Source organism: Octopus sinensis, unplaced genomic scaffold (genome assembly GCF_006345805.1).
Source record: "Octopus sinensis unplaced genomic scaffold, ASM634580v1 Contig02586, whole genome shotgun sequence".
Classification (NCBI taxonomy): domain Eukaryota; kingdom Metazoa; phylum Mollusca; class Cephalopoda; order Octopoda; family Octopodidae; genus Octopus; species Octopus sinensis.
Window position 1 is genome coordinate 546,244 of NW_021825821.1, and position 72,089 is coordinate 618,332.

The 72,089-nt window shown below is 36.0% G+C and overlaps 3 protein-coding genes across 3 annotated transcripts in view; 2 read left to right on the forward strand and 1 right to left on the reverse strand.

The window, feature by feature from the left end:
- Positions 1–27,853: 27,853 nt before the first annotated feature.
- Positions 27,854–29,957, reverse strand: LOC115227308 (zinc finger BED domain-containing protein 5-like). The gene is made up of 3 exons (XM_029798183.1): positions 29,738–29,957; positions 29,242–29,644; positions 27,854–28,001 (listed from the first exon to the last, which is right to left on the reverse strand). Exons 1-3 carry the CDS (start codon positions 29,955–29,957, stop codon positions 27,854–27,856), a joined length of 771 nt encoding a protein of 256 aa, XP_029654043.1.
- Positions 29,958–48,824: 18,867 nt separating this feature from the next.
- LOC115227309 lies at positions 48,825–49,364 on the forward strand. The gene has a single exon (XM_029798185.1). It carries the CDS (start codon positions 48,825–48,827, stop codon positions 49,362–49,364), a length of 540 nt encoding a protein of 179 aa, XP_029654045.1.
- Positions 49,365–71,974: 22,610 nt separating this feature from the next.
- Positions 71,975–72,089, forward strand: part of LOC115227310 (serine--tRNA ligase, mitochondrial-like) — an 8,049-nt gene continuing 7,934 nt past the window's right edge. The window contains exon 1 of the mRNA XM_036498590.1: positions 71,975–72,089. This exon is cut by the window's right edge and continues 23 nt beyond it. Within this exon, the coding sequence (XP_036354483.1) occupies positions 71,975–72,089 (115 nt within the window).

The following is a 72,089-nucleotide window of genomic DNA, read 5'->3' on the forward strand; positions in this document are numbered from 1 at the left end:
TTAATTTTTTGATGTCAGTCCTATTCAAAAGGTCCGATTTTTATTTAAGGTCGTTTATAGTTCTCGGAGAAAGATTTCTTTTTTAACCGTGAAGAAAAAATCCTGGAAATTTGAGGTGCAGAAACGAATGGGTTGTCAGAAATATAACGTAGTATAGAAATTTTTTCGTTGATAGAAAGTCTAACACAACGACGCATCACAAAAATACAATTTAACGTGTAATGAGAATTTTAAAATGTTAATTAATTTAACTTACAATAGAGATAAAAAAATTATTTTTCATAATACTTGAGGAGCGGATTCGAGAAACAAGCGGATTCAAGAATCATTCATAGGAAATTTCAAATTTTTGATTAAAACAAGCGGATTCGAGAAGCGGCGGATTCGAGAAGCAGCGGATTCGAGAGGTTTCACTGTATTTAGAAAGATTATGGGACAAATGTATTTCTTCGTTTGCAGTAATTTCAACATCTATACGGAAAAAATTTAACTATAGTTCGAAATTGTCTAACAATTTTTTCAAAATTGAAGATAGTAAAGGATCTGTCAAAAATTTGAGTGAGACAGATTGGAGATAACGGGGGATTTACTGGAACTGACAATACATTACTTGGTGAGCATGTGAAGGGAAGTTTTAATGCGGGGTTTATTGTTAAAGTGGATGAATTAATAGAGATAGTTTTAAAATTGGAGATGTTTTAAAAGCCAGATTGTTTGTTTTGTATAATACTAGACATTTAGTGATAAAGCATGCTTTTAGTACTGCTAGTACTATATTGAGGATTGATAAGGTGAGACATGTTTTCTATTTGTAAGTCATCATTTCGAAGCCCGAGAACGAATTAAAGAGATGCAGTGAATGACAGAAAACCCGCCAAAAATAGAATTGGAGACATTTTACAACAAAATCGAAACCAGATTAAAATTGGTGGAAGGTTTTATGCTTTCTGCCAACTCAGGAGAAGCTCATTTCAGTAGTTATGATTGTGTTTATTTAAGGACATTAAAAGGGATTGGGGAAACCTGGACGAGGCAGAACTGGAATTTGAGGATTGGATATTCCAGTTGATAAAAACGTGTAAATTCTGTCGACATGGTTTATGACAAAAAAGAAGAAATGTCAAAATTCAAGCCACGGAATATCACCAGGAAAAGTATTAAGGTATTCTGTGTCGTTCTGTCCTCTCAACTAATGCTATAATGGCAAAGGCAGTCAACGAGGCACTCATAAGGGAGGACCAGGAAAATGACCTTTTTAGAGCTGCCGGTTAAAAATAGTCACGATCTTGAAGGAACCAAAAGTGATTTTTTAACGTTTTCCATAATTGCCTCTGTGAATCCTTCAATCGTCACGTCATCTGAGTGCCATAAATTAACGTAGAATATAGTCAATAAAAGGGGAAAACTGCAATGAGCCCAGTGGGTCACCCTGCTGAATGCCGCATTCAGACATAATAATTTTTTCATTAATTCAAAGACAGCTTTGAGAGGAATACGCCAATTTAAAATTAGTAAGAGTTTCTGACTTTGGTCAGAGACCACTTCCAGCAAATGATCAAATCGAACATAGTTGAAAGCATTTCTGACATCCAGTTTAACGATGACCTTTCAGTCTTTGGTTTTTGAGTGGACAGGTTGGCGAGTGCCGTGCATAAGATCTTTGCTGACACATTTGTCACCGACACTGTACTGAAAAGGAAGTAACTCTGAAATCAAAGTTGAAACCACCAAGACGTTACTGACATCAATAGGCTTCACACCACCCTTAGCTTTTGTCAGATTAATAACCCTTGCAGAGAAAAAAAGCTCTCCGGAGACGATTGGAGTTGCGCCCGACACAATATGCAAACTCAATCCCGCAAAAACTGCTATTCCAATAGAATAACGACTGATCGGGGCAAGTGTTTTCGTATAAGTAAGTCAGAGCTTTACAACGATAATTAGTAGAATTGGTGTATAAATATACCCTGTGTAATTTAACGCTGTATAAACGTCAATGAAAAAATGAATTCGAGAAAATTGCTATAAATGTAAAAATTGTAAGAAACACAAACCAAAATAAATAAAATAAATGGAAATAAACTAACCTAGTAAACCAAAATTAAATATCAAGAAAGCACTTTAAGTAAGATTAGAGTTAATTTTAAGAATTATTGAGCAGAAATTCTTCTTTTGCAAAAAAGTGAAATCATGATAAATCCAAGCCAAGTTAACTAGTAAAAAATATCCAAAAAATTTAACTTGTGAAATGTATGTGGCTGCCCACACAAATTCAAAAAAATTAAGCGGTCCTTGATAAAAACGTACAAAAATAAGTCAATACAAAAGCCATCCAAAACCAGGGACTTGCCCTCCCTAAAGGAAAGGTAGTCATCCCGTCTTAATGCTTTCCGTCATTTTGACAGAGACCGACTGGTTCTAGATTAGAAGGGAAACCTGCCGACTCTGGGGCATTTTGACTAGTCGTTAAGTGAGTGTGGCGAGAAATTTTACCATCAATCTCTTGCTCCAGTACGGAGAAATTGAAAAAAATTCCTCATTTTAATGTTAACAATAATCACAAAATCAATTTTGAGGAGTTACAAAACTGCCTTATTTTAGTCGGATATGACCCTGCCTGATGGTTGCATTTTACCTTTACCAATTATTCTAATAATTAATTAACCTCAATTATTTTTTAAAACTGAAACAAAGACAAAAATGTTAGAAAAAATTAGTTAATTACAACGATTACTTTCTTCTATTACCCACTCCGCCCATAATAGAAAGGATTCGAACAAAAATATTAAAAACGTCAATATAGATCAGAGGTTTCCAAGCTTTTTTTTACGCGCCTCCCTTAGAGAAAAAGTACAATCTTGCGCCTCCCTTTATATTCCATAATATAATACAATTATTATTTTATCAAAAACAATTTTTTAAAACAAAAGTTAATGAGATAATTTTTTTTCCATCTTGGCGCAAAGTTTTTCAAATTGGTGTCATCGCAGAGAGTGCTACTTTAGCTCATTAGTCACTACTAAACGAGTTCGATATTTAGATTTAATTGCAGCTAGTGCAGAAAATCCAGTTTCGCATAAATATGAAGTAGCAAATGGCAACAAAACTTTCATTGCTTTATTCGACAAAATTTCATATTCCGTTCTTACATTCAACCAAAAAGAAATTAGCGGTTCTCTCTCAAATTTTTGTTTCAATAATGTATCGCATGACAATTCTATCAATTTTTCTTTTTCAAAAGTTGTCAATGCAAATTGATTATCTTCTTCATCATAAATGGATTCTGTATCCATTCGAACATTTTACAGTCGAGATCTTTAAAATAGTGAGCAAAATGCTTCAACAAACAATCCAAATGTTCAGCAAATATGTCTTTGTTGCTTCAATGTTCACTATGGCGCAAAAGGTGTTTAAAAGTGGAAACATGTCATAGATATTTTTTGTGTATATTTGATTTCCATAATATCATTTTTTCATAAATGCTTTTATTTTGTCTTTTTGAGCGAATAAATATAGTTGTGATCCCTGCATTGATTTATTCAATATACTCAATTTCCCAAAAATGTTAACCAAATAGGCAAATTTGACAATAAAATCATCATCCCTGAACAAATTTGCATCTTCATCAAGAAAATCTGCAACTTGATCTTTGAGTTCAAACACCCTTCAAATCATTTTTGCATGAAACACCCAGCGCACCTCACAATAGTATAAAAGCGATGTATATTTTGAATCCATATCTTCACACAGCTTTGCAAAAGCTTAGCTTTTAAAGGACTGTGTTTTATGTAGTTTATAACTTTTGTAATTTGCGCAAAAATATCGTTCAGTTCTGGACTCATATTCTTTGAGACAAGTGCTGATCTGTGCAGCATGCAGTGCGTCCAGATAATTTCTGGTGCTCTGTTTTTTACAAGAGCTTGAAGACCAGATTTATTTCCTGACATTGACTGTGCTCCGTCTGTACAAAGTCCAACACAATTGATCCATTCTATGTTATTTTCTTCAAAAAAAGTATCAATTATATTAAAAATTTCATTGGCCGTGCTCCTTCCAGAAATGGTTTGCAGAATAATAGATCTTCTATTATTGTACTTTCTTCAGCATATCTGACATATGCAATTAAATGTGCATTTTTATTTATGTCAGCTCCCTCATCAACTTGTATAGCAAATTTACAGTTACGTAGTCGAGAAACCAACTGATCACAAAGATCTTCAGATATGTCATCAATTCTTCTAGCGACTGTGTTATCAGCAAGCGGTATTTGCTGTAATTGTTTTGCATAGGATTCGCCAAACATTGCTTCAACCATATCGATAGCTGCTGGCAAAACTAGAGTTTCTCCGATATTGTGCGGTTTCTTGCATTTTGCAATCCTGTAAGAAACTTTGTACGATGCTAGTAAAGCATTTGAAGAGACAGAAACAGTTTTTTTAACGATTTCGTTTGGTTATCAAACTCTTCTAATTTTCTTTTAAAAATTCTTCAGACTTATGGACATGTTCAGAATGCATCGTTTCAAAATGTCTTCTTAATTTGCATGGCCTCATACTATCTGCTGCAAGTGTTTTGAGGCAAAGCAAACAGAGGGGTTTTTCCATAGAATCAACAAAGATACGTGTGAATCCTAACAATAAGTAAGATGGAAAGTATTTTCTTGTCTTTGGAGTGGTATTGATTATATCCCATCATTTTGATTTTTTGAACCATCGTCAAAATCTTTATTATTCGTGAATTTTCTTTTGCAACCACTCAAGAATTTATTCATGTGTTAAAATTATTTAATTGTCTAATAAATTAAATAAATTTTTGAAAAAATATAATTTTTAAATTAATAACTCTTATTATCGGAATATAGTCACGTTTTTTACATAGATATAATTTTCTAAAAAATGTTTCTGAAATACTTTTCGCGCCTCCCTTGACACGAGTCAACGCCTCCCTAGGGAGGCGCGCCTCCCCATTTGGAAACCTCTGATATAGATAGAAAGCGACCTAAAACACCCACTATAAAATTACATATTAATAGGATCGAAAGGCATATATGGATTCTCTGCATATTTCACTACACGTTGAGTGTCGTAAAGCAGAAATAACGAAAACAAAACCAATCCACCATAAACCGACATTGAATACAACCACGACCCAGCCACAGTCCCCACAGGAACAAATATGGAAGCTACCACTCAAAATAACACCCAACCAAGAGAAGAGGCAGCCACAACTCCAAGTCCGATCCCCAAAACCCCTCCATATTGCAAGAATCTTTCATTGGGGGCACACAAAGCAATGGTGGACAACGACAATGCCACTCCACCTGTCATAAGAGCTGCCCTCAAGGCCAATTGTGACCCCAATACGAATATCATTGGACTCACCATTGCCCCTAACAAAGCCAAATGTGCACCCAAAAATAATTTTTTAGGGGAAATGAAGTCATTTGTGTAAGGAATCGATCTAAGAATAGCACCCGACCCCACAACACTCAGGAATAGCCCGATTGAGGACTAAATAGAACAGTTTTAGGTACAAGAAGAGGACGGGTCACAAGGAACTGGCGAAACCAGGCCACTTTGGATAGATTGTAGGCAGAAAGAGCAGAAACAACGACACTCCCAAAAAAATAGGAATATGTGCTCTGTAGACGATCCCTGACATAGGAGGGCCACATTACTGATCTCTCTAATATTCCTGGACGAGAAGACAGTCGGGCTCCGTAGAAGCAAAGAGCTCCAAACCCGAACACAGAGGCACCGAGGAGTAGTCCCTGGCCAGCGACAAATGCAGAATCCCCGGCAGGTGATTTCAAATAGGATAATATCCCTGGCTTTTTTGCTTTTTCTCGTACGAATGGTCTTGCTTTGTTTGATATGTTTTCAAATCTTGTTTTAGTGAAGATTAATCGTCCATATAAATTTATTTGTCGAGAAAAGAGCATTACCAAAACACAACAAGAAATAAATTGATTTATATATTATTTAAATAAAATAATTAAAGAAAAAATATTAATTAAATAATTTGACCCACTAATATTTGAAATAACCTTATATATAAAAATATAAATTGAACACCGAACATTACCTAAAATCAAATATTATTTGAAAATTTGTTAATTATTTTTGTTTTACATTAAATATGTTAAAAGATATTAATTAATAAATTTAAGCGGGAGAATTATGATCGTTAATAAGTTTAGTCAGTTCCGGCACAATCTACAAATAAAATAAGAAAAACACCTCAAATAAATCCCCAACCACTCCATAGTCACAAAAATCAAAAATCGGAGCATCCTCATTCTTGTCAATTGCCACAATAATTTTACTGTCCTTTATTCCCGCCAAATGTTGAATGGCGCCAGATATTCCCACAGAAATATACAGTTCAGGTGACACCACCTTGCCTGTCTGTCCCACCTGCAAATCATTCGACACCAATCCAGCATCCACCGCAGCCCTCGTCGCCCCAACTGCCCCACCCAGACTGTCCGCCAGTTTATATACCAACTCAAAGTGCTCAACCGTCTTCAACCCTCTCCCTACCACATCACACAACCCTCAACCCCCAGAAACAACAACACGTGCAGTACTCAGACTCGGTCTATCCGATTTGACCTCATCTTTGCTAATAATCCTCACAGCATTGGAATCAGTTGGAGGCACAGAGACTGATTCTATAGCAGTAGGGCACTCTCTCTGGGTCACATCCCCCTTGAAGCCCCTCACAGTCATCACTTTTATACTGTCCTTCCATTTGAAGTAACTCACCACATTCCCTACCTTTCTAACTAACATTACTACCAGCATATAATCGCCTCTCAAAAATATCTCCTACAATCCCTGTGACGTCACTGGCCATTGATACATTCAATTTGGCGGCAACTCTGGCCAGTGAGTCCTTAAGGTGGGTTAATGATACTACCCTCATAGTAGAACTACTTCCCCCTATTACGTGCGAGTAGTCCCCCGATGATAGGACTTTTAATATGAGGGGGACTAGTCCTATGTAGATAGTACAGTATGGACAGACCAGAGCCACTGTCCTGTGCTTGTAGAACGTGGTCTATTCCGTCTATGAGGGAGATTTGGTCAGATAACTAATATAGTCAGTATTCTAGATACAGTTTGTGTGTGTAGGTCAGATGTCACCAAACATGTTACTTTGTTGTTTAGTAGAGATGAAGCTGAAATTGCACTTCTTGTTGCTTCACTTAGAACAGCCCCGTTTGGTTCTGCAATGACGAGGGTACCAATTTTTCGAAAGGGTGAAAATGGTATTAGTCTTCTAATACTGGCACACCTCATACGATCTATTTAATAGTTATTTTATTTATTAAAATTATTAGAGCATTTTTTACTTTAGTTAATTTATTAATATTTTATTAAATATGTGATAAAATAAATCGACTTGGTTTTTTCTAAATTATCTTTAATTAATTATTGGATGATTTTTTTAGTTTTTTGGAGATTATATAATCTGTAACATATAGTGATCACACTGCTTGCCATAAAATTCCATTTCGTTGAGCGACAACTCGTCTACAGGCGAGTTGTCGCCTAACTCGCCTAAATTTATTTGGCGACAACTCGTCTACGAAGAAAAATATTTTAAGGGTAAATAAAATAAAATTTTAAAACAATTACTTTTTATTCTGAACTTTTAAAACAAATCAAACCATCAATTAGCTTAAAATATAGGCGAGCTGTCGCATAGCCGATTTTTTTGGTTTTTTGGAGATTATATAATCTGTAACATATAGTGATCAGGACAACTGCTTTCCATAAAATTCCATTTATTTAATTTAAATAATATCTTAAGGGTATTTGTCGTTTGTTTAGAACAGTGGTTCTCAACGGTGGGCGATTCGCCCCCTAGGGGCGATTTTTTTTGGTAGGGGGGCGATGGCTGATTGCTAATATTTGAAAAATTAAAATCTTATGTTAGAAGTCGATAATCTTTGAAAAAATAAAGATATATAATCGAGTCTAATAATATTTATTAATAATATGATATTTTTATTATATTTTATTTAAATTTCTAAGCGTGATTTCTAGTTATCTTTATGGGTCGTGTTCAAAAAAAAGTCAGAATGTATAAAGATGAATATATTTCTCTTGAATTTATTAAAGATCCTCAAGATCCTAATAAACCACTTTGTCTTCAATGTGGTACAATTTTTTCGAATGAGGCAATGAAACCGTTTCGTTTGATTGAACATTTAAAGCGAAAACATCATAATTCAATTGGAAAAAAGCCAGACTTTTTTCTAGAATTAAAAAAGAATTTTGAAAATAAAAACACCTTACCGTCAATCTTTAATAAAAATGTCTCTGGATTATCTTATTCATATAAAGTTGCAGAGATAATCGCAAAAACTGGTTGCATTATTATTTTAATTTATAGGTAATGGCCATTCGATTGCAGAAAATGTCATCCGTCCTTGTTTAAATGTATTTATAAACGATATCTTACAAAAAGATTCTTCAAATATTATGAAGACTATTCCATTAAGCAACGACACTATACGAAGAAGAATTGATGAAATTCCTGAAAATTTATGAATTTCATTTAGAATCTTTGGAACAAGATTTGAAAAAAAGATTTGAAGATTTAATTAATTTAAACTTTTCTGATTGGATGATTAATCCTTGGTTGCCCATTCATTATGATTCTGATGATGAATGTCAAGAAGAATTAATAGAACTAAAAAACGACGAAGAACTGAAAATAAAATTTAAAAATGAAAACCTGACACAATTCTGGGGAGAAAAATCTATAAAAATGAAATTCCCGAAATTATGGGAAAAAATGATGCCAATAATATTATGTTTCCTACGTCATACTGCGTAGAGAGAGGATTCAGCACTCTGAATAGTATGATCGGAAAAAAAGAAACAAACTAAATATAGAAGAAAGAGGCGACATTAGAATTACACTTACGAAAAGAAGTACAAATTTTGAAAAACTTGTCAATCTTCATCAACCACAAGGATCTCATTAAAACTCTTATTTTTTAAATAAAAATTTTTACTAATAAAATAAGGGGGCGATATAAAAATTGGAGGGGCGAAAAAAATTCCAAGGGGGCGATACAAAAATAAAGGTTGAGAACCACTGGTTTAGAAGACGATAAAATTGTTTAAGTAAGTAAAAATTTTTTATTTATTTGTCGAAATAAGTATTCGATAAAGACTTATCAAGTCTAAAAGGATTCTTAAGAAAAAGCCTGAAAAACAAGTAAAATTTTGAATTTTTCAAATAAAAAATATTTTCGTGCTATTTTGAGGATGCTCAGCAAGTTTGGTGGCCGTGGTAAAAACAATTTTTTTACTTTCAAAAATAATCAATACAGTAAAAACTTTAAATTTGATAATGAAGAAAAATTAAATTAAAAATCTTTGTAGTAATGTCACAAGATTAGACTCTCTAAAATCGTGTCTTATCCTTGATATCCGTCGACCGAGCGAAGCGTCTTGGGACCAAAAATCCCTGAAGACTCCAAAGCAATTAAAGTAAAAAAGAAGCGAATTTGAAAGGTGACCGTACCAACGATATAAACTGGCTACTAAAATTTCTAAAATCTTTGCATTGTCTAGCTAACTGACGAAAAAATTATTTAAATAAAAAACCATGAGCAAATTCAGAATTATTTCGGCTTTATTTAATTCAAAATGGAGTGGTTATTTGGTTCTTTTAGCCAGGGAGATTCCCTCAGCCAAATACCGCTGCTCGGACGGGTCGCCGGTAACCCTCTCATAGGTGACTCAATTAAGATTAAAAAATGGAATTACAATTAATTAATTGATTAATTTCTTGAATAAAGTGATAATTAATTAATTTCTTGAATAAAGTGATTATCGCGAGATATTATATTGGATGAGTGCAGTTAATAAGCAGACATAGGTCTTTGGCATCCCTTAGTTTGTCGATACTAAATAAATCAAAGTAATTGTAAGGCTTATAGTCGTCATATGATACCTCAAACATCGTCAACAAAAATGTACTTTAAAATCACTGGCCGGTTTATATCCCTCTGGATTGACATTTTTAATAGCAAAAATGACCGAATATTCCAAATCAAAAGTGGCCAAAATTTTGTAACTATGAGAAGGCACCCACACTTTCCCGGGACCAATTTCCTATAAATTAATGGCCCAATAAAACGTCGATAGGTTTAGAGTCAACGAAGAGAGCTCCTGTAATGACATAAAGTCCATCCACATATCCGTCCAAAACCGAATATCTAACAATCCTCTCTAAATTTGCCCATCGCTGTCTGTTGAATTCGCCAACTTGTGGCATTATATTTGAAAGCAAGAAAGTAGAACACTGTATTGTCTGAATTGATAATTTTTGGAATATTCTGACCTGATTTCCGTCGCTATCTCCAGCAGGGAAAGCATGTCCTCGATCATACCCGGAGTGGTGGTAGTCTTCTAACATCGAACGGTATTCCGCTGGAATTCGATCGTCGGAATGGAAATGGCAATTAGATCGAGAGGCATTTCCTTTGAGTTATTTGTGGGTTTCAGACCAGTGAGAAGTTCCTTAGTGAGGTTGTAGACTGACCACATTGGGACCTTGGCCTTGTAGCTGTAGCCTACGGAATAATTTGAATTTTTAAATGTATGAATCTGATAATCAAATTTCCTGTGAGAATTTTCTAGAATGTTTATTAACAAACATATACTGTTGAAATTAAATAAATCCGTGAAATACCCAAATATTCCGAAAATACCCAATAACCAGCTCATACCGACAGAAAAAATTATCAATTATTATTTATAATTTTATTACAATATAATAAAATTAAAGCGCAATATAATAAAATTGAGAAATAAATAATAAACTATAGTTTCTTCTTTAAAGATATCTAATAAATTTGCTATAAAAAACCAAATTATCGCATCCATTTACAAAATTAATTAAAAATAGATAAATTAAATTAATTTTTTGATTTAATTTGTTGAACTGCAATGTTTGACAGATTTTGTAGAATTAGTAAAAATTTTGTCTTGTTTTTCAAAAGTATGAAAATTGTACAAAGTATAATTTTCAAAAAACCATTAAAAAGAATATAGAATTAAATTATTTAAGTTATCCAAGCTTCTCCAGTATAATGAACTCCAAACAGAAATTCACAGACCAAAATGATCAATTTCTCCTTAAAATTGATGTCAAAAACGCGTTCAACTCGATTCGGCGCGATTATATCCTTGAAACTGTCCGAAGTCGTTTCCCTGCCTTATATCCGATCGTCCATCTGTCTTACGCCTCCCCCAGCTGTCTCTTGTTTGCCGACAATGTTATTATGTCCGAAACTGGTATTCAACAAGGCGACCCTCTTGGGCCTCTTTTATTCTCACTCGGTGTTGATCACATTACCCGCCAATTGTCCTCTGAGGTCAACATTTGGTACCTCGATGATGTTACTCTCGGTGGGGCTTTGGAGATCGTCAATAATGATGTAGAAAAAATCATTTCTGGTTTTGCTTCCATTGGGCTCGCTTTGAATGGATTAAAATCCGAGCTGATATGTTTGTCTGCGAGCCCTTCAGAATTCAAACTTATTTTTTCCACCTTATCTCACCATTTTGAAGACCTGTGCATCACCCAGCTTGATGACCGTATCATTCTGGGTTCCTCAATCAATAGCAAGGCTACTAAGAAGGCTTTATGTAACAGGCTCGAAGAATTGGAAACTCTAATCTCCCGCATTTCCAAACTTGAATCCCATTTAGGCCTTTTCTTGCTCAAGAACAATCTATACCGAAGCTAACTTATCTCATCTCAGTTCAAAAGAACTGGGATAATATACATTGTTTGCATGTACTCGAAGATATCCGCCTACGTGCTGACTAGTTTCAGTTGGCAAGCATTAATTGTGCCTGTCAACCCCACTCGGCCGATTGGCTTAACGCTTTGCCGATTTCCTCTGCTGGAATGTTCCTGGACGACGAATCTGTCCGCATCGGAATCTGTTTACGGCTTGGCATAGAGATTTGCTAGCCACATCAGTGCAGATGCGGAAAGGTCATTGACAGGAGAGGGCTACATCCCTTCTCTTGTCGCCTCAGTGCGGCCGAATATCCAGACATGCCGCCTTGAATGATATTGTCAAGCACGCGCTCTACGCCGCTGGATTACCTACGGTCCTGGAGCCGGTTGGGTTAGACCGTGGTGACGGAAAACGTCCCGATGGGTCCACGCTATTCCCGTTCAAAGGGGGACTCGCTCTCGTTTGGGACGTCACCTGTGTCGACTCGCTTTCCTCGTCATCTCCCATTGACTCTGCCTCCCGCCCTGGCTTAGCCTCCGCACATGCCGAAACAAAAAAAATCACAAAGTACGCCTCATTGGAGAGCACCTGCTTTTTCGTCCCTCTGGCTTTCGAGACGAGTGGGATAATCGGCCCAAAACCCCTGGAGTGCCTTTCGGAGATCGGCTTGATGATCTCAAGGAAGAGTCACAAAAGACGTGAGTCTAGCTGGCTTTTCAGCGAATTTCGCTCGCGATATTACGCGGAAACTGCCTGTTTATTCGCTCGTCCTCTCAATCAAAGAATTAACGTGGATCATTGAATTATTATTATTTTATGGAAACTTTTCATAAAAAAAATGATCAATCAATTAATCAATCAATATTCAGAAACAATGAATTTTTTAATAATCAATCATCAAATTTCCCTGTTTTATTCCATTTTCTAAATTTCTTTTAATTCTGTTAATGACGGTTGTTGATTCAACTTCTAAAGTTTTTTCCTGATAAAAATAATTTTGTTAATTTTCAAACTATAAGTCACTTCCATGGATTCAACTCATTCTGATTAGAAATATTTTGAAAAGAATTTGCAACTGGAACCAAAGATTCGTCAACTTCTTGTCTATCATCGTCGTCAAGGTTTTCTGTTAAAATATTATTTTTATTATAACAGTCGTCTAAAATTATTTTTTATTCATAGATCTGAAATTCCGTGGAGCAATTTATTGAATACGTTCTAAACTCTTTATCTAAAACAATTATTTCAATTGGAATTCCCTTCCAATTTGAATGTAACTAACAATTTTGGATTGTAACTTGACTAACCTTAAACCAAATGTGCACCGATAAACGCATTTTTTACAATTAACATTTATAAACATTAAATATTTTGACTTCCGATTTAATTTTATTCAAAATATTCTAAGACTTTTCATTCAAAAACGTGAGATTTAAAACTTTTAATCAAGCTTTCAAACATTAAATGCCTACAATATTCAGTCCACCGAACGATGGTAAATATAATGTGAATATACTATTTACGTCATTTTTTAAAAGGCAACTTTGCATTTTTTGACTTCTGCTGAAAATCATCTACTTCTAAAATCAAACTATAATAAAGTCAGCCCTAATACGTTGTTTTCTGCTCGTCGATCACAGATTTATAAAATTTATTTGATTTAAGAGATGAGAACTGTTACTTTGTATGGATTCATATAGTCATATTATTAGTTTAAATAAATACCTTTAATTATTATTATTATTTTTTGTCACCGGCCGTAGGATAGACGGCGCCGTTGAGTGGACACTAAGCAATATTTTTAATTAAAAATATTTTTACAATAATAATCTCCATTAAAAAATCAAAATTATTTAAATAATTTATTACATATTCCTAATTTTTGTTTAAATTAAGAATCGCGTGAGAATGGTTTTGTTGTATCTATTGCAATCCTTTGTTGAAAAATTAATTAATTATATTGAAACTGGCTTGATAGAAGATGAAACACAGAGGAAAGAACGTTTTAAAATACGTTCTCTCTCAAAAATTTTATTTATGAGCAATCTGTGCTTTTCATTCTGAAAAATGGTAAAAAACTAAGATTCTTCACTATCGAACAAAATGAATTTAAGATGAAAACAATTGAGGTAAATATAAAATCAAATTTTGTAGGCTGAACACAATTTAAACCATTTTGGTCGTGATAGGCTTTATTCCAAACTCTGTGAAGAAATTTATCCGATTACGAGAAAAGAGGTCCTTACTGTTGTTAGCCGGTGTGAAGTTTGCCAGGTTTAATATTTATGAGCAATATAGGCGATGCGTTTGATGGCCACTAAACCAACTATTACTCCTATTATAGGAGATTCTGTTATTATCCGACATGACAGAGACTCAAATGTGAATAATAGGAAATATCATCTTCACGATGAAATATCTTCAGAGAAATTTTATATCGTTGACAAAAAAATAATTTATGTGTGTTAAAAGATGAAAATGGAACAGAAATTGAATCCATTCACATTAGTAGACTCAAACGATTAGTTTAAATTTTTGGTTAATAAACTTTTAAAAATTGTATAAAAAGTTTTTCAACTTAAAATAAGAAGCAAACACACCGCGGCCGAAGGCCGCATAGGGGAATAGTTGGATTCCAAAAAAAATCCGGCCGTAGGCCAATTGGTTTAGGTTGGACTTTAAAAACTACACACCGCGGCCGAAGGCCGCATAGGGGAATAGTTGGATTCCAAAAAAAATCCGGCCGTAGGCCAATGGTTTAGGTTGGACTTACTACCTGAAAGCCTAAGGCTGGATAAGAAGTAATACGTATGCAGCAATTAAGGTTTGGTTAGGGTTCCCTTAGAAATCTGTACTGGTCATCTCTAAAATGCTGTTAGGATACCAACGTCTATTTTATTTAATAATTTTACAAATAAATTCGATTTTATAACTATTAAAAAGTATTATTTTAAAATGATAAACCTCGAAATATAAGAACTGGCCTACTGGGATTGAACTGGCCTATAAGAATCAACCAGGAATCGCTATACAATAGATGCAGAACTGGCCCTCTGAGTGTGGAAATCGTCAATATGCGGTGGAGGTTATTGGCCATATTCTACGAATGGACATGCTTGCCCCAGCTAACATAGCAATGGAGGGCTACTTCCTGAAAGAGGATCGAGCTTCCGTGGACGTCCACGTGTTACGCTGCCGGAAACACTTGACGGAGACCTGAAATGTGTGAAGAAAAGGCTAAGGAGTGGTGAGGATCTGGACGAGCTGAGGAAACTCGCTCACGACAGAGGAGTTGGAGGAGGCTGGTTCAAAGGATTGTTTTTAATGCTGCACGAGTAAAATTATAACTAATATGATTCTACGTATGTTGCAAATAATAATAATAATAAACCTCGAAATATAATAAACATTATGATTTTTAATCAATAATCGTAGAAAAACGGTGTGGTTGGTTTTGTTGGCTCTCTTATTTTCTCAAAAGTCACCAAATTCATCGAAAATAGGCTTAAAATGGGACTTGGAAAAAATTAAGGTATGTTTTATACGAGCAAAATTGAAATAAATGAGATTTTGAAAGTGTCCAACGAACGGCGCCGTCCAGCCTACGGCCGGTGACATTTTTTAACCCAAGAATCACCAACAGTTAATTAGGGTAATTAATTAGGTGGTTCCAACAATCCTCAAAATCTTTCTCAGCTTTTTCCGATGTTGGACTCTGGACCCAACGCAAGTGCGGGACGGGCGGGGAGCAGTTTTTGTGAGGAATTGGATTGGGGTGATTTGCTTCTGATTGTTGAAGCCTTTTGGCAGGTGGTCTTGTTGGATGGCTAAGAAACCCTTTCCATCTTTCTTAATAAGTTGGTCAAGCGGAGTTGGGGTAATGTTGTTCACTTTGGAAATTTTCATTATGCTAGTTACGGCTCGGCATAGTGTAGTTTTAATTTTAAGGCGGTTAGACCATGAGAGATTAGAACCCCAAGCGGCGCAGGCATAGCCAATTGTTGGTTCGATGAATTGTTTGTAGAGAGTGCCGAGAGCCGGGAACGGTGTCTTTAGTCCACCAAAAATCGATTTGATTAGTCCAATCTTTCTCTAACTGGATCCGATGGCCTTCTCTAAATGGGCAGTAAAACACATGTGGGTGTCAAAAGTGACCCCCAGAATTTTAGGGTTCTTCGTGAATGGGATCTTTTCGTTGTCCAGAAAAAGATCAACAGTAAGGCTTCCAAGTCTCTTGTCCGACGTAAATAGGGTAGTGGACTAAATAAAAATTTTAATTCTCTTGATTAATTTTTTATCGATAGTCGACCCTAATCGACCCTAATTATGTAGATATTAATTATACATACCTCTTTGTTTAGCAATGATACTTTTCATTCTTGTGGCATCGCTATTTAGCATCGGAATTTACTTCAATTTGAGGAATCCGAATCTCTCTTCAATAAAACAAGACGAACCTCTGATCCTCACCGACTATTTGATTAAAGGAGAATCTGAACTGGCACGATCTCTGAGCCGCCTTAAATCTCCTCCTTTGAACATTGAAAGCTACTCGGGCTATTTCCGAGTATGCGACGATTGCGTCAGAAATATGTTCTTCTGGTATTTCCCTGCCCAAGTAAACCGAACTCTCACTCCCTAAGAATGGAGACAGCTCAGCCCCAGTCTTGGCCTGGCTTCAGGGAGGACCCGGCGCCTCTTCTCTCTACGGCCTATTCGAGGAGCACGGCCCGTTCACCATCGACGAGAACTTGAAAGGCAATCGTGTGACATATATTTGCAGTGGTTCGACGCGATGTGACCTGGACGAGCAATTATTCCGTGATTTACATCGACAACCCTGTGAAACCCATAAATGACTCGTAGGTCGGGACTGGGTTTAGTTTTTCGAATGATGAATGTCTTTTAACCAACGAAAAGCAAGTCGGCCGATATCTCTCAATGTAGGTCACCTGCCCTATTTTAGATTTGCCCAACAATTTTTTGAATTATTCCCCGAGTTGAGTTTAAATCCGTTTTATGTGGCGGGGGAGTCATATGCTGGGAAATATGTACCCGCGATGGTGAATGCCATTCACAAAATGAACAAGAATTCCTCAGGTCGCATCAATCTTACAGGAATGATCATCGGGGACGGTTTGTGTGACCCTTACAACGTAATTTGTTATGGTCCCCATTTTTAGATGGTGGACTATGGGACGTACTTGTTCAATCTTGGTCTCATCTTTGATTCCCAAATCAGTCAGTTTGACGATTATAGAGATATGATCCGAGAGAGCATCGATCAGAATGACTACAAAAAAGCCTTTGAGGTTGGTCGTGAGTGGGAGTTGTAGTACTTTGACCAAGTTTTGAACGGGGACTTGACTCCCTACCCTACTCTTCTCTTCAATCTGACTGGACTGACCAATTATTTCAACTACATGGCCGATGGAGTATTATTATTTATGATTAGACGTTAGCAAAAGCCAACATATTACGAAAAATGGCTTTCCGAGAATGCACAAATGCTAAATGTGGGGAATCAAACGTTTAATGGTGGCAACCGTGTGGAGGTGGCATTGGTGGATGATATTATGCGGTCTGTGGCTCCCTTGATCGAGGAAATCATCAATAATGGCTATAAATGTCTCTTCTTTAATGGACAACTCGACTTGATTGTTCCGTTTCCGCTGACCTCTGAATTTTTATTCAAGTTGGACTGGGAAGGGAAGGAGGACTTTCTGAATTCCGTCCAGCGGATTTGGTATTCGCGGGGCAATTCGAGAGAGGTGAATGGATATGTGCGGAGTTCTCGAAATGTGTACCAAGTTGTCGTCAGAGATGCAGGACATATGGTTCCCGCAGATCAACCCAAGGCGGCCCTGGACATGATTAATGATTTCATTAACGACCAAGAGTTTTAATTTGTCTAACTAAATTGGTGGATTGGTTATCTAACATTAATAAAAGGTTGTGTCCATTTGATAACCAATTAAAAGAAATTGGATAACTTTGTTTGTTGTGGTTTAAAGTGGTGGTCTAATTTCTTCCCCATTTGTAATTTTGTCACATTCATTGTTGTTCTTCATTGTACTGTCTTATTTTCTATGTATCCCATTGTATTGTCTTATTTTCTGCTTATCCTATTCTATTCTAATCTATTCATGAAAAAAGTAGATACGGAACGTGGAATTGTCCTGGAATTGCCCTTCGTGCGTAGTTCCTGGATGGTGTCCACCTCCCTTTGTCCTTCCCGTCTCTGATGCAGAGGATTTCATGCGATATCTGTCCGCTTTACGACGGTGCAGGTACATCCCCGTCAGGATCCCGAAGGCAGTCAGGTTACTTGCTGCAGAGAGTCTTGCCACCTTGATCGGAAATGCCGCGAAGAAACACTCCGACGCCCTTTCATGGGCAAAAATATTCCTCTTTCCCGTCTACGCTTTGGGCGTCCCGATACAGCAACAAAGGGATGGGCAATCCCTTGCTAAAGTTTTGAAAGCGCAGATCACTGAATTCATGTTCAATTTCAAGTCCGTCCTCTGCCCCCCTACCGAAGGGATGCACAAAGTTGAAAGAAGGCCTTCAAAGGCATCTGAGGCCGAAAGGATACGGCGGCTGGTACGGACAAAACTCATGGAAGGAGACGTAAAGGCCGCTGTACGAACCATATCCTTGGACCTGGGCACCCTTCCATACAGCACTGCTACTGTTTCCGCACGGCAGAAGACCCGATGGGATGACCACATTTCATTTCAGAGGGGAAAGTGTCTGGTTTGGTACGTCACGTGCGTGAACCCCTTTTCCAATCAGAATATCAAATTATGTATCGAAAATCCGGGAGCCCCGTCTGAACGGGCTGAGAAGAGAAAGGCTGAGAAATACGCTGGAATTGGGAATGGCAGAGTGTTTGTCCCCCTGGCTGTTGAGACGTCAGAAATACAAGGGCCTTCTACTCGGACCCTACTCCAGCGCATTGGCTCATTAATCGAAAGGGTTACCGGCGACCCGTGTGAGTACCGGTATTTAATCGAACGAATATCTATAGCCATAGTCAGAGGCAATACTCTGGCTATTTGCCAATGACGATTTTTCTCTTGTCCTTTTTTTATTAATAAAAGTAGACTAATTAAAAGAAATTTCATTTGATTTAATCGTTTTCGACAATACACTTTTGTAAATTTAAGTCAATAGTTAACTTATTTAAATAATAAATTCATGCATCCTTTACTTTCAGCTGTTTCAGAACATCTTTAAACATCTAAAGACGGTCCCGATCACTCTTCTTAAATGCGAAAATGGACTTCTTTTTATTCCCTGACAACAACCTACACTAACAACAACTCCCGACTTTATTTTTAGATGCGTTTGGTGTCTTCTTCAGTAGAATCAATATTAATGCTTATTACCAGCGTATTTGATTGGGCTGCGTGTGAGAAATTTCATATTCTTTAAATTTCAAAGCAATTATATACATATAAAAGAATTATCCCACCAATTTTGTATTCTGACAAAGTGTATATTTTGCCAAATTTTATGCCAATCAATATTCATAGTCCCAACTATGGTTTTTAACCGATCCTGTCATATTAAAAAAATAATATTGGACATTAAAAAATATTGGTAAATTTTAGATTTGTGGTTTCTATCAAAAATATGTCGACTTGCACAATTTGACGAATTACCGAATTTGAATATTATACCGAGATTACTGTACTCTGCGAATATATTGACTTTGGTTATTGATTAAGGTGAACTTTTTGTTATTGTTCTTTCCACTACATCCACTGTATACCTTATAGCAGTGGTTCCCAACCTTAAGGTGCTCGTGGAACCCTTTTGGGCTAATTTATTGATGATCTCCCATAAACGGGGAGACCCACGCGAGTCCAAGTGGCTTCTCGAAAGGATTTCCTTGGCTATAGTACGTGGAAACTGTGTTTCCATTTACGAGGCCGGGAATTTAGTTAGTTAATAACTATTTGTCAATATTTTAAAACTGTTCATAAAAAAAAATCTCAATAATTATCATTTGAATTGTTGTGAAAATTAAAAATATTAACCTTTTCAATTTATTGTATGAAACTTTTTTATAAGAAAATATAATTGCAATTTACTAGAAGTTAACCAAGCCATCCATCTGAAGTGGACCCCGCCAACATTATTGACGTTGCGTTGTCTTTCACGATAGCAACGGAGATCAACTGGAGAAGCCACTATGAAACTGAATTGCTTTCCTATCGAGATGGCGATATTCTAAAAATAGACTAAAGACGCATTATTAAACTGCACATGTAAGCTTAAAAAAGAATTTTTTAGAAAAAAAATTGTATATAGCCTCTGACAAATGTTAATAAAATTTGATTGAATTTTGTTTTTAAATTAGCTATTATGTTAGTTGTTATATTTCAGTTCAAGTCATTATATTATTTTGTAACCTATTTTTTAATTCAAATTGTCTCTTTTCTATTTCGATCATGAAAATTATTTTTACCCTGAGGAGTTCTTTCAACAGTATTTAATATCAAATGATTCACACCATTATTATATTTTGGCGGATTTTTAATTAAAGATTGGTCAACCTTAAAAATTTAAACATCATGTCTATTACCCAGTTGTAGCCGGTACTCCTATTTTATATATTTATTACGCTAACCTTGAAATTCTACTGCTCTGTGTTGTCAAAAAAATTGTAAGCAAACAAAACAAATAGATCATTGATTTATTTATTTTTTATTTGTTCTTTAAATATTCTGCAATTTGTACTTTAATTTTGTCATGTCATTAAACTATTTAACTTGGCAGAATTGCCTTTGTGGCCATCTTGGGCTATATTTTTGAATGATAACATTTTTAGCATTTTTTGAGTAAAAAAGAAGTTATCTATGAGATCTAGCAGCAGTGTGGAATTTAAAACACTAAACGCGAAAAAAGTTAAAATTTATAACTTATAAAGTGTAACAAAATAATGATTAGTTATATTTTGAAATAACTACTTCTGATATAGTGACAGATTAACTGACTTTCCGGTCGTTGAGAAATCTCAATTGAAGTAGATTTTTTATGATAGAGTTACTACAATTAAAAATTTCAATTTAAAATATATTTGTATTCATTAAAAATATTTTTTATTTCCATATCTTTATTTAATACATTGTAAATAGTCACATGAACAAAATTAAGAAAGCTGATGTGTATCTCGATTGTAGTATGTATATAATACCCAGAAATATAACTAATTTAGTGATTCCTCATCCTTAATCCAATTTGACTTGACTGAAATTATCGCCCAAGCTATATGTACTTTTTTTGGGGAGGTTGGCTACATCGACATTGGATTTGTCATAACCAAACAAGATGTGTCAACATTTACAGTCAAGACAGCATATTGGTAGGTATCTCCATTCTGATTGGAAAGTTACGCTTCTCGGCTTTGGGCTGTTCTGACTTTTATTGGAGCGGTTAAGGAGGGTCAGAGATGTTCTATTCGTGTACATCAGGTAAACATATTTTGCATAAATTAGGCTTATTACATTGATCCACAAGGAGAACATTTATCAGTTTTTCCTCACTTTATCTGACGTCTTTACAATAAAATTTATCGTTTTTATATTAATAAATATGTTTACTTGGTTAACCAACAAAAATATACTTAAATTTATTTTTATACATTTTAAGGACTTAATCTTTAAAGTACGTGACACAGTCAGACGACATTATTAATTTTATTGTCGTTAGTCTTATTCACCCGTTTCGTTCCCTTGCTCGTTTAATGACGTCGTCCAGATCGTCAGCGTCCTTCAATCGATTTTTCATGACAGCATAATTCTCCGCAAGTGTTTTGAAAAGACAACCTCTTGGACTTCCTTTATATGTTGGATATTCACTATGGCAGAAAAATTCTTCCATGGCGACATTGCAAGGTGTTTCTTCATTCACCCTGAAAATATTACCCAACAGACGCCAACGAGCTTCAATAACATTTATTGGTGCACATCCACTTAGCCTTTATAATTTTTTGTTCGAAATTTTCTTTTGCCAAGAATAATAAAGAGTTTTCTTTGTTGGTCTCCGTTAAAAGAGTCAAGTTGTTTCTTTCTTTGGGACGGTCGGAGAAATGCACTATATAAGCGTAGCCACATCTTCGCTTGAATTTTTTTTCGTGATAAAATCGATTGTAATTTTTTGAGTGCTATTGTGGGTAAGATCTTCTGGCGTGTAATATTTTCTGAGTCTTCATGTAAAGATCCGAGTTTTTTAGTGTTCCTCCACTTTTCCTCCATGCGGGTAGACATTTGTTCAATAGTGGTGAATTCTGTTTATCTTCATTGACTTTGAGAGACCATTTGCTCAAAGTTATTTTTGTTTTCTCTGCAATAACGTCTATAAATTCCCGATTTTCAACGACAAAATCGACATCATTCTCGTAAATGAGTTCCATTGAGTGATCGTCCAGACTTCCGATTTTTCTTTTAGATCTCTCAAAACTGCCTCTAAATAGATCTCCTTGTGGGGTTCCAGTATTGGAGGAAATAATATAGATTCCATAGAACAAACTCTGACGAGTAGTTAAGTTTCATACAATAGCACATGTGTCATGTTCAGACTGTCTTCATCGATAATGTCTTTCAACACTATAAGTAATTTACTCCTGTTGATGATGTCGAAAACCTTACTCACGTTGACTCTCAGGATATGAAAAGATCGTTTATACAAAATTATCTAACAATGGCTCCATACAACATCAGCCGTAGATCTTCCCGGTCTGAAAACACTCTTTTTCCTATTTCTGAATGGTTATTAGTACTCCTGTCACGATTGGGAGCGGACAGTGCAACGCAAATTCTTTGCTCAGTATTTGTACAAAAGAGCTCGCTAGACTATTGGAGGCATATTTGAATAATTTCCCGAAACTCCGTCAGCATCCTGCAGTTCTGTTGTTGTTTACACGGTGGAATGCTTCCAAGACCTCAAAATGTGTTGTTTCGTTTGACGGGCTCCGTGGATGTCCAATATATGAAAGTATACAAGTGTCATCTGTTTGAAATTGTTTCTGAAAGTGGTCGGCAATTCTCGAAGCTTTATCTGAATTATCCAATATTAAGTGTCCCGATTCGTCCCATATTAATATTTTGGAATTTTGAAAACCACAGCATCCGAACAGCCATGAACATTTCACTCCCAGATAAGAGTTTTTATTTTTCAATGGCTTTCCAAGTACTTCGTCAATAATAGACGTGCCCGGAGTCTTATTTCATGAAGGATTAATTTTATTTAAAAAATAATAAATCAAAGTTTTTCCTCAATTTTAATTTTACGGTTTCTTTTTTTAATTTGCTTCTTTTTCTTAGCTTCCGTCGACTTTTTCTTACAGGAAAGTGGATTAGCACCCTTAGCCAATTTTCTCTTCTTCTTCACCACCACAACCTCCACTTCCGGCTTCAATTTATCAATTTCCTTCACATCGTGACTCGTGGGGTCATACGACGCCTTGACTACTCCCTCGGAAATGGCACGTGTATTGACAGAAGGACTCCTCAAGTTGATACAATTATGAGATATAACTAAAATCGGTAAAGTCCCCTTTTTTGACTGTTCCAAACATTCTGAGAGTGTTTTATCCTGATTATGGTCTCAACTTGGCTTACTTGAGTACATAAAAAATATTTATTTTGATTCTCGTCGCCAATCAGGGACCTCAAACACGAGAAGGCTGACTTTGGAGATTCCGAATGCCCACAGGGGACCGTTTTGAATTGGGAGAGGACTTTGAAGGAACCGTAGAGGAGACTTCCGTATTTTTCACATTCTTTGAGACAACATTTGGTTGTTAGGAAACTTACTTCAGAATTGAGATATTTTGGAAGTTGTTCAGAGATGTTGAGCTTGCATCTGAGAATGTTAGGGGTAAAGTACCCGAGGGCAGCTCTGCAAAATGTACCGTCGATGAGGATGTTATAGGGAGGTTTGATTTGAAAATTTATATTGTAAAATTTCAAGAGTCTTTTGACTTTTTTCTGCCTTTTGAACCTCATGCACCACAACAATCAAATTACGGACGCGTGTTTAAATATATTAAAAAATTTAAACAATATTTTTTATTAAAAATATTTTAAAATAATTTTAAAATTCGTTAATAGTGAAATTAGGATGAATTATAATCGACTTGTCACAATTTCGATTGATTTTCATATTTAAAATTAAATTTATAATAAATTTCAAAATATTTTAATTATTAAAAAATTAATCTTAAATAAAATAAAATTATTTGTTTCCATTCTTGTTGTAGTCACAATGTCATTTTTTCGTGTTTGTTGGAAAGGAGATATAAAATTCATTTGCCACGACAATACGAATTACAATTTTGCAGACTTCCAAAATGCAATATTAAGAAAGTTCAGAAACTTCAAAAATGCCGAGGAAATAGCTGCTATCAAAATTAAGGAATCAGGTAATAACTATCTGTATTCTAATCTACAGACGACCGTTACATCTGTATTGAGGACGACGAGGATCTTCGAATTATTTTTACAAACTATCCCAATTCTTATATCTACATTTACGGTAATGTTCAAACAAACTAAAAAACAGACCAAAACGAGGCAAGTGCTTCGATTTGTGACCCACTTTACACTTCCGTGGTGGACAAGGTTAAAGATCTGAGCATGTCTGTCTCAGACTTGTCCCATATTGTGGAGAAATCGAGAGGTTTGACCTATTTTTTACATTCTTTAAGAAAATTACGGACAGTCCATGTTGTCCACTACAAAACCAGAGAGACCGGTCAATTCGGTTACTTCTGATGTGGAGACTCCACTAAAAGAGCCTTTTGAAGTCAATTCAACTCAAAAAATGGACGATCCTCAACTTTTTCGGCCTCAGTTGTCTCATGAAAGACCATTTTTGCCTCAAATGCACATAAATCGGCCTGTGGTTGATCCTTCGAGGCCTTGGGGTTACCCTGGGTCAGCACCTCGTCCAATGGATCAAATCACTCGGGGGGGTCCACCAACTTACCTCCCTACATTCCCCCCCGGAATGATTCATTCGAGATTTGTTGCAGTCCCCAGAATGGGCTACGACGAGTATCGTTATCCTCCACAGTTTCCTCCAAATACTCAGCCTCCGATGAGTGTAAGTATGCCAGTGGATTATACCTCTCCGTCGTATAATATGCCTCCACCTGTCAATCCAACAACCTTCCAAACGAATGTTACGCCCAGCACGGTTCCACAGTCTAATCCTCAGCCGACCTCATATCCTTCTTATTCTAATTATTACTAATTTATTTGGGATTCTTGTTATTATTTGGTTATAACATTTGTTTGTTACTTGGTTTCTGCTAAGAAAAGAAATTCTGTATCATTCGACCTATCTAGGGAAGTTACTAAAAGAAAAAACAAACAGAATGTAGACAATGTGATTGGTGACTTGACCAAGACTCAAGAAATGGTTAATACAAATCTTAAAGAACATCTTCTGACTCTCCAATGCCTGATTGACAAGGTTCATACTGTGGACCGCAGACGGTGGGTTACGGAGGTCGTTGAGTCCGCAAGATCTAGATTTGGGAGGATTTTCCGCGGTGGGTGGTCTCTCATTACAAATGCTTTTCACTCCAAATTCGAGAAACAGTGGTCTACCTATGGAGGAGTCCCAGAAGGCTGAGATTTCCAATTTTGGGAATTGTTTTAGAGTTTTGTTCCTAAATTGGGAAAATATGTATAACGGGAAGGAACCTCCGTAACCCGACTAGAAAAATTCCAAGAAAATTGCTTAAGAAGGAAATTATAAATGGGATCAATGCCTCAATTGAAGAATATATTGATTTTGTGCACAATTTGAATATCAACAATATTACTGATATCATCTATGCAGGACAGTGCACATATGATAGCCTTACCAAGAAAATTAGAACTAAGAGTAATTGGGAAGAATCAATGAAGAGCAAACTCATTAAACTAAAACAGCAGCTTGAACAAATCAAAACTGCTAGCGAAATGAAAGAAGAGAAGCAATTTGATGAAGAAACGCGTAATACTTTGTGCTTATATGGATTTAAAAAATCGAAGAGGGGAGAATTCGAAAGAATTGCTTTCTTAATCCAAGATGGAATTAAAATTGTAGAGAAAAAATTGCGAGTCTATGAATCCAGGAAGGGGTTCCGAAAAGCCAACTGGTCTTTTTAATTGAACAGGAGAAGGTTCTATAGAAACATCAGTGGAGATAATAAAAGGAAGATAATTAATTTCAATGAGGAGGAATGCCTCTTTTTCTAGAGCAAAATCTGGGATCAACATGAATCCAAGAATAGCAATTTTCTGGTCACCACAAGAGTGGCTGGATCAGAGAATATTCGTGCAGAATTTACGGATGAGGCAATTATTATTATCAAGATGCTTCCTAATTGGAAAGCATGCAGTTGTGACGAAATCTATAATTTTTTAATCAAAAATTTTACCTCAATTCATGGACATCTTCGTAATGAGATTCGCAAAATTATAAATGGAGATTTTACCCCTGATGATTGGTTTTATACGGGAATCACATATCTGATCCCTAAGAAAGACGTATGTGACTTCCCCAAGGATTTTAGGCCAATCACATGTATGCCGAATTTATTTAAGTTGACGACGAAATGTGTAAACATAAAGTTGTCAGAGTATATTGATGCTTTTGGATTAATAAGTGACAATCAACTGGGCACAAGAAGAATGTGCCAAAGTGCAAAAGAACAAGCCATAATCAACTAGTGTATTAACTAAGAGAATGCCAATAAATTATTTTCTACATGGATTGATGTGAAGAAAGCATTCGATTCTGTAGATCAGGGGTTCTCAACCTTTTTAGCTCAAGGGCCAAATCGATAATTAAGATTAGCTTCGCGGGCCGCATAAAAAATATTTTATATATTTTTATATTTTCCAAGCCGGTAACTCGCTTGCAATCCGAAGTGCAGCCACTGCTGATGCGTAATGAGTTTTTAGACTCTTTTTTCTTTTTTTAATTTCATTTCCTTTATAAATAAATACAAGCTAAAAAATCTACAAAAGGTGTTGTAACTAAAAATAAAGTATTATTTGTTTATTAAGTTTTTGAAATCCGGAATAAGTAAAGTCGAAGAAGTTTGTAAAAGCTGACTCAAATGATTATCCGTGAGTTTGTTACGATATTTATTTTTTATTCGAATCATTTTACTAAATATTGATTCGCATAAATATGTAGATCCAAACATTGATATATTCATATATGCATTGTGTGTTATATTTTTGAATTTGTCTTGAGGAATTAATTCGTAAAAATTAATAATGGACGCATTTTTGAACAATGCCGCCAGTTCTATATCATGTTGTAAATTAATGAGTTCTAGTTGAAACTTTGCAGGCGCATCCTTAATTTCCACGCTGAATGGAGTAGCGAATATTTTCATTAAAGGAAGGAATTCTTTAAAATTCTAAAAATTAAATTTATATAAATGTACCCCAAAACGTGCTTCAAATTGATTAATTATTTTGACTCTGTTTACGAAAAACAGAAGGCTTGGGAAAGTTTCAATTGAAGCGAAGTTAGACGGGGAAATTATACCGCAGAGCAAAACCCAGAAGATTCTTGGAGTAACATTTGACACCTTTCTAACCTTTTCAACCCACGTTGAAAATGTAATTATGGCGGGTGCAAGAAAGGTTAACTTCCTGAATGCCTTCTTGAAGAACGCAGGAGAATGCAAAGGCCTATATGGCCTAAACAACATATATAATCAATACTTGGAACCTACGATCGGCTATGCGTGCGGAATCTGGGGAACAAACTTAAGTGCAAACAATCGATCAAAAATCGACAAAATTCGGGTGAGAGCGGCGAACCTGCTGAATACTTTCTCCGATAAAGAGATTATCCCAAAAGTCTGGAACAACAGAGAGGTTCGTCCTGAAAATCCCCGTCCGTACCGAAAATGCGTCGGGACAACGGCGGAACATCGGGAGAGGCTGCGCGAACTGCTGAGGGAGGCTGGGATCACCTGAATTCTTCTTTTTTTTGGCTATGACTGTGGTTTTCTGGTTCAATAAATTAAAAATTAAATTAAATCACTAATTATGGATATGTATTTTTCATAAGCAGCGCCTTCGTTGTTTTCAGATAGTGAATAAAAATGAGATGTATCTCGTCTTTAAGTGGAGTCATCCATAAATATAATTTTTCGATAAACGAAGAAATATATCCGGCGTGACTCACGTCTGGACTGTGACATGTAATAATAGGGAAAAACAAAAATAATTTACTTCATTCTTTTGTTTAGATTGGATAAATAAAACAAAATAGGCTCTCTGGAATCGTTCTTATCCTTGATATCCGTCGACCGAGCGAGCGGAGAAACCGGGGCGTACTATTTTTGTATGGCTGGTTTTTTTAATTCGAATCTGAATTTTTCCAACTCTTTCATAAATATGAAATCATTGTCTGACATTTCTTTAGTTTTCAGGTAGGTTTCTAAAGGAAAAATCGCACCCAGCACATCCACAGTGTCATTAGAATATGAGCTTTTATTAACTGCTAAACATTAAAATTTTAAACAGGAAGAGGATTCTGTTTATAACTGGGGAACTGATCAGAAAAAAGACGTTTGACCACTGGGAAACCAGCTGGTTGTACCAAAGAATATCTATAGCAGAGGTTTCCAAGCTTTTTTTTACGCGCCTCCCTTAGAGAAAAAGTACAATCTTGCGCCTCCCTTTATATTCCATAATATAATACAATTATTATTTTATCAAAAACAATTTTTTAAAACAAAAAGTTAATGAGATAATTTTTTTTCCATCTTGGCGCAAAGTTTTTCAAATCTTGGTGTCATCGCAGAGAGTGCTACTCTTAGCTCATTAGTCACTACTAAACGAGTTCGATATTTAGATTTAATTGCAGCTAGTGCAGAAAATCCAGTTTCGCATAAATATGAAGTAGCAAATGGCAACAAAACTTTTATTGCTTTATTCGACAAAATTTCATATTCCGTTCTTACATTCAACCAAAAAGAAATTAGCGGTTCTCTCTCAAATTTTTGTTTCAATAATGTATCGCATGACAATTCTATCAATTTTTCTTTTTCAAAAGTTGTCAATGCAAATTGATTATCTTCTTCATCAATAAATGGATTCTGTATCCATTCGAACATTTTACAGTCGAGATCTTTAAAATAGTGAGCAAAATGCTTCAACAAACAATCCAAATGTTCAGCAAATATGTCTTTGTTTGCTTCAATGTTCACTATGGCGCAAAAGGTGTTTAAAAGTGGAAACATGTCATAGATATTTTTTTGTATATTTGATTTCCATAATACCAATTTTTTCATAAATGCTTTTATTTTGTCCTTTTGAGAGAATAAATGTAGTTGTGGTCCCTGCATTGATTTATTCAATATACTCAATTTCCCAAAAATGTCAACTAAATAGGCAAATTTGACAATAAAGTCATCATCCCTGAACAACTTTGCATCTTCAATATCATTTTCATCAAGAAAATCTGCAACTTGATCTTTGAGTTCAAACACCCTTCTAATCACTTTTGCACGAGATAGCCAGCGTACCTCACAATAGTATAAAAGCGATGTATATTTTGAATCCATATCTTCACACAGCTTTGCAAAAAGCTTAGCTCTTAAAGGACTGTGTTTTATGTAGTTTATAACTTTTGTAATTTGCGCAAAAATATCGTTCAGTTCTGGACTCATATTCTTTGAGACAAGTGCTGATCTGTGCAGCATGCAGTGCGTCCAGATAATTTCTGGTGCTCTGTTTTTTACAAGAGCTTGAAGACCAGATTTATTTCCTGACATTGACTGTGCTCCGTCTGTACAAAGTCCAACACAATTGATCCATTCTATGTTATTTTCTTCAAAAAAAGTATCAATTATATTAAAAATTTCATTGGCCGTGCTCCTTCCAGGAAATGGTTTGCAGAATAATAGATCTTCTATTATTGTACTTTCTTCAGCATATCTGACATATGCAATTAAATGTGCATTTTTATTTATGTCAGCTCCCTCATCAACTTGTATAGCAAATTTACAGTTACGTAGTCGAGAAACCAACTGATCACAAAGATCTTCAGATATGTCATCAATTCTTCTAGCGACTGTGTTATCAGCAAGCGGTATTTGCTGTAATTGTTTTGCATAGGATTCGCCAAACATTGCTTCAACCATATCGATAGCTGCTGGCAAAACTAGAGTTTCTCCGATATTGTGCGGTTTCTTGCATTTTGCAATCCTGTAAGAAACTTTGTACGATGCTAGTAAAGCATTTGAAGAGACAGAACAAGTTTTTTTAACGATTTCGTTTGGTTATCAAACTCTTCTAATTTTCTTTTAAAAAATTCTTCAGACTTATGGACATGTTCAGAATGCATCGTTTCAAAATGTCTTCTTAATTTGCATGGCCTCATACTATCTGCTGCAAGTGTTTTGAGGCAAAGCAAACAGAGGGGTTTTTCCATAGAATCAACAAAGATACGTGTGAATCCTAACAATAAGTAAGATGGAAAGTATTTTCTTGTCTTTGGAGTGGTATTGATTATATTCCAATCATTTTGATTTTTTGAACCATCGTCAAAATCTTTATTATTCGTGAATTTTCTTTTGCAACCACTCAAGAATTTATTCATGTGTTAAAATTATTTAATTGTCTAATAAATTAAATAAATTTTTGAAAAAAATAATTTTTAAATTAATAACTCTTATTATCGGAATATAGTCACGTTTTTTACATAGATATAATTTTCTAAAAAATGTTTCTGAAATACTTTTCGCGCCTCCCTTGACACGAGTCAACGCCTCCCTAGGGAGGCGCGCCTCCCCATTTGGAAACCTCTGATCTATAGCAATCTTGCAAGGTAACTTGTTTGTTATTTGCGGTGCAGCCACCGGCGAATCCTAATTGTTTTCCCTTTCGATACTTTGAAATACATTCTTATTAATAAAAAAACTTTAAAATTGATTCAAAGACAACTGCTGCGTTTTCAACCATGTTATTTATTTTATTTAGTTTGTATTTTGCAAAATGGGTTTTAAATGATCTTATAATTATTAAATCCATAGGTTGAAGATTCCCTGTAGCATTATTAAACAAATAAATCAATTCAATGTTTTTGGGAGTATAAGCAGTTTGGTGACCAGGGAAGTTATCGATCAAAAAAATGATTTTCGTTTTTTTCTTTCTAGCTCGTAGTCTCAATCATAAAGCTAAAAACTAAAAATCTTGCTTATAGAAGCTCTGTAGTCACGATTGATTTTAGACTAAAAATTTGAAACAGTGAGGGCTTCAAACTTTCCAGCATAGCATGATTGAAAATATTTTTTGATAGTTTTATGGTATAGTTGTATTTTCTCTGCATAATGTTTTTGAGGGTGTAAGTTTAAAAAATAACCCCGTTTCATTCATATTGTAGACTTTTTGGGGCCATACAAGTTTATTTTCTTTTGGATTTATATTATTATAGCGTTTTGCAAGATGACAACGTAATGTTGACATCTCGCACTGGCCAGCCACATAAGATCAAGACAGAGAGAGAACATGTTATGAAGAAACTAATTAATCTAAATGAAGAGAATCCAAACGAAGACGTGTTTCTCTGCTCCATCTATTTTTTCTTTTGTGCTGTGGCTGAGATAGACATCCGGTTCCGCAGTGAAATCACTGATGACGGCGTTACTCGTCAATCCAGGGTGCATGTAATATGCATGGAAGCTTCGGCCGGAATGATAACTGTAAGATTTGAACCCGGGAGCTTCGCAAAACTGCCAAGTCCTTTAAGCTTTGGATTTCAAAATAAAAAAAGTAAAATCCTTCTTGTTCCCTGAAAATATTTCCCCGTATAATGTTTTTAATTTTATTTTATATTTCTTTTTTTAATTTTTAAAGCCACCCAATTATCAAATTTAAACTCTGAACATTTTTTTGATTCTTCTAATAATAAATTGTTCATCAAAATTTCCCCTTTGGTTTCCATTTTTTCAATGTAATAGATCATGCTATCATTAATCAGTTCATATTTTAAATTTGGTTGTTTTTTATTTTTTGGGTTCAGTTTTGAAAAATCCGAAATTTTTTTAGTGTTTTTGAAAAATAACTGACACTTCTTGTCGCACTTCCTATTTTAAATTTTTAGAAAAAAATCAGCAATATAAGAGACCTGTTTTTATTACATCGGTGATAAGCTATAATTTCATCATTTCAGGTTTTAAGTGGTTCTTACCAATAGCAACGTGGAACTTACAAAAGAAAAATAGTGCATACCAAATGCAAAGTGAGTTTTACCTAAAGTGAAACTTATCAAAAGCAAAATGGTCTTACTAAAAGCAAATTGAAACTTACCAAAACCAAGTGGAAAAAAATTAACTTGTTATTTTAAAAAAAAGTAAAGCGCGAAAACAAATTGCTTTTTTCAGCCGCAAAATAGCAGAATAGCTTGTACGACTAAGCAAAAGTGACTAAACAACATTCAAAAGCGTCGAGATCAATTGTAAACGCGATTAAGGACAAACGTATATATTTGCATTTCTTCGCAAATATTTCATTTTCTCATTTGTACGCCTGCACAAATAAAAAAGCTTGAGGCTGCAATTAAAAAAAATTTTATTTTCAAAGCCGATGAAGGAAATTGTGACTGAAAGGAGCTTGCAAAATCTCCTGATGTTTTGCATACTACTACTTATTGTTAGTTGGTGAACAATGATGAAAAAATTGATGAACTTGATCAGCGATGGGGATCAAAAGCAAAAAAAATTTCTTGATCAAAATAAAACTTATTGTGTTGAACAGCTCGAAATTAACCCGAGAATCACTCTTGAGACCTTGAGAATTTTTTTAGATTCTAATTTTAGCTTAAATGTGTGAAAAAATCATTCAAGTCCACTTAGACGGTTCCTGTTATTCTTTTAAAAGATATCTGATATGAACCAGAGAAAGGTAATAGTCAATTAAATAAAGAAGACTGGGAGGGCGTCCTAAACTGCGTATGTTATTTTTGCGTATGCGTATGTTACTTGTATGTTATTTTTTTGTATGTTATTGACATCTGTTTTTTATTAAATAAAAAAACAATTTCATTACTTTATTATTTATTGGAATATCAATCGGAGAAAATTCCGATACTATTTATGGATGAAAAAATTTTTGACATGCACATATCCTGTAAAAAGAGTCGTTCAAAAATGAACAAAGACTAATGTTGTTGAAACAAGTTTGCAAAATGCGAATTTACATTTCATTGGTTGTATTGGGTTTCTTTAATTGTTAAATTATGAATTGAAACGTGGATCTTTTAATAAAGGATCTGCCCATGAATGGGTGAGAATTTGTCTACGAAAAGCCAGGGAAGCTTACAATTTTCCAATCGTGCTAGTAGTAGACAATTGTCTATGGAATTGAAAAAATTATAGATAATATCGGAATTTCCTCAGATTGACATTCTAATAAATAATGAAGTACTTCATCGGAAATAAAATTTCAAGATTAGGTCCCTATAACCCTATGCTTAACCCAATTGAGAATATTTGGTCAGTATTCAAAGCTGATATAAAAAAACACATCGCAATAGACATTAATAATAATTTGAATGGTTTGAGGCAAAAATCTTTGTCAACTACGGGATTTCGACTTCAAAAGTTAATAGAAAATATGATTAACTCATTATGTATAATCATTCCATCTCTATTCAACACCGCAATTGCTAGAATTTAGAGTTTGGCCTCATCGATGTTAAATAATTATGACGTAATTTATTAAATAGTTTTATTGTTCTACTTTGCTTTTGGTAAGTTCCACTTTGGTTTTCGGAAGACCCACTTTGGTTTTGGTAAGTTCCACTTTGGTTTTAGGAAGACCCACTTTGGTTTTGGTAAGTTCCACTTTGGTTTTAGGAAGACCCACTTTGGTTTTGGTAAGTTCCACTTTGCTTTTGGTAAGACCCACTTTGGTTTTGGTAAGAGCCACTTTGCTTTTGGTAAGAGGCAATTTGCTTTTGGTAAGTTCCACTTAGCTTTTGGTAAAATCCACTTTGCTTTTGATAAATTTCGCTTTGCTTTTGGTAAGACCCACTTTAGTTTTTGATAAGACTCACTTTAAACCTGAAATAGTATAGCATATTTAGTTTTCATTAGTCGTAAACTTTTTTGAGTCACAGTTATTATTAATAAATTATCTCAAATAAAAATTTTTATTTAAAAAATCGGCAAATAACAGAATTGAGAAAATAGTAGAATATTTGTAGATAAATCAAACAAGACTTTTGTAAAGAAAATGCAAACTTAAAGGGAAATTAAGGATAGTCGTGACTCCCTAAAAATGGGGTTATTTTATGGAAGTAAGTCGACTACAATCAAGACAAGCGTTTGTGTTGATTTTTCCACGGAGGAGACAAGTAGTTTCCATTTAATGGGTTTAAATGTAGAATTTTTCCGAAGATTATAAGACTTCTAAATAATAGAAGGATAGTTTTATTTACTGTACTCCCCCTCCACCTGTGACATAGAAACAGCTGTAGAAAAACTACAGATGGAGCTAAATTATTTAAAAGCCGAAAACTCACTTAAGTTTGCCAAAAATAAATAATTCTTTTTGAATAAAAAACAATTATGTTGTACATAATCATTATCTCATTTTTTGGTGAAAAAACGAAAACTGACAACATTTTTAACACTTTGTATTCCAAATCAAGGTCCGACTGTATTATTTTTATGACTGTATAAGCAAACTTTGTCCTGAACATTACTAAGGGCAATGTTTTAAAACTATCAAATAGCTAAAAACATATTTTCATTATTTCTGCGGTTTCAAGCTAGGCAACTTTCTTTTTGAGCATAGCTGCGAAACTGTTTCTTCAGTCTGTAGTCATAAATCTCCAAAGTCCTGGAGTTTAAAAAATTCTTAAGTGTTTGCCATCTTGGATTGTTACACAGACAACTTGAGTCCTTCGATTTGATCAAAGATCCCCACCGGAGTCTAAAATTGTTCATTTTCTACATAATTAAAGATATTAGCCCAAACTTTTTATTTGTACAGATCAACCTCACTACTTAACTTCTTTAAGAAAGTACAAAAAAGTTTTAATACAAACACAAATCTTAGACAGCAGATGTCTTTTCTGCTTTAAAATCATGCAACTAAATCTACAATCATATTTGTTACTACTGGCTTTTCTCAAAGATATAGGGAGAAATTTCCGAAAAGTTCAAAGTAAATTATAGTGAAATTAAATAAAATAAATAACAAAGAGTATTTAAAGGCCTATGACAAGACCGTGACGCCAATTGAATATTCTTTGCATCTCTACTAGGAGTCAAAAATCTGGAGGTTTTGATCATATGGAATGAAATTAGCAGTTCCATGCTCTCACTATTTCAAATATGGTCTGAATAGAACCTCAAAATTCACAACTGCAGCTTATGACGTCGACCACCTCTCCTTCTGTCATTTTAGATAGAAATATTCATTTTAGGTAAAATTGGAAAGGTTGATTTTCCCATTTTAAAAAAAGGATTGACCAAATAATGCAATGTTAGACAACTTGCACTATTTTCTTAGGATTCCATAAAGTGAAAGTAGACGTAAATAGATCAAAGGGCGTCTCTGATGTATAAAACACAATCATATCGTTTTTCAACAATCTCCAGGTCAAAGTAAAAATTAGTGATTTAAGGAGTCTTTTAAATATTTCCTTTCTAAAATAAATCCCACAGCTTTCAAAGAGTCGATGATAATAGGTTTATTTGATTGGTCTATTCTATTTTTATTGTATTATTTTTCCTGATCATCCTTATAAATATAATGAGGGTATATTTTTTCGACTGAGACATTTCCTGGCGTATAGAATATACTCACACTTGGCAGAACTACAAGCATTTCACTCATATGGATGTTTATAATCCGTCAATCCGCATTTCTCCTGTGATTTTCAACAAAAATTGAATGATCAAATTAGAGAAATGAATTCAGTGGACGACACAGACCTCAATTATTCTTATCAGTCAGAGTGTTATGTCCCCGATCATATACTTCTGCAAGGACATTGTCAACTTTTTAACTAAAAATGAAAAACAACATTTATTTTGACATTTTATTTATGCTCATCAAAATTTGCGTTTAAGACATTTCCGTTCTTATCTACACAAGTGAAAATGTTATACTGCACCATAAAATATTTCCCACATTTCAAAACTACTATATTTATTTTCATTTAGAATCTGCTAGGGACCTTATTACTCCATGATGTGTAAAAACAACTCACTTGTCCAGTTTCATAAATATGTTCTGCTCTCTTTCAAATTGGCGATGATTTGATTTCTGGTTCCGAGATGAAACGACAAGACGCTTCGCTTTCTTTGATTGCTTGGTCGACAGACATCAAGGATAGAACACGACTCGAAGGAATCATCTTGACTTTTGGACGATCGCTGTGATACATGATAATAGCTTTGTTATTCGCAAATATTGTTTAGTGTCTTTTCTAAGAAATGATTTATAATTCTAGCGACAAAACTATTGGAGTATTAAACCAAATCGGCAATTTTAGAATGTATAGACCTTTTTCTAATAATAATTCAACTGCTTTAATAATACTTCTGACAAAGCAGTCCACCAAATGTCCGAAAATACTGATGCATTTTAAATCAATAACTATTTAATAATAATCACGCCATAACTAATCACCACTAAGGATCTATCAGAACCAACAAATGGACCCCGCCATTTCCTTTCAAGTTTCCAGAAGATTATTAATAATAAAAGAGGATCATTTATTAACCAAATTACATCTCCGCAAGTTCCGAAACCAAGACCATAAAAATTTCCAAATGAATTCGAACATCAGACGGACATCCGAAATAGCACATGAGTGGCATATGATATGTCCTCGACCTTCCCTTCAAAAATAAAGTAATGCTCTTCAATGTAGGACACAACACGAACTTGTAGTGGTCCTCAATAAAGTGCACCTATACTAAATAATACTCAGACAACATAGACAAGTCCATTCGACAGCTGGAACACAACCACACCATTCCTAGCCAACCACTTTATCACATAAGGCAGTCTCCTCAGTCCAGAGGAGTCCTTCGAATTGGTTTTTATCCCGGTCTAGCCTGACTTAACTACCTCCACCTTAACAAAATGAGCTTCCAAAAACTTTCTCGACTCCTCAAAAAACTTGAACTTTGAACTAAGAGCATTCGGGACGTGTTTTGATCTAAAATATGTTTCCACTCCGTTCTTCTGAATGTACTGGTATGTTCTAGAACTCTCAGGTCGCCGAATACATATCATCAGGATGAATTAGCATTCGAGTCGAATCCCTAAAGAGCAGTCCAGTACTGCCATCAGACAACTCATAACATAGTCCCGAAGGACATGCCTTATTAGAAGAAAAGTCCTTCCACCGAGTAATGTAATAAAAAGGAGACAAGGCAGGATTCTCTATCACTTCTGCAACACTGAATGTCCATGACCTACCATCGTTGTACATTGGCTGTAATCCACGACATTTCTGAACGATTTTTCTGAGGGAATCAGCCAAATGGACTAGAAGGGAGTTACTCACATCTAATAGTCAATTATGAACACACCAACCCAGAGATCTGTTCAACTCCTCCACATTACATGTCTTCTTGGTTATCTCTGCATAATTATATGTCAATTTATAACCATATTTGGACAGAGCTGACACAGGGGAGGTCACATTCTCAGACATTGGGGTCCTCTCAACCTTAATTCGCGGCACAGTCGACAAACAACTCAAAGGCAAAGATTCGGGAATATACCCTACAATTCTCCAACTCCATCACCCTTCAAAAAACGATGCTCCAAAATCTGTTGGACAGTATATCTCCTTTCTATATCCGTCTGTAGTAGTCCCACAATCAAATCCTTAGCGTCAGTGTCCATCAGAGGGACTGTGAACTCATTTTGACTTATTTTTGCATATGTCACTTTGACAGAGTCAGTCTCGAAGGGAGGTGTGCCCACAAGGAGGGTATAACTACCAATGACAACACACCCTTACATTATACATCCCATGGACCAGGCATCCACTTCCAACCCGTGTCCTTTCTTTGCAAGGACTTCAGGAGCCAGATAATTTGGAGTTCCACAAAAAGTGCTTTAAAAATATTAAAATTTTTACTTTTTTTTGGATTTTTCGGATTTGAGGACTGTGGCCAGGCCAAAGTCTCCTAATTTAATGTTCATTGACCCGTCGATAAAGACATTCCCGAGTTTGAGGTCTCGGTGGATTATCCCCTGCTCGTGAAGGTAGACGACAGCCAGGGACAGCTGTTTGGTGTAAAACCTCACTTCAAGGACAGTCAAAGTGCCTCTCCGTTGACTCAATTCGAGAAGACTCTGAAAACATGTTTTTTTAGTCATTACGTAGTTTTCGCAAACTTCAAGGAAAACATAAATATTGTCATTTTCTTCGAAAAATCCATTAAATTTGACAATGTTTCGATGATTGAGTTGACTGTGTATTCTGATTTCCTGCATTACTTTGCTTAGTCCTTTGTTTTTCGTGGCTTTTTCCTTGGAGATCACCTTGACTGCCAGGATTTGGTATGTTTCGGTGTTTGCGTACTGAAAACAGACTCCGAATGCTCCCTGGCAAAATATCTGGTTTTTATACCTTTCCTAGCAAACGGCCTCGCTTGTAATTACAGCCATCGTTGGGGTTTTTTAATTTGAGAGGAATATTTGGATACCGGGCACCACTTTCCATTTTAAAATAAATGTATTAATAAAATAATTAATTTAAAAAAGTATTTAAACTCGTCGTTATTAATAATTTATTTTATTAATTACATATATTTAATTAATAAAAGTGTCTTTTGGTGATTAAAAATATATATATTATAAGTTCTAATTTTTTAGGCATATTCTAGATTAACTATTATTTTTAATCAATTATATCTTAATTATTTATTATATTAATAATTATTAAATAAATTTTATTGTTGACTTTTTGTTGGTTAGTTTCTTTATTATTCTCAGTAATAATAATATATTAATTACTTATTAATAGATTATAATGTCTGAAAAAACAAATAATGTACCCAATTCTTCGGATATTTCTCTCCCATCAGAACACCCAGGTGAGGTGGTTGTGCCAGAACATCCACAGTCTTCCAATTGCTCCACATCTTTACCAATTCCCCCTCCTGAAAATGACAAAACCTTTGAACAATTCTACAACCAAGTATACAATAGCCTAAATATATCAACTTAGATAGAGCAGGGTGTAAAAGAAACACTGGGATTGACATCTAAGCAACAGTTGGATCGACTTAGTCGTCCCGGGTCCTCTTATTTTAACCTCAATCCTTACGATGTACAGTTTTTTGTGCATTTTCCCAGGTTTTACAATCAAGCTATAACGCAACTATGCCAGAACTTAAGAAAAGGTTCAGAATTGTATATTACTCTGCAATAACTCCTAGTTGTCGCTCCTAGTGCACCCAGACAAGAACCCTGGTGACAAGGAAAGAGCAGAAAAGGCATTCGAAGTAGTCAACACGGCCTATAAAACGATTCTCAACGACGAGGGGTATAAAAGGTGTAAGGAAATTGTCGAGGAAGCCAAAAGAAAGACCGCAGAAATTGTTTTTTGTTGATTTTTGACTTAAAGATTGCTGAAAAAAGGCGTAAATTGAGGAAAGGAAATTCGCTGGGGGGAAATGTGTTGCCTGAGGACAATCCGATGGTCTACGAACGAGCAGTGCATGGACAAATGTGCAAAATATTCGCAGATTTGGACCGATTGAGGCAAGAGAAGGAAATAAAGTCGATGGTGGATCGAAAGAAAACCGCGGATAAGGAATTGTTGAACGTTGAGCTGTTCAAGGCTGAAACGGAGTGGAAACAGCGGTATGAGTTGGGAAGAAGAGGTAGAATCGAAAGTTGGAAGGAGTGGCAAAATAAGACTTCTAAATCCAAGAGAGTTCGGCATTTTAAACTACCCACTGAGAGAATGGAGGAAAGAAAGTAATTTTACTTATTTTTGGCAGATTTATTTGTCTTTATTTGTTAGTTTAATATATTTTGTAAGGGGTATATGCAGAATATGTTCATTGGTTTGGTTCTGCTGTCAGAAATAAAGGTTGTTAGGTTTTGCCCAGTGACTCTAACCGCATTTTTGGTCGCTTATTTTTGTGTATTAAATCCGGTAGTTTCGAGTAGTATTTTGATAAGATTGCTAGTCACGTTGGATACTCAAAAGGGTGGGTGAAACATATACAGTCAAAGAATTTACGGGTGAAACATATACAGTAAAACTTAACCTCCCAGAGTTTTGTTTGATTCAAGCATACTATTTATTACGGAATTTATATGCACTAACGAATTTGGTTCTAATATAGAATTTACAATAAATTTTTTTCTTGAAATTATTCATTCTCACCCTCAATAATTAGAGAACAAGAATTATTGAAGTAGTCATTATCTTAATCAGGGGTTCTCAAGTGCGGCCCTCGGGGCCGCATGCGGCCCCGAGAATCTTTTTTGCGGCCCCGACTTCCAAACTTTAAAATAAATTTTGGATATAAAATTAATTGTAAATTAATATTATTAAAGATAATATTTTAACTACACGTGTTTGTAAATATATTTCAGGTTGAGTATTTTTTCATGCCATCAAAGAAATATCGAACATTATCTCAAGAAAATAGAGAATTTCAAATTGAATGGGAAGAAAAGTTTTTTTTCGTTGAACTGAATGGTAAAGCTGTTTGTTTGATATGCAACTGTGTCATTAATTCATTGAAAAATTATACTATTGAACGTCATTATAAGAAGCACTCCGAAATATACAATTTATATCTCGGAGAGTCAAGGAAAAAAAAACTCAATATATTAAAGACGTCATTTAAAAATCAGTCCTCAATATTTAAACCAGTGGAAAATAAGCATCAGTTATTAACGTCTTATAAAATTAGCCACCTTCTTGCTGTAAATATGAAACCTTATTCTGACGGAGAAATTATTAAAAACTGCTATTTCCATTTTTTGTGATGAATGTTGTCCGTCAAATATACAAAATATTGCAAAACGATTACCATTAAGTAATGATACTATTACAAGAAGAATAGAATGTATTTTTGAGGACCTTGCCCGTCAGCTAATCAAGTTCTTTACTATTAAAAATAATTTTTATAGAACATCGAAAGATTTTTTATATCATTCTTTTGCTGTCGACACGAGTAAAAATATCTCTGATACCGAACAAATGGTCGTATGCATTAGAGGTGTCACTTCGGATTTTAAAATTTCTGAAGAATTTTTTTCTCTTCGTTCATTAAAAGGCACTACAAAAGGAATGGATGTACTTAACGAATTCCTTGAAAGTATTAAAGAATTTGACATTGATCCTTCCAAAATAATTTCCATATGTACTGATGGGGGGGCGAATATGATTGGTCGTAATAAAGGGTTTCATGGACTTTATTCAGAATGGAGACTTGAAAAAAATCTTGATCCTATATTTTGGCAACATTGTATCATTCATCAGGAGAATATAATCGCAAAGTCACTTAAAATGCAAAATGTAATAAGTACGGTGTTGTCCATTGTGAATTGGATACGCGGTAAATCTCTCAATCACAGGAGATTTAAAAAAATGTTAGTGGAAATTGACACAGTGCATAATGATGTGCTTTACCATACCACTGTTCGATGGTTGAGTCGTGCCGCGTGCCTCAAAAGGTATATTTGCTTGAATAGAAGTTAGATTTTATGAACTACTCCCTCAAATAAGAGAATTTGTTAAAGACCACAAATACCATGATTTGTTGAGCAGTAAAGAGTGGATTGCCGATTTAGCTTTTTGGGTAGATCTAACCTCTCATTTATCGTCGTTAAATTGTGAATTACAGGGGAAATATAAATTTTGCCATCAACTCTATGGATCTATTGCTTCTTTTATATCAAAATTAAAACTTTGGAGGGATCAAATAATGCTCAAAGATACAATTCATTTTACTTGTTTGAGTGAAAATAAAGCTAACGGTTCATTTGAAAAATATACTACCATTATCAGTCACCTTATTGTTGAATTTGAAAAACGTTCTAAGGTTTATTAAAATTTAGTTTATTTTAAGAATTTTGATGAAATTTTGCCATCAATGAAAATTTTTGCAGCACCATTCAATATAGATCCTAAGAATGCTCCGCCATCACTCCAATTAGAATTGATAGACTTCAATCAGATGTGCAATTTACCTCAGTGCAAAAGATTGAAAATTTAATGGAATTTTATAGTTCACTTCCCAAGAAGAAAATATCCGAATATACTCATAAATGCTTATAAATATGCTTCAATGTTCGGATCCACTTATTTATGTGAGTCAATTTTCAGTAAAATGATTCACATAAAAAATAAATATCGAAATAAATTGACTGATAATCACTTATGCCAGCTTTTGCGATCTACATGTGCCTCCTATATTCCGTGTTATGACAAATTAGTTAACAATTAGTTAAAATAGCTAACAATTTTTCGTTTTAGTTAACAATTTTTCGTTTTAGTCATTTTCCTTTAATTAATTAAGACTAACTATCTCGGTTTCTGAATAAAAAATGAATCTAAAAAAAAATTAGTTAAAAGTTAATGAAAGTTTTAATTTAATTTATTCTGCGGCCCCGAAGACAATGGTTAATTATCGATTTGGCCCCGACGTTAAAAAACTTGAGAAACCCTGATCTTAATAATAAAATGGTATGGTGTGTGTCTGTCTGTCTGTCGTTCTGTCTGTCTGTGTGTGCACACCAACTTCAAATTGGCAATACGATGTCCTCGACTTACATGATGAGGTCCTTAAAACCTTCCCCCCCAAAAAAAATTAAAAAAAAATTTTCTGCATTTTGGTTAAAATGAACAACTACGATATCCTCGACTTACATGATGAGGTCCTTAAAACCTTCCCCCCCCAAAAAAAATTAAAAAAAAATTTCTGCATTTTGGTTAAAATGAACAACTACGATGTCCTCGACTTACATGATGAGTGGTCCTCCTTAAACCTTCCCCCCAAAAAAATTAAAAAAATTTTCTGCATTTTGGTCAAAATGAACAACTACGATGTCCTCGACTTACATGATGAGGTCCTTAAAACCTTCCCCCCCAAAAAAAATTAAAAAAAAATTTCTGCATTTTGGTTAAAATGAACAACTACGATATCTCGACTACATGATGAGGTCCTTAAAACCTTCCCCCCTCAAAAAAATTAAAAAAAAAATTTCTGCATTTTGGTTAAAATGAACAACTACGATGTCCTCGACTTACATGATGAGGTCCTTAAAACCTTCCCCCCCCAAAAAAAATTAAAAAAAATTTTCTGCATTTGGTTAAAATGAACAACTACGATATCCTCGACTTACATGATGAGGTTCCTTAAAACCTTCCCCCCCAAAAAAATTAAAAAAAAATTTTCTGCATTTTGGTTAAAATGAACAACTACGATGTCCTCGACTTACATGATGAGGTCCTTAAAACCTTCCCCCAAAAAAAAAAATAAAAAAAAAATTTTCTGCATTTTGGTTAAAATGAACAACTACGATGTCCTCGACTTACATGATGAGGTCCTTAAAACCTTCCCTCCAAAAAAAATTAAAAAAAAATTTTCTGCATTTGGTTTTTTAAAATGAACAACTACGATATCCTCGACTTACATGATGAGGTCCTTAAAACCTCCCCCCCAAAAAAAATTAAAAAAAAATTTTCTGCATTTTGGTTAAAATGAACAACTACGATGTCCTCTACTTACATGATGAGGTCCTTAAAACCTTCCTCCAAAAAAAATTAAAAAAAATTTTCTGCATTTTGGTTAAAATGAACAACTACGATGTCCTCGACTTACATGATGAGGTCCTTAAAACCTTCCCTCCAAAAAAAATTACAAAAAAAATTTCTGCATTTTGGTTAAAATGAACAACGCGAATGTCCTCGACATTCATGATGAGGTCCATTAAAACCTTCCAGGCAAAAATCTCACGTATTAAGAATATCCTTGATGAAAACGACAGCGAGAATATTAACAATGATGAACTCCCAATTATTCGCGATAAAGAAATTCAATTCATCCTATGTTTTTCTCTTTAAAATTAAATGCATATATCATTATCGACCATGAATCAAAATTAAAGCTATTATCATATTTGACTTTGACAGAATGTGCAATCACAGATTGCACGACTTTGAATAGAGTGTGCAATTAACAGATTTTGAAAAACACTTTGATAGTTGAAACCACATTAGCACAATCATTAACACAATTTACCACCAATTGACGCACGACCTTGAATAGAGTGTGCAATTAACAGATTTTGAAAAACACTTTGATAGTTGAAACCACATTAGCACAATCATTAACACAATTACCACCAATTGACAGCGCAATCTGAAGATTTGCGTAAAAATATTCACTATTTAGTTAAGTTTTTCGTAAAGATAGAATTTATTTTCGGTATGTCTCTTTTCCTAAACTTTTTTATTATTCAAAAATAATTTTTTAAATAGATAACCGAAGGAAAAAAACGAAGCTGAAGAAAAAACGGGCACCTTAGGTAATTAATTAAATCTTTTTTGTGTGTCGCTTTTTTGGCTGCTGCTACTCTGCCTGCCCCATTTCCGCCAGTGGTTTTATTACGAAATCTTGCGCCACCTAAATTATGCAACGGAACGAGGTTAGTTATCAAAAATTTAATGGCTAACGTAATAGAGGCGACGATATTAACAGGTAAGTATAGAGGTGAGGATGTTTATATTCCACGAATTCCGATAATTTCTGATGAATTACCATTTAGATTTAAAAGGCTGCAATTTCCTTTGAGGATGAGTTTTGCAATGACAATAAACAAGGCCCAGTGACAGTCATTAAAGGTAGTTGGGTTATTTTTAGAGAATGAGTGCTTTTCACATGGACAGCTGTATGTGGGATGCTCGAGGGTAGGCAGAAGAGAAAATTTATTCAGATATGCCAAGGAAGGACGGACGACAAACATCGTTATCAACAGGCGATAGAATAGGGTTACATTAAACCAGGTAGTTTTATACATCTACATAAACTTATAGTTGTTTGATGAAACAGGCCCTCCGCAGGAGCTAGGTCGCGGTGAGCGAAGCGAGCTGCCGAGCTAGTCCAATATAATTCTGTAAATTTGTGATTGATTTTTATCAACTGGATCCAATATTCGTAGATTACTGATTATTTCATGATACAGTCAGACCCCATTTCGAGGCACGTGTTTACGCGATGAAAGAGTTAACACTGAAGACGATACTACAACATCAGAAAGACGTAAATTCTTTGACTACAAAGTATTTGAAATTTTCCAGAAACTCAAAGAACAAGATTAATTAATATTAAAGCCAATCATTAAAAAAGGCTTCATTTCAAAGTTGTCTCTACCGATTTAAGGTCAGACATTAACTAAAATTTAAAGAAATATGCAACAAAGAGATTCCTGGGATTTATTCTACATGCCTATTATAAGTAATTTGCTCCGAAAATAATTGAACATGGAGGACGAAGTGTGTTCAATCGTGATAAAACATCACTTGATATAAAATAACACCAAGAAAGTCGTTTGTTAAAATTGATAATAAACCATCTGGATAAAACAATTCAAAGAAAGAATTACAGTAGATATATGTTGCAATCACGAGGGTGAAAAACTTAAACCTTTGATTATTGGGAAAATATAATAAACCTCGATGTTTCAAGAATTGAAGATTTTTGTGTTTCATATTTTGGTTTTAAAAGTGTATGAATGACTAGGAACATTTTTAAAAGCTGGTAATACAAGTTTAATGAGAAATTGGTTATTCAACAAAAAAATATTAATATTACTCAATAATCCAGGTATCATAAAACTATTGAATGCTCCAATATCGAATTCTTTTTTTAAATACGACACCCATACCAGCGGTTCTCAACCTTTTTTAGACTGGGGACCACTTTTGCACTATAAAATTTTGTGGGGACCACCTTAAATAAAATAAACATTTTTTGGTATTAGCGCACAATTTTGGCCTCGCCAGGGCCAGGTTTAGACATGTTCGAATATTTATTATAAAAATAACATGAACATTATGAAAATAACAGAAATTTAATAGTAATTTAGTGAGATTTCTGATCTTGTTTGCTCAGAATAATTTTACTTATATCAGGCTCTATGTTCGACAAAGCTACTCGCATATCATCTTGTACCCGTAGTCTATTTCTATATTTTGTTTTTAGAAAAGTCAGACACGACATCGCCATTTCACAGTGATAAGTAGTGGGAATGCAAGTATTGATTCCAATGCAGTTTTACTCAAAATGGGGAATTCTTTCGCCATCTGACACCTAACAATAAAAAGTAATTATTAATGAGAATACCAAAAATCTAATAATGAAGTACATTTGAAAATAATCTGAGCAGACTGATTACATTGAAGTTCAATCAAGCTCTGCTGAAAATTGAGTTCCTGATATTCTTTAAATGAGGTCAAGAAAGGTTGAACGATCCAGTTTGGAATTGTGTCTTCAACAGGAATTTTCTGGGTGTACAGACTCTTTGTGGCGCCTAAGTTGAGAAGGTTTCAGTGAATTGTTTCCCAAAATTTTATGGCAAATCATGCATTTTGCCTTTATTTCATATTTGGGGCAATGAATTTAGTGAATCCAAATTGTACGTAAGAATCCGACCAAAGACGACGATTCTTGTTAACCATAACTAGAATGATAAACCACGCTAATCAAATCAGATTAATTTCAATGTTTTTGATTTATACTTAATTGTACAATTAGTTTTAAATTTAATATATTGTTATTTTGCGAAAATTCCTGGGACCACTAAAAATTTTTGGGGACCACGATTGAAAACCGCTTGATTAATTTCAATGTTTTTGATTTATACTTAATTGTACAATTGTTTTAACTTTAATATATTTTTATTTTTCGGGTTATGCAACGTGCTACTATCTCGATGTGTGCTCCACCTGGACAAGAACCACCTAACAATATTATTTATAATAATATACCCAGAGCAGGATGGACAACAGCATCGAAGAGGCAGACGTCAGATGGGAAGAAGGGATAGAGTGCACGACCCGGAAGGACTGGGTTAAATCCGCTCTTTCCCAAGTGTTGGGAAGAGCCTCCAGGATGCCCAGAAATGGGTGGCCTACCCTGCTTCAGTAGCTCAACCACGCTTTAGCTCGAACCTATTGTTAGATGCACTGAAGAAGCTGGCCAAGACCCCTCCTCCTGGCTCGCGGGGGAGGACTCGCGACGCAGTTACGCCGTCAGGATGCCCCCCGTGTTCTGAACAACACGAGCACCGAGTTATTGCTACTTTTGCATGTTAAGGAGATATTTAGTAGGCATATCTTGGCGAATCGTGTTGTCTCCCTTGCGGACCGCAGAGTGACCCGAAAGATACCTCGGTGGCAACTCAGGAGTGACGTGATGGGTTGCATCATCGTGCCATAGCTTACGCGATCGTGCGTGAGCCTCCGGAGACAATGGACGAGATTTCTCTCTATTTGTACTCGGCACAGACAACCTATGATGAAATCACTCAGAGGCCTGCCCCAAAGAGTAGATGGAGAGAAAACATTGCCGCAAAAGTAGCGCAAGGAAAGCCGAGCTGGAAGCGCTGACTGGGCACATTTTGAATGTGAGCAATGGGGTCAAGGGCAAGACTCCCCCCTTGGTGCGTACTTTACTTCGTCGGGAACGAGCTGCCAAATGGGACCTCAACGAGTTGAGGCGTGTCTGGGCAGAGAGGGAGGAGCTGATTCTCGTTTATCAGAAGAAGCTCTCAACTCATGAGTCTCGGTGTCAGCGCAGGCGGGGAGAACAACCTGTTTGAATTAATCGCAGGTCGTTCTATCGTCGGTTGCACGGAGAGACGAAGGAGGGTACCCAGCAAAAGGCCGAAATGTTTGACACATGGGGGAGTATGTGGAAAGCACGTCCTCGCAAGGGTGTGTCGTTTCCGTTTTGTGGACCCGATGCTCCCTTGATGACCGAGTCTTGTGGTGTCTCTGACATCCGCAAGAAGTTCGATGAAGCGGTAACCCGTCTCTCTGACTGGAAGACACCTGGGGTCGATAAAGTGTATAATTTCTTTATTAAAAATTGCAAACCTATCCATGATTGCATGTGTCGAGCAATCGAACAGTTTACACTAGACCCTGGCTCGATTCCAGAGTGGTTATGTACTGGGGTCACTTATTTGATCCCTAAAGTAGATAACCCTTCCGCTCGACAGATTATCGTCCGATAACCTGTATGCCCAACCTGTACAAGTTGATGACTAAGGTGGTGGCTACTGAGGTCAGAAATTTCGTGGAGGTGAATGGGATTCTGTCCGAGAACCAGTTAGGTACTCGGCGGGATTGCCAGGGAGCTAAGGAGCAGGCACTGATCAACAAATGCCTCGCGAGAGCCCACGGAAACTCACTAGTGTCAATGTGGGTGGATGTGAAGAAGGCATATGACTCGGTTGATCATGCCTACCTCGTTGAGTGTCTGCGAAGGCTTAAGTTGCCAATGTGGTTTATCAAATTTGTTGCAACTGTGATGGACAGGTGGAACGTCCATCTAAATTACAACAAATGCGATATAGGCGAGGTGAAAAAGAGAGAGGGCATATTACAGGGCGACAGCATGTCTCCGCTGCTGTTCGTCCTCTGCCTAGAACCGCTGAGTAGAGTCCTCACTGCCCAATTCGAACAAATGTCGATCGAACATGAAGGAGGGTGTTTTAGCACCAACCATCTCATGTTCATAGACGACATTAAGCTGTTCGCTCGGTCTTCAGAGATCCTCCACTCAATGGGTAAAGTCCTGAAAGGTTTCATGAAGGCCGTGGGGTTGGAGCTCAACTACGACAAGTCGGCGACTAACACCCCTGTGTGCGGTGACCTAGTCAAAGTCTTGGAGGAACACCAAGGATATAAGTATCTTGGTGTGGTTGAGAGTCCAGCCTCATTAATCACACCCGAAACGAGAAAGTGTGTAGTGGAGGGTGTGCGTAGTAGGGCGGCAATGTTATGTAAGACTTGGCTCAATGCACGGAACTTATTTCATGCCTTGAACGAGTATGCCATCTCATTGCTAAACTACTACGTTGGCCTGATCGAATTCGAGCCGAGTGAGTACGATGAAATGGACCTTATTGTCCGAAGAGTACTCCGAGAGAATCATGTCCACGTGTTGGCAAGCAATAAGGAGAGATTGTACTTGTCTCGCGGGCAGCTAGGACGTGGACTGAGTAACATCGTACACTTAAGTGAGCGAATTCTTACTAAGATGCACGACACCTTGTGGAGTGGGTCGAGTGTATCCCAAAGGAAGGCTGCCATCCTTGCTGCTGAAAAAGCGCGTGGTACACACCTAGGAACCATAAAAGGCTATGTGTCGGCTAAGTATGGTCTAGGTGCTACCCAAGTTAATGTGAAGGAGTTGATCAAACTTCAAAAGGAGTCTTTAATTAAAAAGATCAACTTAAAAGTCCTTCACAAGACTCTCTTTAGCAGCCTGGACAACCCGCACACATTGACGTATCGTCGTCATCTACGTGGCTGAAATATGGGAATAACTCTCCCCGATCAGAAGGGTTGTTCTCATATTTGCAGGATAGAAACTTTTTAATGGTCAACGGAACAGTGTAACCACTGTAAGAGTAAGGCAATGACCGTTGACCATTTAGCCACGAAGTGCGGGAGTATGCTTTACCATGATTACACATGGAGGCATAACGAGGTGGTGAGGTCCCTCCATCTTTTGCTCTGCAATAAGTACGGCTTGAGGCGGTCCAGAAAGTTGCGAACCCATCGAGTTCAATCGGTGTGTGAGAACTCGCGGGTGTGCATTAAGGTGGATACCCCCATACGCACCTCGATTGCTGTCCAGCACAACAGACCCGACATTGTGGTCCACGATAAGGTCACCGGGGAGATTGTTATCGGAGGTGGGCATCACGTGCCTAGACGTTTGCAGATAGTGGAAGTGGAGAAAAGGAGGAAGTATGACCTCCTTGCAAACGAGCTAGGACTGATGCACCAGTGCAAAGTCCATGTCATCCCGTGTGTGATGACATGGGATGGACTGGTCACCAAATACCACAAGCGGTACTAAGACAGTTGGATGTAGATAAGTCTCTACAGGCTTATATACAGTCAACTGTTCTTAAGAGGACTCTGGAGAGTGTCTCGTTTGATGCTCGCCGATCCAGCCCTTTCCTGACGTTTAGTCAGCAAGAGGCGCTGGACTGCACCTTCTCGAAGGTCTACAGTGCCAGAGAAGAGGAGGAAGAAGGGGAGGAGGTGCGTGGAGTGCCGCCTTCTGCTCACTTCGAAGGCTCTGGACTTAGTTAGTAAAATTACTTAGTTAATTAGTTTCTTTCTTAAAAAAATGTTTTTATTTTCGAAAATTCCTGGGACCACTAAAAATTTTCTGGGGACCACGATTGAAAACCGCTTGATTAATTTCAATGTTTTTGATTTATACTTAATTGTACAATTAGTTTTAACTTTAATATATTTTTATTTTTCGGGTTATGCAACGTGCTACTATCTCGATGTGTGTCTACCTGGACAACAAGAAACTAACAATATTATTAATAATAATATACCTAGAGCAGGATGGACAACCGCATCGGAGAGACAGACGTCCGATGGCAAGAAATCGTCTTTGCCATTGCAGAAGGGATCGAGTGCACGACCCGAGGAGGACTGGGTTAAATCCGCCCTTTCCCAAGTGTTGGGAAGAGCTTCCAGGATGCCCAGAAATGGGTGGCCTACCCTGCTTCAGTGTTTCAATCGACGCTTTAGCTCGAACCTATCGTTAGATGCACTGAAGAAGCTGGCCAAGACCCCTCCTCCTGGCTCGCGGGGGAGGACTGCCGCTGCGGTTACGCCGTCAGGATGCCCCCCGTGTTCTGAACAACACGAGCACCAGAGTAGTGAGTTATCGCTACTCTTGCAGGTTAAGGAGATATTAGTAGGCATATCTCTGCGAATCGTGTTGTCCCCCTTGCGGACCGCAGAGTGACCCGAAAGATACCTCGGTGGCAACTCAGAAGTGACGTGATGGGTTGCATCAATCGTGCCATAGCTTACGCGATCGTGCGTGAGCCTCCGGAGACAATGGACGAGATTTCTCTCTATTTGTACTCGGCACAGACAACCTATGATGAAATCACTCAGAGGCCTGCCCCAAAGAGTAGATGAGAGAGAAAACATTGCCGCAAAAGTAGCGCAAGGAAAGCCGAGCTGGAAGCGCTGACTGGGCACATTTTGAATGTGAGCAATGGGGTCAAGGGCAAGACTCCCCCCTTGGTGCGTACTTTACTTCGTCGGGAACGAGCTGCCAAATGGGACCTCAACGAGTTGAGGCGTGTCTGGGCAGAGAGGGAGGAGCTGATTCTCGTTTATCAGAAGAAGCTCTCAACTCATGAGTCTCGGTGTCAGCGCAGGCGGGAGAACAACCTGTTTGAATTTAATCGCAGGTCGTTCTATCGTCGGTTGCACGGAGAGACGAGAGGAGGGTACCCAGCAAAAGGCCGAAATGCTTGACACATGGGGGAGTATGTGGAAAGCACGTCCTCGCAAGGGTGTGTCGTTTCCGTTTTGTGGACCCGATGCTCCCTTGATGACCGAGTCTTGTGGTGTCTCTGACATCCGCAAGAAGTTCGATGAAGCGGTAACCCGTCTCTCTGACTGGAAGACACCTGGGGTCGATAAAGTGTATAATTTCTTTATTAAAAATTGCAAACCTATCCATGATTGCATGTGTCGAGCAATCGAACAGTTTACACTAGACCCTGGCTCGATTCCAGAGTGGTTATGTACTGGGGTCACTTATTTGATCCCTAAAGTAGATAACCCTTCCGCTCCGACAGATTATCGTCCGATAACCTGTATGCCCAACCTGTACAAGTTGATGACTAAGGTGGTGGCTACTGAGGTCAGAAATTTCGTGGAGGTGAATGGGATTCTGTCCGAGAACCAGTTAGGTACTCGGCGGGATTGCCAGGGAGCTAAGGAGCAGGCACTGATCAACAAATGCCTCGCGAGAGAGCCCACGGAAACTCACTAGTGTCAATGTGGGTGGATGTGAAGAAGGCATATGACTCGGTTGATCATGCCTACCTCGTTGAGTGTCTGCGAAGGCTTAAGTTGCCAATGTGGTTTATCAAATTTGTTGCAACTGTGATGGACAGGTGGAACGTCCATCTAAATTACAACAAATGCGATATAGGCGAGGTGAAACTAGAGAGGGGCATATTACAGGGCGACAGCATGTCTCCGCTGCTGTTCGTCCTCTGCCTAGAACCGCTGAGTAGAGTCCTCACTGCCCAATTCGAACAAATGTCGATCGAACATGAAGGAGGGGTTTTAGCACCAACCATCTCATGTTCATAGACGACATTAAGCTGTTCGCTCGGTCTTCAGAGATCCTCCACTCAATGGGTAAAGTCCTGAAAGGTTTCATGAAGGCCGTGGGGTTGGAGCTCAACTACGACAAGTCGGCGACTAACACCCCTGTGTGCGGTGACCTAGTCAAAGTCTTGGAGGAACACCAAGGATATAAGTATCTTGGTGTGGTTGAGAGTCCAGCCTCATTAATCACACCCGAAACGAGAAAGTGTGTAGTGGAGGGTGTGCGTAGTAGGGCGGCAATGTTATGTAAGACTTGGCTCAATGCACGGAACTTATTTCATGCCTTGAACGAGTATGCCATCTCATTGCTAAACTACTACGTTGGCCTGATCGAATTCGAGCCGAGTGAGTACGATGAAATGGACCTTATTGTCCGAAGAGTACTCCGAGAGAATCATGTCCACGTGTTGGCAAGCAATAAGGAGAGATTGTACTTGTCTCGCGGGCAGCTAGGACGTGGACTGAGTAACATCGTACACTTAAGTGAGCGAATTCTTACTAAGATGCACGACACCTTGTGGAGTGGGTCGAGTGTATCCCAAAGGAAGGCTGCCATCCTTGCTGCTGAAAAAGCGCGTGGTACACACCTAGGAACCATAAAAGGCTATGTGTCGGCTAAGTATGGTCTAGGTGCTACCCAAGTTAATGTGAAGGAGTTGATCAAACTTCAAAAGGAGTCTTTAATTAAAAAGATCAACTTAAAAGTCCTTCACAAGACTCTCTTTAGCAGCCTGGACAACCCGCACATTGACGTATCGTCGTCATCTACGTGGCTGAAATATGGGAATAACTCTCCCCGATCAGAAGGGTTGTTCTCATATTTGCAGGATAGAAACTTTTTAATGGTCAACGGAAACAGTGTAACCACTGTAAGAGTAAGGCAATGACCGTTGACCATTTAGCACGAAGTGCGGGAGTATGCTTTACCATGATTACACATGGAGGCATAACGAGGTGGTGAGGTCCCTCCATCTTTTGCTCTGCAATAAGTACGGCTTGAGGCGGTCCAGAAAGTTGCGAACCCATCGAGTTCAATCGGGGTGTGAGAACTCGCGGTGTGCATTAAGGTGGATACCCCCATACGCACCTCGATTGCTGTCCAGCACAACAGACCCGACATTGTGGTCCACGATAAGGTCACCGGGGAGATTGTTATCGTGGAGGTGGGCATCACGTGCCTAGACCGTTTGCAGATAGTGGAAGTGGAGAAAAGGAGGAAGTATGACCTCCTTGCAAACGAGCTAGGACTGATGCACCAGTGCAAAGTCCATGTCATCCCGTGTGTGATGACATGGGATGGAGGTCACCAAATACCACAAGCGGTACTTAAGACAGTTGGATGTAGATAAGTCTCTACAGGCTTATATACAGTCAACTGTTCTTAAGAGGACTCTGGAGAGTGTCTCGTTTGATGCTCGCCGATCCAGCCCTTCCTGACGTTTAGTCAGCAAGAGGCGCTGGACTGCACCTTCTCGAAGGTCTACAGTGCCAGAGAAGAGGAGGAAGAAGGGGAGGAGGTGCGTGGAGTGCCGCCTTCTGCTCACTTCGAAGGCTCTGGACTTAGTTAGTAAAATTACTTAGTTAATTAGTTTCTTTCTTAATAAAAAATGTTTTTATTTTTCGAAAATTCCTGGGGACCACTAAAAATTTTCTGGGGACCACTAGTGGTCCCCGGGGACCACGGTTGAGAACCGCTGCCCTATACCCAGCCATTAGATATTGGGATCATACAAATATTCAAAAAAATATTACTTAATTGTTTTTAGTTGAAAGTGATCCTACAGAAAGTCTTTTAAAATTAAATCTCCGTAAGGTTGAAGAAGGCCCCTGAAATCTTGATACGAGCATTGACTATGTTGTTTCACGCCAGCTGGACGTTCGGGCACCTTCCATCGGCGTGGAAGCATACGATTGTTCGAATGATTCCAAAATCTGGTAAATCGACACTGCTGGCACAGAACTACCGGCCAATTAGCCTCATTTGTGCTTTCTCTAAGACAATGGAAAAGATTGTCTTTAACAGACTCTCTGGTCATATAGAGTCACAAAATTTGCTTTTACCCGAACAATGGGGATTTCGTGGAGGAAGATCCACAGGGGACTGCCTCAGGGAATTAGAGCACCAATTATCCCGTGCTGACAGAAATGAAGCATGGCTAACTGTGGTGTGTCTGGATCTGGCCAAAGCCTTCGATAGCGTGTGGCACCTGGGCCTACCCTCCAGAATCCATGACATCGGAGCCGGGATAAAGACCTATCGATGGCTGGAGAGCTTCCTGTCAGGAAGACAATCATTTGTCCGCTGTGGAAACCGCCTATCGGGGTGTGTGGAACTTAGAAGGGGAGTCCCGCAGGGATCTATCTTGAGTCCACTTCTGTTCAACCTCTTCTTGGCGGACATTCCTCTGCCGTCGACACGTACTGGCAAGCTCGTTATCTATGCTGACGATATCCTGGTCATGGATACCTCGAAAAGGATATCGCAGTCTTGGAGACGACTGAAATCATACATTGCAACGCTAAAGATGTGGACTATAGAGAAGGGTTTGACCCTAGCACCGGAGAAGAGCACCATTTCATGGTTGCGGAGAGGGAGTCGCTATGCGGAGTCGTGTGCATATGCGATGAGTAGCTATGTGATGGATCTCCCGAAAAGCAAAAATCTTTCTTACCTGGGAGCAACCATCAACTGTCGTGGCTCATACGTAGAGCATATAGCAAATCAGAGAAAGAGAAGTGTGAGGATCCTCAAAAGCTTAACCAGGTTCCATCTGGATCCGGAAACGTACATCTACGTATACAAAACGTGTGTGCAGCCAGTCCTCACATATGGCTATGAGGGCTGGTACGGTACGGAGGAGAGTGACTACCTGATCGAACAGTTGGAAAAGACAAGACGTTTCGCTATGAAATTGGCTTACGGAGTACAACTTGACGAAAGGTTAAAAGACTCACAAGAATCCTCTGTGCCCACGATCCGGATGGTCTTGGAGAATTGTCGTCAAACATGACTAGTATTGGGGATACGTATGGAAAGAGACACTTCGGTGCCTTGTTTTTATCTCCCCGTTGATGATTTCTTCCTTGTTTTTCTTTTTCTTTTCGGTCAATAAATACTATTCTATTCTATTCTCCGTAAGGTTGTAATTCTGGTTTCAAATAGTTTAGATAAATTAACAGAAACTTCAATAGTGATGTCTATTGACGATCGCCTAACTGATGAAATAATGACCGAAAGTGTAAGTAAAATATTAATTGAGAGTGATAACGAAGAAACAATTGAATGTGAATCTTTTGTCTACAATGGAGATATAGCTGAAAACGAGAACGTGGCCAAGAAATAAATTCTACAAACTTTGAATACTTTGGAACAAAACATTTCTTGCATAAACATAACACAAAAATCAATTAAAAAATTCTATGAATTCAAAATGAAAATCATCCGAAATGTTTTCAAAATTGAAGAAAAATTAACTGATTACATGTATCCTGCGATTTATTTTTATTATTAAAGTTTTAGGTCGTTCATAAACCTTCGGGTATTTTTTCCCCCAAATAAAAGCAAAAGAGACACCATAGGCAAAATCGATAGATTTGAATTCTACTTTATTCTCCTCAATGTTCTGCACAATGATATTTTGTGATATTCCACCGTATCTCCACAAAATCATTTCCAAATTGGCCTTACATTTAAAAACTGTCGGAGAAGGTACAATTCATATAACGTAATATTCCGAGAATCGTCATTGTTGCGACATTGAATAAATATGTGACGGAGTTCTATAGGTCATAAAGTAAAATTAAAAAACCAAAATTTTAATTTATTTAACTAAAAGTACCAAAACACGTCAAGACTTCTAATTTTGGAATCGATTTAAGGCAAATAAGAATTTTTTTAATATTATCTGAAAAAATCTAAATTTAAGTTTTAAATTATTTTATCTGTTGACCAAATTTAAAATAACCCGTCAGGAACTTTTTACGGCGTCAAAAAATTATATATTTATTTGATATTTTTGTCCAGAATGTATATATAATTAATACCAGACAGATAAGATTAATTTATTTCAAATTTATAAATCCTTTTCGAGTGCCATCAATTTTCATGATTAAATTAGAGTGCACTCGTTCGATATTCGATGTCATTACGTTATTATTGACCTTTTAAGCAATAAACTGTCGTCGTTATCAAAATGGTCGTGTGTCGCAGGCACTGTCGGGGACCACATACTTGTTCTTTTACTGTCCTTAATCGTAGGTTGTCGAAGGAATTATTATCCTCGTGAATGTTACCACAAGACCATAGTCCCAGTTCAGAGGAGTGGATGGAATAGATCAGGTACGAGTTTTTGTGAAAAATTAGACTTTATGGAGATGATGATGATCCAGAACTCCCAAATGCACCAAATGATGATGCAACAAATCATGATGGCCTCTATGCCGTCCAATAATTCAAACAACTCAAACAAGTGTTCTTGTGGGTACAACAAGTGTGAGAGAGTTATACACCATCATAATCGAGACTTTCATTTATATAGATAACAAATTAGATTTTTATATATAATATTCTTATTTTAATAGTTAGATTATATTATAAATGTTAATAAATATATTTTTAAAGCGCGAAAAATTGGTCGATGGATGATGTTGTGGTATGTAGTGGATGGAAATCATTTGGTGTAATCCTCAGAGTTTTGATAAGTTAGAATTAGTCAAAGAAAAGTGTTTATAGATAGTAAAAAAGCACTGGAATACTGCTGTGGAAAAATAAATGAACTACAAAATGAAATAAAAACATTAGAAATCATGATCCAACACACTCGGTTGTTTTTTATACCAAAAAAGCCCAGCGACGAGCTAAAATCAAGTTTAAGTAGAAAAAGACACCACACAATTCGAGTTTTCCAAATATTCATAATTTAAGGACGACATAAAAAACATAACATTCGACGACAACTTGATACAAAGTCCAATACTTCAAAGCACTCCCAAAAAAGGCATAAAATTAGAGCCTGACTACATCCTTCGCTCAATAGTAGACCAAACGTACAAGTTCCCTTAGAATGTGCTCATTTCCCACATCGAAGGACTACTAGACCACACAGACATCTATAAAACCAAGGGGTAGGTTAGGCAGACTATATATAGACCACATAAACAAGTCATTGACTTGGTTAACCTTCTTTCATTGGATAATAGCATCATTCTGGTAGGTTATTAGACACAAAATAGTAGAATGAAACGCCTTCTTGTGTCCTTACCAGTGCTTTAGAAATGGTCATTCAAAATGCAGCATCCCCTCTTATTCCAGACGACCATCATTTGTCACTTTTAGTATCCCCACAAGAAAATATCGTGGTTTTACTGAAAACTAAACTTCCTCTTTTAAATCGAGAAATATTGAAAACAGTCTGTCTTCACTTGGAACAGTTATATTCTCTGTCAGAAAGGCAGTCCTTAGTTGATGTTTGGTACCCCATTTTGTTCGGAAATAAGGTAGAAGACTCGTTAATTGTGTAGGAAGGACAAATGGACAGCTATCGTTCGATTACCAGGACTATATTAGGCATAGGTAGACAGTCCTGGGAGAATATATTTTATAATTCACCATTTCCAGTTAAAAGAGTAAATTGTTCGTCTTCACTGGTGACACGCATGTTTCCTTGTTTCAATTCGCCATACAAAAAACCAGTCATTAAATGGCCATTTTCTACACCTCGTAAATAAAAGTTTTATTTTCTTTTTTTGTTGCTTATTTATGTTCAATTTTATTTTTTATTGTCTTCAATTATATTTTAAATATATAAATAAACTCTGTGCGTCTTGTTGTGTGTACATGTGTATAAAATAATATAATTTTTATAATAAAAAACTAGCAGTATTTAATATCAGTTTTTACGTAGTGTCCTTCCATAGAACTCCCTGGGGACAATTTTTCTATCATTAGTGGCGGGAATTTAAATGAAATTTTTGTCTCGACAACCTCAGGACGGAGTTGTACTTCATTTCCACTTACATATTTAAACTCGTCCTTTTTTGGTATCAAAATCCACTGAAACTTATAGCCAGTCGTGATTTCGTGTTCTCCCAAACAGTTTCCATTTTTGTATAAAATTCCCGAGCATTTGCCTTTGTTACAATTCTATGAATGAATTATATTGTGGTACAGGAGCGTCCATCTCGGGCTCCATTTTGGTGATTCTGTAGAGAGATGTGGGCTGGCCGTCTTGTATGTGGCAGGTTTCCGCAAATAGTCGACCTATTCCGTAGTTTTTGAGTTGTAGGGCGAGGCGGAATATCGGTTTTCCAAATTGAGTGACAGTCCGACCAAACTTAACAATAGCCATGTTGATTTTCAAATTATTTATAATAATATTTTTCCTATTAATAAATAAATTTAAATAAAGATTTTATTTTCAAGTTTGTTTTTCTTAAAGTAGTTGTTGAAATTGTACAATTCCTGTCTCATAGTTCAAGTAGCTTTAGATGTTGTATTAAGTCATTGCTGGTTTCCAGCTGCATAAAAAAATCCGCAAAGATTATTTTCGTTTTAAAAATTGATCCAAAGAGAGACATTTAATTAAATCGAAAAAGAACTTAATGAATATTCTAAAAGGTCATTAAATGATGACTGCTTGAGACTAATGAGATTCTTTCTTGCTAAAACAGAGCTAACTGTTAAAATAGGCAATATAAAATTTTTCAAATTTTATTACGATAAATAGAGTGAAGTCTCTCATATCTGCCAACTCTTTAGCTGCCATAAAAATATTTTTTAAATCAGAAAATGGAGATGTTGATAAGCTAAAAATTGTTACTAAGAAAGAATTCAATCAAGATTTACAAATAATCAAAGATTTTTTTAATCAATATAGAAATTTTAACGTTAATGGGGATATTAGGCTAAATAAACTAATTAAGGCCCTCAGAAAAGAAGATGGTCATCCCATCGGGGGGTTTCCCATCCCCACGGTCGAGTTTTTTAACAGAAGGAAATCCAATTGCTTTACGATTTTGTTAAACCACGCATGCCGTAGAGACCTTCAGTGGAGGCCTACTCGGTCGTCGGTTTTGACACACAACGATGAGGCTGGCATATTTCCAAGCCGAGCCTCAGACAGACTCCAATCCTCAGGGACTTGCTGTCCAGCAAAAGTTCGACGGAGAACGAAGGTAACTTTTTTAGCCAGTCACTTGGCATTCAGGTTCACAGACCGCAATTAGGTTTGGCTCGAAATTTCTCCAAATTTTTTTCACCTTTATGTTATCCCTGTTTCTCTGTACGCTTTGATTGACGGGAAACTCAATACCGGAAAAAGATCACAATTTTTGGTCCTCCGTTGTCTATATAGAGGTTGCGTTGAGAGATCTAAAAGAGACAATGGCTTTCAGATATCACAGAATCGCACTCATTTATGCGAGTGAGGTGGATTTCGTATTTGACGACGATAAACTGCTTTAGCACTGCGCAATGCTGAAAAATTGGACCTGAAAATAAATCTTAACAAAACCAGTTATGTAAATAAACACACATCATCAAGGAATGACACAAATTTGAGGTATGTAAAGAAACTTTAACTATTTTATCGAAGACTCAAAGGATTACTTGTTAACGTCGTTTTTAAAAAAATCTAAAACAGATGGATAAGAAGATATATCTAACTAAAACTTCTTTTAAGGCTATGTGAAACGTTTATTCGTTTAATCCTCCTACACAAAAAGAGTATCGGAAGATCGGGAGAAGGCTTGAATCCAGGGATGACTTATAAGTTAAACTCAACTCGTACTTCACCAGAAACAACTGACGCCTTACACCTTTTAAAGACACTTCATTCCAAACATTAACTTAATTAGATTATAAAAATTATTCTATCGCATATGAGAATTTTAGTTAACAAAATCTAAGATTTTAGCCTTTTAAAATCTAAATTTTTTAGAAAAAATATTGGGCAAAAATAAAATTAAAGTCATTTTAACCAATAAATTGTGACCACAAAACCAGTAACGACAATTCAATTACTTTTTAACAATTCAATTTAAAAGCACATATTTTGTGTTTACTCTATTAATTAGAATCAACTGATTATTTTTAATCTATCAAAAGAAAGATTAACTTTGTTATTTTATGATAAGTTTAATTGAAATGTTCAATATTTAGACAATCAAACAATGGTCGTTATGCTTAGTTACTGACAATACATTCAATATAATAACGCAACGTGTATATAGCCGTAAGTGCCGGGTATGGCCACTTATTCTAACCATTTTATGCAAGTATTGACAATTTAAACTATTTTAGACTAACCGCTTGACAATAGGACATATCAGGAGATATACAATTCAGAAAACCTCAGAGATCAAAGAAATGGAAAATAAGATAAAGGACTGGATCAAACAATATTTGATTCATTTAAATATATTACATTTTAAATTAACTGATGACCGTCTATCAGCAACAATGAATAAATTATTCGGGAATGAAAATATATGGGGAGAACTGTCGGTCAGAAAATTCGTAGAAACCTACCGAGATCAATCATTTGAGAACGAAGATAAGGTTTTTGTGAAAGAAATTATTGAAAATTTATGCATTTTTATAAAATACCGAACCGAAATCGCAATTTTATTCCCTAAAATAACAAAGAAATGTTTGAAAATATTCGACACAATATTAACAATGTTACTTGAGTCGACAAGTGTTATTGAGTTGGACAGTATTCTCCAAATTGAAAACGTCATTGTTGAAAAGAAAAAAGAATTCTTGGTCAAATCACACGAAATTGAAAGTATGGTCGAATACCTAGATGACCTGTCTAATAATAGTAACAATTTTATATTGGCAAAACGTAAAATATTTGAAAAGATGAGAACTTCGCTGATTTTTGGAGTAAACTTGATAAAAATAACAATTTCTGTATTCAACACAATTGATATGATTGATCTAAAAGTTAAAAAGGAGCTCACAAATCTAAAAAATGAACAAATCAACGTGACAAAAAACTATCGGAGATGTCATAGTGCGGATATCGTCGCACAGTCACGACGAAGTGCCTCTGCCAATCGTCTACAAATGCCTTCAGACGTAGAAACCAGAAAATCCACTTTTTGCGACAGACAAAACCAGCATTGCTCTAGTCGTTCAAAAATATTATATCCTCGGACAAAAAATCACGAAGGTAAATTTTCAGTGTTGGATTTTGAAAAAGAAACTGTCCTTAAGTTGGCTCTGGTGATATATTTAATATTCACTTTATTAGGCCAATAAAAATATAGAAAAATTAAAAATTCAACGAAAACAGATTTTGACAAAGAAAATAGAATTGTTGGAAAATCAGAATAAAATATATAAATATTACAAATATACCTAAATATTTAAAATATTGGGATTTAAGTTGCTTGGAAACTCATCCTGAAAACACTTTTTTATTTAAAAATAAACAATTTTAAAATAACATTGATTTTTTGTTTCTAAATAACGAAAATTGATTATTTTAATTATTTATTTTTACGATGAGCTTAATTGCCATTCGATTTAAACATTAATCAATATATACATTGACCAACTGGTCTTGTGGTGGTAACAACGACTAGTCAAAAAGCATTAAAAAATTCAAGCCCAATCTTTCTCAAAAGAAAAAAAACATTTATCACGAATATTTCCATTACTACTGATCAATTACTGACGTCATTACTGACGACCATATACATATATAAACTAAACATGTCCTCACATATGTTATGACAAAATCCGAAGATGTCCGAATAATCACGCGCAACGTCATGCAAGCAGCGGTTGGACACCAAATAAATCCCGCCTACCAAATAAGCACACTCATGCACAAACTTATCCTCCAAGTCATTGAGGAACAAAGATTTTTTTTTCGTTCGATGCTCAAAAGCCGGCTTATCCAATGGGAAGAAAGTGAGATTGGACAAGCAAGTGTTGTAAGGACATTCAAAAGCATAATTGGAGAGGTTTTTGCTGTGGGTCCTCAAAGTTGGAAGAAAGTCGTCATTTGTTATGCCTTTTTGTATTATTTTTTGAGAAGAAAATGTCGAAGAAATCATCGTGTTTTGGTAGAACACGTGATTGAATGTTTAGCATGTTATGTGGAGGATAATTTGACTGATTGGATGGCCGATAATGGGGGGTGGGTTAGGCTTGGTTTTTTGATTTTTAGAATGGTTTTTATGTAAAATTTAGTCGTGAACGCCCAGGGACTTTTTCGTGTTTCTCATGGAATGTTTGGTATGTACCAATTGGTACCGTGTTGGGAATTTTTGTAATTTTTTATTTATTGAAAATTTTTTTGTAAGTATTTTAATTAACAGATTAATTTTTAATGATTATTTAAAGTATTTTAATAAATATTTTGCGTTTTTTAATTTTTGCGACAGTTTGGGTTTTATTTTTTCAGTTTTATTATGGAAAAGACAAAAATTTTACTTAATTTTTAATATAGTAGCTAAAGAAAAGTAAAGAAAATGTTGAAATATATATTTTTTAAATTATTTAAGGATTTATTGATATCCCAATAAATTGTGTGTTGATTTACGTAAAAAGCAGCCGTAAATTCATAGTTTTAATATCAAATTATTCTTGTTTTTTAAGCACTTGTCTTTTCAATTTACTTAATGAATTTTTAAGTATTTTATATTTTTGAGTATGCCAACAAATTGTCTAACAATCAATGATTAAATTTTCCATGTCGGTGATGACAATTGTGATATTCGCTGGTATTCTCAAACAGTCTAAAAAAGCATAATTAATTACACTTTTATTGCTAAAACTCACATTGTCCCTCTAATCTGATACAAACTATGATTCACAAAAAACAAAAAACCACAACTCAGCCCAATTTTTGAGACTAGACTATTTAATTGTTATGTACTTCCTGGAGGCAGAGGATACACTTTAAAGTAATGAAGGAATACTAGTTATTAAAGTCGAGTGTTATCGAATATTTTCGTTAAATATTTGCTTATAACGTTAAAAAATCACGCAAAATAGTGGTATGGATAGTCTTGGAATTCTCTTTTCTTCACAACTTGAATTTTATAATAATTACATTAACAACTCCACAGAACTTGATGAAAATACTCCTTCAATGCAATCTATCAAAGTAACTCTTGTCAATCAAGACATGTGGGATCAATTTAAAATACATACAAACGAAATGATAGTCACAAAAAATGGAAGGTAGATTCAAAAAACTAAATTAAAGGAGAATTTTTCCTCCGATTTCTATAAAAATCGAATCTTGTAATCCAGAACAAATAATTTCTCTTGGTGTGGATGTCATACAAGTGGAGAGCTGTCGTTACAAATATACCCATGAAGAAAAAGGATGGCAGAAAATCCAAACACCAGGAGATGATCCAATCAGAAATGACATTAACTGGCATCCAGAATCATCTGCCAAATTAGCTCATTGGGAGAAAAAAGTTATCAATTTTAATAAACTTAAACTCACTAACAGTCACCGTCGGAAACCAGGAATGGTTCGTAGTAAATATAAAAATTTAGATTTGTTTGAACTCTATGAGGATGTACTGTCTAAGAGTCCATGTTCTCTGCCATTCTACCGAAAGTCTATTATTTGGGTATAAAAGAATTCCTCTACTCAGTACACAATTTATTGCTGTGACGGCTTATCAAAACCCCCAAGTAATGACCCCAACAAACACTTTTAGGTTGTGAAACTTAAAATTGAAAACAATCCATTTGCTCGAGGATTCAAAAAGTTCAAAGAGAGGCGGTAATATATAATTTGACATTTACAGAAAATCAATCAAGACTGTCGATCAGTCAATCTCAGAACCAGTTAATGAAGAGCCCAATGTCACCAACTCCGTACTTGCTCAGAATATTACACAATTCTTGAATTTGATACAACAACAGCAATACATTTATTATCTAAACTGCTTAAATACTCAGGGGAATACCACAGAGGGAACTACACAAGAATATCAAAAAGATGAAAAAAATGATTTTTAGTTAATTCTAATTTAAAAGACAAATTTTCTTTTTTAATAAGAGTTAGCGCTGTTCGAGAATTTGAATGACGAATTGGTAGATCTGGTCTACCAAAGTTCGTACTTGATTTATCTGAATGTTCGGTTGGGGTAATGTTGCAAATTGGTAATTTTGTTGAAGCAAAATTCCTGCATATACTCCTATTGAGAGTGTTATCTAAACTCATAAAAATAGACAACCAAAGTGCTAAACATGACAAATATATTATTATTGTATTTATTATATAATTATTAATATATTTTGTATTTTCTAACAACATACAAATAAAACTCAAAAAATCTTAACGCTACCATTAACACATATCATTCTTATAACAAAAAGAACTAAATTTTGGACATTTTTTAACACGTGCTTAAAAGTCTATTTATTTAATAATTCATATTTTTAATGATATAATATTTTTGTTTCTTAGCAACGTTTTTGAAATGTCTTTGCATTTTCCAGAAATAAAGACTTCAGAAAAACAGACAAGTTATCAACTAAATTCATCTTGTTATGTTTGTGTTTCTGATCAAGCAAATGTCGAATTACAGGCTCCGATTTTGTTCAGTTTAAATAAAAAAACTCGCGACAATTTCTTAAACGAAAATGACATTTACGAGTATATTAATAAAAACAACTCGAAGGTACCGAAATCCGAAAATCCAAACAACTCTGATAAAAATACTTGAAGGAGGATTTTGGAGGGCTTACTGCGAGTTATACATGTTGTGGATTTCTCATCAGGACGAACCGATTTTTGAAGACATTAAAGAACTAAATATAATAATGAAACATCTAATCAATGCAGAGAGTTCCTATGGATCAGGTTTTATAGCAAATGATATTTTGAGATAATCCAAGTCAGGAATATGAAGCATTTTACTGCTTGGCCTGCCATTTTAGGAGTTTAGGTCATTTGGATTTTCAAAAGCATTTTTTCACGAAATCTCTTGAGTTAGCGAGATTGATGTCAAATAAAGAAAATATTTTGAGATGTCATTGCGACATTGGTTTGACATTAAAAAATAAAAGTAATTGTAAAACCAAAAAGCAATTAGACGAATATGAATCAGCAATAAACGAATTTGAAATTGGATACGAGTTAATATCAAATGTAGAAGATTTTCAAGATAATTCAACATACAAAGAACTCTGTGAAAACATTGCAACAACTTGTTATGAAGTAGTTCAGAAATTAAGTCGCAGTGAAGAAAATATCGAAATTCGTCGTGACTATTTAAAAAAATCTGTTGATAAAGCAAAAGAAAGTAAATCTAAATATTCAGTTTTAGGCCAAAACACATCACTACATTCATATATGGTTTACAAGTTAGCCAAAACACTATTGGAGTGTTCCCAGCCAAAAGAAGCATTGTCTGTACACAATATTTGTTGATTGTTTTAGTTGTTAGAAGAAAATATTCAATATCGAGACAATATTCGAGATATTACGAGGATCAGCAAATGTTATGAAGCAATGTCAGAAGCTCACAAACAGTAGAAATAAATTGACTGAATGGATAGATTGGACAATTTTGAGAAAAGTTTAGAATATTTAGAAATTTATACAGAATTGGCAAATCGAAGTAAAAACAACAAAGCAATTTCTAAAGCTTGTTACAAGTTGGGTATTGTATATAATGTGATGGTAAACAGTATGAATTATTAAACTAGGGTAAAAATAATAAGGCGATTGAATATCTTAATCAGGCATATGAAGCTGCAAGAGTTATAAATGCTCCAAAGTTACTCCAGGAAATCAAAACATATTACGGAATAGCCTTGGGGAACAGTGTCCTCAGTAGGATATCAGAAAATGTGACTAAATCCTCTCTTTTTCAATGGAAAAATACAAGAACATTTGGTTGAATATATATTTTCTACTAATAACTAATATTAAAATTCCTAATATAATAAATCAAATAAATTTATTTTTAACAAAGGCCCGTGAGAATCTCCCTCCCAAATTTCTATCGTTTTTTTGGAGTTTCTTCAACTAAGAGGCTCCGGACGCTTGGAAGACCGCAGAAGTAAGAATGATCAAACAACTTCGAAACTTATTAATTTGTGCCCGATCAGCTGATTGTCCACAATATCGCAACTTAAGGGAGAAATTGTGTTCGAAATCATCATCATTCTAAAAATGGGACTTTTCCAAGGTCACAGCTGCGGTGATTGTCCCCTAAACTTGCAATCGAAAAGTAGATTTTCAAAAAAACCTGTTCCTGCATATCTTGACATTTCTAAAACTGCGAATTGAGAGTACTTCTAACTAATCTTAGACATTCTGAATACATTTCTAATTACTAAGACAAACACAAAGTTTACCTAATCATTGATTGTTAGACAATTTGTTGGCATCTAAAATCTAAAATTGACCTAAATTTGATTAAAATTACTCAAAAAGAATTTTTTAGAAATCTGAATTATAAAAAATCACAAAATTTGACGTTTTCCGGTTTAAAATTTCGGTGTTTTGCTAAAATTATATTAAGAATTGAAAACAAACTCTCTACTGAACATGTAGTGCCCTGAAATTGGAGTAGTCGCAACTTTGTCAAAGACAACAAATTTCGATCTCCGTGAACAATTTTCAAAATTCATTCTTTTGTTCGAATTCATTTTATTCGATTTAAGTATCAGTTATTTTTCCAATAAGAATATTTATAAATTTTTCTTAAGTGGTATCAATTTTATTTACAGTTAAAAAAATCTTCATTAACTAACAATTTTATTACCTCACTAACACGCCTTTCGGTGAAAATGTTGAAATTGTTTCAACATTGTAATTCGTAGGGTAACTCAAATCCAAAAGTATTAAAAAATCTATTAAGGCAGGATTCCGTAGTTTATATATTGGAACATTTGCTGAAACAAATGTTTGATCCGAAACAACAGTAGTAGGAGGAAACGTTTGAATCCTCTTTTTTTAGGATGAATTCTAATACGTGAATATGTTTTTCTGTTTTTTCTACAAACCATTTTTACATCAATATCGCATAAATTATAATATAAAAATCCAACATGAGTAATTGAAGATTCATAGGGAAATAAATGAATAAGTCTCAAGGCTTTCGAATAGATAGATTTTTTCGTTTTAGGCATTACAACAAAATTTAAATAATAGTCAGCGCTATCCAAACACTTTAAACACTAAAAAGTGTTTAAAGCGCTATCCAAAATTTGATCTTTATACTTTCAGAATAAAAATAAGCCCAAAATTAAAAAAATTACACGAAAATACAGAAATTTAAAAAGTTGACCAAAAACTTTTCAAATAAAAGTCCTTTTAAAACTTAGCGTATATTGTGCAGAATTCCATTTACTTATCGTTTTCGATAAAATATTTCCGACAAGAATTAGAAATACTTTAGGAATTAAAAATTGTAACAAAAACAGATGGTGAAAAATAGATATATTGATTTGTTTTGAATGATATATTGGCTTGTTTTCTGTCCGATTGTGGTCGAGACAACTGGAGGAATAAGTGGGAAATCGCTTCGCTTCCTAAAGAAGCTTGGACGCTTAGCCACATTAAAAAGCCACGACACACGTGAGACCCGGTGGCTTCTCCAGTTGATCTCCGTTGCTATCGTGAGAGGCAACGCAACGTCAATTATGTTGGCGGGGTCCACTTCGGATAGATGGCTTTATTAGCTAATTAGTTCCTTTTTTAACTGTTTTTGTTTAATTGAAAGATTTTTTGAATGAATGAATTTAGATAAAATAATTTTTATAAAAATTAAAGAAAATTTCTATTAATCTAATTTTTAGTGAATATTTTTAATCCTCAATTTTTAAACAATACTTATTTGATTATATGAATAAATATTATACAATAAAATTAATTTATAAATTCATACAATTGATTTTATTATATAATAAAACAGCTGATAAATCATGTGGGCCGACGTTGTAATATCAAATGGATACTTTCTTGTGTCCTCACTCCTCGCCATAGTAATAGGGTCGAAGAAATCTGTTCAATCCCAATCGATAGAATGTGAAAATGTGATTCTTAAAATATATTTTAATCAAGATTGACCTCAAGTCTGCAGTTAAGTTTCCATTTGTTGCGTCTCTTGGTCTAATGTCTATCTATTTCTTACTGAAAGTACTCAACCATGCCTCAATAGTAGTACGTTCCCGCCTACATCATCAAAGAGGCCATGAAGTTGATGACCATAGTAATCTACTCTGTGGCCATTGGAAATTTCCTCAGGTACTCGTATCTTTGATTTTAGGCCATTTTTTACACGCTACACTACATGCAAAATAGCCCAAATTATGATTGTTTTTGGACTTTCTTTGTTTTTACGTTATTTTGAGGTGCCTATTTTGGTCTGAATTTCCAGCATTGGATCACTGATAATTTAATAGCCCTTTCACTTGGGATAACTGCTATTCAACTACTCAGGGTCACTTCTACCGTGAATGGAGTGATCCTACTGACCGGGCTTCTCATTTATGATATTTTTTGGGTTTTTTATACCCCGGTTATGAAGACAGTGGCCATTTCTTTAAATGCTCCAATAAAACGTGTCCGTTTTGTTTTATTTTAGTTATGGTTCCTCGAAATCTGTTTAGTTGTCCGACGGGAGAGGATTTTTCCTTCTCCATGCTTGGAATGGGGGATATTATTATTCCGGGGACATTTATAGCTTTTCTCTACCGATTTGATTGGAAAAATGGAATGAGGGTGTTTTTTCCTGCTGGATTGGTTGGATATGGACTTGGATTGGTCACGGCAATGGGAGTCTCTAGTTTTACTAAAAACGCACAACCTGCACTGCTATATCTTACTCCCACGTGTCTGCTTTCGGCTTTTTTTGCTGCTTATTTCATGGAAAATTTCACTTATTTTTTTTGGTATAACGAAGAAGATTCTGCTGATGAATAATTTTTCTTTTTAAATAATCGTTCTGAGATAATTTGGTTGATAGGAAATTTATAGTTAGAACTGGCGTTGATATTTTCATTAGGTGCAAGATATGAATTATAGGATAAATTTTTTAAATGTTTGAAGACGTGGGAGATAAATTGGCAAATTTGTTGTGGTCCAGTCAAACTCACTACGTTTTTTTAAGACAAAGAGATCGAAAATAATTATCACAATCTAAAGCTACTGATGATCGAGAAGACGTTGCCCCTCAGGATCGCAATGGATATTCTTTGGAACAACCATTGCTTCTCCCGAGCCTCTCTCCGTCTTCTCGAGATCAAATTCCCGATTTTCCCGACGAGTTCGAACGATTTTTGGCTCATGACCCCGGAGGTTTCTACGGATATTGGGGAGAAGATGAAGTTGTCCAACAGGTTGGAATATTTCTGAACTTTATGTACCTCAGCCTTCTCAGCGGCTGAGCCTGGACTGATCGCGGAGTCAACTATATTGGTCTTTGAGAAGGTGTCTGTGCACGTGGAGTCCCACGCGAGGCATTTCCCATTACTCCACGGGAAAATGGTGACTTCATCTGGGCGTTTACCGTCTCCACGGTCAAACCCAACGGGTTCCAGTTCTGTCGGGAATCCAGCTGCTTGTAACGCAGCCGAAATAGTCTCGTTGATAGCGGAGTGTCTGGGAGCACGGCCAGCACTCCTTCTGCATGATAGGGGATGTAGTCCTTTGGTATCGACTTTACTACCACATCGGCATTGGCCCCCCAAACAGACATTAAGTCCCAAGCGTATTGCTACGCCAATCCTCACACAGTCATTATCGAGAAGGGTTCCAGATTGGGAGCAAGGGAGGGCATTAAGCCACGCCCCACTTTCAGGTCTGGCAGCGGCACCGAAACAAGCGAGGCGATGCTGATCCAATGTAGGTCTGATTGCTTCCATTTTAGCTTTGTTGGAAATATCATCCCATTCCCATTGGCGTGAAATGTTAGATGGAATGGCCAATCCAGATCCCTTCCAGAATTCGCAAGCTCCAGAGAAAACCCGGTCCTCTTCCAATCCGCGAGAATTACGTAGGATTTGGGTGATGAGGGCTTGGGAGCTCGCACGTGAGGAGAGGAATGTAGGAAGAGCCATGTCCAGAGGTGAACGGAGTCCAACTCCGCCAAGGCGTAGAGGTAATTTGACATCTAATCGTTAAAATATCAAGGTCAAAAATATTAGTTAATAAAAACACTCTTGCCTAACGACTTTCCCCTTCGAAAATGCAAGTCGCTCATCTGGGACGCAACTTGCACGGACACCTTCTCTGCCGGAAACATCTTTACGTCATCCGCAAAGCCGGGCTCCGCAGCTAACCTGGCCGAAACGCTAAAAATCAAGAAATACAGTGCATTATCTCACCGCCATATCTTTGCCCCGATCGCAGTGGAGACGTCGGGAGTCCTCGGTCCGAATCATTTGCTATTTGTTGACGATCTAAAAATATTTGCTCTCAAACAAGACACTTTACTCAAAATGATGGAAGCTGTTAACGGATTTTTAAAATTGTTGGTTTGGAGATGAATTCAGAAAAATCAGCGTCTAATTTGGAATCGGAAGCAATGTTCTTAAGAATAGAGTTATGGACTCTATCTTTGAGAATGTTAAGAAGAGGATAACTATGCTATCGAAACAAAACTCGACTCTGTGAATCTGTTTCGTGCTATAAATGAATATGCATTGTCACTATATAATTATTATATTGGGCTAATCAATATTGAACCTTCTGAATTTGATGATATTGGCAGACAAATACGGCAATTGCTTACGTCGCTCATATTACATCTCAAACCTGCAAATAAAGAGAGACTGTATTTAAACCGGAAGGCTCTTGAAAGAGGGCTTTCATCAGTTACTTTCAAAAGTGAACTAATGCTCTTCCAGTTCCTTACGAGTCTGGAAAATATGTCAACTATATGCTTACGGAGGGCGGGGATTCTGCGTGTAATTAAAATGAATAAATGGCATTTGGCTATGATCGCAGGATTTCTATCCTCCAAATATGCCATTATTGATAAGAAGAGTATTACTATGGAGTCTCTAAAGTCCAGTCAGATACAATATTTACAAAAGAAAATTAGTTCGAAAGCACTACATTCTGTGCTTTTCAAATGTATGGATGAACCTAATGTTGATTTACCTGCATCCTCAGAATGGCTATCTAATGGAAATAATGGACCACGAAGCGAAGCATTGTATTGTCTTTTGCAAGATCGAAACTTGTTCTTTGCATCCGCTGACTCATTATGCAATCATTGTAAGAAAAGCAAGAAAACTGTTGACCACATGGCTACTCAGTGTGGTAAAATGCTTAACAGTGATTATCTCCGGAGACACAACGAAGTTGTGAAGTGTATCTTAACTTGTGCCGAATGTATGGACTCAAAAAAGCAAGAAGATTGAAGGGACATTCTGTTCAGTCAACGCTGTCGACGGGAAAAGTTGAAATCAGGGTTGATTCAACAATCCTCACCGAAACAAAAGTAGAATACAACAAGCCAGATATCTTTGTCCACGACAAAGTCAGAAACGAAATAAATCTAATTGAAGTGGGTATTACTTCACAGGATCGCTTCAAGCAAGTGGAGGTTGAAAAGTGTCACAAGTATGACCTATTGACAAGTGAGCTTTCGCTTCTGTATAGCTGTCAAGTAAAAATAATTCCTGTGGTTATGACATGGGATGGAGTTGTCTCGAAATGCTTCAAAAATTATATGAAGAAAATATCTATTGAACCAGGAACGAGGACATAAATCCAATCCGTTGTACTGAAAAGAACGCTCGAGAGTATGATGATCGAACACAAGCATGGAATTAAGGTATCCGGTGAAGAATACGCTTCTGCTTCCAACCGGTATGTGGAGATGGCATGCAGAGATGAAGACGACCCAATGAATGCTAAAGAAG

What these genes read in the sequence shown, in the direction of transcription:
- LOC115227308 (XM_029798183.1), bottom strand. Translation starts at nt 29,957, where the DNA reads ATGGTTGAAGCAATGTTTGGCGAATCCTATGCAAAACAATTACAGCAA. An exon ending in TGTCAGATATGCTGAAGAAA is followed by an intron (nt 29,645 to 29,737) that starts GTACAATAATAG and finishes CTTTTTTTGAAG; the next exon opens with AAAATAACATAGAATGGATC. An exon ending in AATGATATTGAAGATGCAAA is followed by an intron (nt 28,002 to 29,241) that starts GTTGTTCAGGGA and finishes TACATGTCACAG; the next exon opens with TCCAGACGTGAGTCACGCCG.
- LOC115227309 (XM_029798185.1), top strand. Translation starts at nt 48,825, where the DNA reads ATGTTATGTAAGACTTGGCTCAATGCACGGAACTTATTTCATGCCTTG.